We start from the raw sequence: 72,089 nt of genomic DNA on the forward strand, positions 1-72,089 counted from the left end.
AAACTGAATCTGAAACAGAACAAAATTTCGACTTAGATGGGAGAGTTCCTGAACATAGGCGGATTTGGAATTGCGTTCGAGGGGGGGGGGGGCGCAAGGCTTTTTTTTAAAGCTAAATTAGTTGTAATCAATGCCAGATTAAGACTTAACGAGGTGCCTAAGGTATTTCACGTATGAGGTCCCTTTGTAGTCCTAAAGGCACCAACGATTGTCTTAAGCCTACAATGGGGTTGTTTCCGAAATTATAAAAGCATTTTTTTTTTTTTTTTTTTTTGCTGAAAGAGCATGCCTAAAAACATAGGATTTATTAACCATTATTTAAATTATATGGCAAAGTTTAATATTTTTTATCATTTTAAATTGTGCAATTTCATTTGTTACGCTTCTGCACATGACATCACAAGTGATGAAATAACATTCACTAATGCCATTAGCGCAGAGAGCAATATTTAATTCGCTTCTGAATTATCATAACCTGGAAACGCGGTAGACAGCAAGCGTACGCATTCAGCATGCTAGTGGAGATGCGCCAAAGTGCATCACTTGTGACGTCATAAAGATCACTTCTTATTTTCAAAATCGGACATTAAAAAAAAAAATTAATTGAGAATTGAGCGCTGGGAAAATGAAAGTTTCCTCTCTCCATGTTTTCTTTTTTTTTTTTTTTTTGTCTTATTCTATCAATTTTAGTGACTAAAAGTAGTACTTTTGACTGAAGGAAATAAACTCATTGAAGATTTTGATGCAAGAACCAGTTACGTCCGAACTTTTCCCTTAAAAAAAAAATCATTTTTGCGTGGGGAAAATATAGATGTTCCGATTGTTGCAACAACGGGACAAAAATGTAAGATCAGGCCTCTGCTATTTAGTAAATAATGTACGAAAGATATTTCCCTTTCTATCGGACACTGATGTTATTTGTTGGTCTTACCAAAAATGAGTGAGTCTGGACTTACCTGGTTTTTGGTTCCTGCATCAAGGCCCTCATTTGTGTTTTTCAGATTTAAATATCAAAAAATTGCAAGAAAAAGTCTTCGACCCTTCGCTATTCCATTAAAGTCACTAAAGGTAGCTTGAAATTTCACTTATAGAAATTTCCATGGGAGATCTCCGTAATCCTTTTATCTGCACTATAGCCTAAAATTGATTTCAGTTTCAGAAAAAAATGCCCAGAGGGAACTAGTGTTTCCCTCCGACCAAAAAAGGGGCAGCGCACTTTCTGATAAAAGGGTACTTTTTAAGAGAAGTTTTGTCAAATAAAAAAGGTGCTTCTTTCACTTTTTGGTATAGGTACATACAAAGTTCAAGTGTTTTAAATAGTAATTATTTTTAAAATATTAAAAAGCTTTTTGATGTTTAGTTTTAAAGGTAATGCAAAAAACATTCAGATATATTCTAATTAGATTCTTGTGGATAAGTGATTGAAACGAGGGAGTGACGATTCAAGGACAGGCTTGTGTGAGTCTTTACCTTTTGTTAAAAAATTCGCTTCTGTGAAGTTTTGTTTAAACGTTTAAGGGGCAAGGAGGGTTGACTCAGTTTAGGGTCAAAGGTGAGTAAAAGCGAAAGGGCACAGCGCTCTCCTAAAAAATCTTGGGTGAAACGCTCGCGAAAACTGCCTCCTTTTCTTTTTAAATGTTTCCAAACATATTATAAGATTATGTTTTTAAATTTTCAATCTCGAAAAATTCCAAAGAAAGTCGCCGGATTCCCTTTAGTAACTAAATGTAGTAACTATTGTCCTAAATTAGGAGTTTTTAAATGCTTCCAAATGAGATCACTGAGCCTCCCACTCTCTCAAACGTAACCAAAGATAGTTTTTTAATAGTTAAAAGTCGAAACGTTTTCTTAGAGAGCTCTCGATGCTTCCCGGTTCCATTAATGTTCCCAAGGATAGCCTAAAATTGCATTTTCAAAACTCCCCATTTCGGAGAATTTCTGGTAAGAGCCCTTGACATTCGATTGTAAACAAAGACAGACTAAAATAGACTTTAATTTTGGAAAAAAAAAGTTAAGAAAACAAAATCGTATGGGAACCCCTTCTTTTTTCTGTTCTCTAACGTTACCGAAAATTGTAAGATTGCGGTTTTGACATCTACTTTGAAAATATCGCTTTGAAGGGAATTAGAACCTATTCTCTCCCGATTTTTTTTGTCCTTAGGTCTCTCTATAACTCTCAACCAATTTCGAAAATTTTCCGGGGTGATTTACCTGATTCTTCCCTTTCCTCGTGTCCCTCCTATGTTGTCAGTATGGAAGCCTAAAGATGTGCCTTTTCAAACTTATAACTAGGCTTGCCAGACGTGCCAGTTCCACCGGGACAGTTCCGGTTTTCAAACAAAATGCCGGTGTCCCGGAAAAAACTAAATTTGAGAAAAGATGTCCAAAAAAGTTTTTAAATAATAAACGGTAGAGGATTCTTTTGGGCAATTACTTTATCCTTTGTAACATTAACATTCAAAACTAGTATTGAACTAGCTTTTGTAAAGATCTTTACAACAAGATACAAACCGAAAAAAATCTAGCCAATGTGAACATTATTCAATTTTTCATCCCTCATTTAAAGTCCTTCTTCTAATTAAAGTAATCTGTAAATATTAATGTGTAAGAAATAAAATGTTTCCTGGTTTTGTTTCATAATTAGTAACCATTTATTCATAGCATTGAGAATAAACTACCCTATAAAAACTGGCCAAAGTGTGTGTACCCTTTTGAAGACCAGCGACACTGTGTGTGGAAGGGGGGGGGCACATTCTGGTGTCCCGGTTGAACATTTCAGAAATCTGGCAAGCCTACTTATAACCATTAGTATCCTTCTTTCATGGCAATTAAAAAATGTGTCAGGGTTAGTTTTATTTTACGGTTCATAATTTTCTTTTTTTAGAGCTTTAAAACTTTAAAAACTTAAAGAAAAATAAGAACTAACGGTAGTTTAATGTCTTTGCTCGACTCGGAAGAAGCGATATCCGGCACTGCTTAATTTAACTTTTTTAATTTACAGAGGTGGGCCAAAATATTATTTTGCCAACTGGGCCAAAGTCAGTTAGTCCGAATTGAGTAACGTTTCTGAAGCCATCAACAGTGAAACTCGCTCCACGGCAAGATAATCCGTTACCTTAAATGTTTTACTGCTAAGACTCATTTTAGGATAATGAAGAAACGAAAAAGTGGTCAACAATGATCGCTATCTATTGGAGTTTAGGGTTAATCCACAGGAGTTATGGTTAAAATTTTAATTATCAAACTATCACTAGACAGGGAATTGCTTTGTTCAAATGGAGAAGCAATTTTCACCCGTCATAACCTTGACAGGCGATTTTCTAATTGAGAAAAAAAATCGACATTTTGTTCGGGGCGCAGATTCAATTTCCTTTTTTACACTTCTGCATATGATATCACATGTGAGGAAATGCTTTTCACTGATACCATCACTGATATAATTGTGAGAAATCAAAGATCAAAACCGTATGGTACGATAACACGCAAAACATGTACCGTAAAGTGGGCTACTTGGATCCGAAATTTAATTCTTTACGAGTTTATCACTGAATTTTCTGTTACACACACAGTGGGAACTGATAATCTTCTTTTTTACCACTTTTCTGACGCTCTGCTACCACCTTATGCTCTTTTTAGGCAGCAATTTTAACTTTTTATATATTTTTCCAATTTTTAAAAATTGGGTTCACCCGCGCTTGAGCTACTTGGTACCACTCAGCAAATCCATCAGAAAAAGCTATTAAACAGGTGGTGGTATCAAGACGGACCAATGATTTTGAAAGAAAACTCAAAACGTACATTCTAGTGAGCAAACTATTTATATAAATTGAAAATTATGTATATAAATTAATATAAAATCATCCAATCCATAAAAACATATTTTTAGGTAAACATAATTTTTCAAACAGTAATGTAATCTGAATAAAGCTAAAACCAATTGAAATGCTCATTATTTAAACATTAGAAAGAATAAAATCTCCCCAATTTAATGGTTTGGGTGGACTTATTTTCTCTCATATTATTCAAAACCACCTCTTCCTCATTATTAAATACTACGACATGCCCAGGCTTATTTTGTGAACGATTTTAAATTTCCTTTTTAGAGTTGATATACTTAAGTCAAAATGGGCAGATGCCACTCTCTAAGGCATTTCTCAGGAATTAGCTGAATCTGTACACAATTGTTATTTTTCCTCTTAATAATCCGCATTCTTTCCTAAATCAAGGAGTTCTCTTTTACTTTCGGACCCTTTTTATCAACAAATCTGCAAATAAACGGATATAAATATTAAACTTACTTCTTTATTTTAAAAGATTACAAAACTTACTTAACATAATTTAGTGATGAAAGAGGTCTGGGTCTGCTTGAACACTATTTTAAGGCAAACAGTGCACTTTAACTAACTTATATTAGTTACTGCGTTGATTATATAGCTATAACCATGAAACACTCATTTTATTAAGAAACAGAATGCAAACATAACACTATCTTTACCTTAATGATATCAGATGTTTCCATGAACTTACGTGTGAAAATGTGCAGACACTAAAAACAACTGTTTAAACAATTTGCAATCATAACCTCAATCAGAAAAAGGCGGGAATAGCAGAAACTTTGTTTCATGTCCAGCCTTTACCTAGTAGTGCTAGTTGTCACGGAGAAAGTTTTTAAACTCTATACATTGAGTTTTACAGGACCAGGACGGATTTTAAACACTTTTTTCTCATGGGTTCAAGTAGCCCCTAAAGGCTCAAGTAGCCCCACTTCACGGTAAATAACGAGAAATTAAATCAAGTCCAGTAATGAGCAAACATACTTCTTTAATGTCAATATCGACTTTAAAAAGCAGATGTATATCTGTCTCGATAGCCTTAGGTTTGAAGTTATTTTAAAATGATGTTTGGACCAATTTTTTAAATAAAAATTACTTAAGTAAAGATTAGTTAAGTAAAAAGAAAAGTAATTAAATTAATGGGAATCAAGCTATTAGGTTTGCAAACTTATTAGTTCAAACCAATAAAATAAGTTACTTATTTAAACTGTTTCCTCTAAAGTTATTTGGAGAGGGGCAAACATACTCGTTTTCCCTTATTTCATTACCTTCCTTTTTTTCTTTTTTTTTAATTTTCAACATCTTCAGAATACTTTTGTTTATTGTTTTACATTTTTGAACTTTTTATAATTATTGATGACTTTACGATATACATTACGCATCTTTTTGACTTTTTTTTTGCTTTTCAACCTACATTCCCGTGAACGGTATGCAAAACAGTTATGAAAATGTATTATACAAAGCACTCACCATTAAAGAAAAAAAAATAACAAGGCTTACAGAGGGTTAAATCAACCCACCGATAACAACATCATCTTTTTTTTTTTTTCGATAACAACATCATCTTTTTTTCTTATTTTCGATAACAACATCATCAAAAGATTCATTTCGTCAACACTGTTTAAGATCCAAAACACAGATATGAGGACGGAAATGAGAAATAGCTTTAATAACAAAGAACAAAGAAGTCATGTAATGTCCTTTTAAGGCGAGAAAAATCCCATTAAATTTTCTTCAGAGATCAAAGATCGAAATCTTATGGTACTTTAAAAATATGTTGATCAGAGATTGTCGTTAATAAGATTCAGAAAACGAAAAACATTTTGCGCGGTCACGGACATTGAAGAATATTGAATTAATGTTGGTGGACTTCTCCTCTCCTTTATTGGAATACTTACCCGAACTTTCGTATCTCAGAAGAGTAATGGAATTATTATAAATCACGTTCATATGGCGGGGTAATTTTGTTTTGTTGGGAATTCTTTAATCCTATTATAGGTTTGTAAGACTATTTGATTAGTCTTAAAAAATAAGAAACGGAGAAAAATAACAGCTTTATTGAGCATTTTGTTTGAATTTGATTTATTTTTAGTATTGATTTGTTATTGTTTGTGTATTGTTTTGACCTCCAAAGCTTAGTATAATTGTTGTGTGAACAATAAAATCAAAAGAAGTAGCTCTAAGCTTGTTTTGCATGTTATATTTAGGCCTATTGCTATATAAAGCTCTCAAAAACGTATTTGGATTTTTAAAAAAAATTACAAAAAAAAAAAAATGTTTCATTCAGGAGATATTTTTTTTTTTTGTTTTGAAATTCACTCATAAGTCAAAATAATAAATTGTTACAACTCATAAAAAACTAGCATTTACATATCGATCTCCGTAATGTTAGGATTATAGCTTTCAATGATTAGAAATTGCTACAGAGCTTCAACATTTGGCAATGAGCATAGAAAAAAAAAAATTGCACGACACGAAAAAGACTATTCAACCCTGCTGCTACTTCGACAGTAAAAAAATTTGAAAAAAAGAAAAAAAAAGTTCACCTGTACTCTTTTTTCCCCTATAACAGCAACAAACATTGAACACAGACATTCAGCAGAATTTGAAATGCGTTGTACATATTGCTATTAAGGAAATATTTAGCTATAATATTTATTATTAATTTTAAAAAAGAAAGAGTATTTTAGTTTAGTAACTGAAATTTGATACGTTACCTAATTTTTCTTTTTCACACTGATAAATGATCCAGAATGTTAATGACAAGAAAAAAAAAATATAAAGGACTGCTCCCTCACATATTTGTTAGCTCGAAACAACGTTGGCGACCATTACCAATGTGACAAATATTTATGTAAACGATTATTAAATTTGTTCTTTTCTATTTTACGCATAGTTATAGTCACCCGGATGCAAGTGAATCAATTAAAACCTTACTAGAAATGGCAGACGAAATACTGCTGCCTAAATTATGAATAATGAAAAAAATAAAAAAGATATTTTTTATTATTAGTGTGCTTGACTTTACGTTCAAGATCAGGTTTTGGAATTTTGGTCCAGAAACGTGGTTTTATATATTTCTACATTGTGTCGATAGTTTGACTTTATAATCATCATCATGACGGACTAAACAGCGAATGGATCAATGCCTTCAATAGGGCAAGAATGATTTCTCCATAATGACTTCAGATTAATCTTTGATGACCAGTTTACTTCCTTTATTATGAGAAAATCACATTATACCGAATCAGTCCATCTCAACCGCGGGTTTCCCTGCCTTCTAGCTCAGTCTAGTCTAATCGAGTTTAGTCTAGTTTGACATCGCCGTGATAAATGAATATAATAGTTTGAAATTTGCATAAGTCTTAGTCCAAAATATTTTGTACTTGATCACCGCTGTCGCCAGCATAAAATCACTTTTATTAGGTAGCTTAAAAATTTTCATGGATTAATTAAAAATCTCAATAAGTTTATTTAAAATCAAGCGAAAATTAATTATGTGCATAATGGCTGTTAGATTCATAGCAAAAAAAAATAGATTTTTGTTGACAAAAATGCAAATGCGGCTTTTAAACATTTATTTTTTTAATTCTATAATGATGACACATAAAATTAAATGCATTTTTTTCGATTGTGTACATGTTACATTAAAAAGAAAAGCTGAACGAAATATCTATTTTTTAAATGAAAAATATTATTATTATTTCTATGACTTTCCATTGCCGGCGGAGGGGGTGGGGGCGTTTTTCTGTGCAGCATGCGATCAGCGCAGTGTTTAATTACTTACAGTAGTCAGAAATACTCGTGTTGAAGAAAAGTCATACCCCCTGTCTTGTCTACTGTAACTCATTGGTTCACAATTCTGTATTGACACTTATTTAAATTACAGTCGGACCTCCATATATCGAAGTACTAAATTGTCGGAAAAAAATTGGATATATAGAAATTTCGATACATAGAAACGATCTTATTTTGTCCTTAAAGTCTCCTAAAACATTAAAATTAAAACTAATTTACGTGTATGAAATCCAATTTCAAATTAATACGAACATCGGATTAAATAAAAGTTAATAATTAAAATAAATAAAAGAAATTACATTTTTACGCCTTCATACATACATCTTCATTCTTCAATTCAACTTTATCCGCAACATTAGGGGATTTTCGTTTTGACAATGTAATCGAAAGAAAAGTAAAAAATCAATCTACCTGATTTTTGAATGATTTTTACTGCAGCTGAAATGACTAGGAATGCTAATCAACAGACAAAAGGGAGAACTTGAAACTGATTTTACAATGTTACCGGTTACAACTAAGATTTGAAATAAACTTGAGGGAATTTAAGAACTTCAGAACGAAACAACGACCTATTTACACATCCCTCAACCTCAGATTCCTTATGAGTTTCGTAGAAACCTAAAGTGAATATAATTTTCTCCCTAACCTTCATTTTTCATGAGACAAACAGTCTAAATTGGAAAAAAAAATCTACGAATGTCTCGAAAAAAATTCGATATATAGAGATTTTTTCGATACATAGAAACAGGTTTTCTATATAATGAACATAGAAATTTGCTGGGATTTCGATGTATGGAAAATTTTGATATGTAAAAGTTCGATATATGGAGGTTCGACTGTACTTACAATTATATTATTTACACAATCACTCAAATTGCCACTCTGAAATTTAATGCGTTGGTCTTTTAGAATCCACTATACTATATAGACAGATTTCAAGTCTATTCATTAAGTTATCCACACAATCAGTCACACTACCACGCTGGAATTGAATGACAAGGTCCACTAAATTCCCATTTCTGCATAGACTGTTCTCAGAATTATATAATTATGTTATCCGTACAATTAGCCACAGTACCACACGGGAATCGAAGAAGAAAGTACAGTGCTTCCTCTTTTAAGTGATATTTTACATATTGGGAATGGGAATGTTCATTTAACGGTGAGCAGCTGCAGGGATCGAAAATAAATAAAACGAGCTGATGTGTGCATCACATGACTTCCTTTTACTCCAATTTTAATGTCATTTTACCTTTATTGGCAATTTTAATGTGATTCAAAAGTTTGCTAACCACCAGTGACCAAATTAAAACCAGATAAAAAAAATCACGAAATTTGTCGCCAAGTTGGCGACAAAACTTGGCGACCAGAAGACTGGTGATATATCGCCAAGTGTCCGCCAAATTATAACACCACTTGAGATACATCGAAATTAACAATGATTTACCCCCAAAAAGGAGCAAAAGACCCCTTTAAAAAGCCAAATGCAACCAAAAGGGGAGGTGCACAACTAGACCCCACTAGGAGTCTACGTACCAAATTTCAACTTTCTAGGACATACCGTTCTTCCGCACATCCGCATATAAATACATACATACATACATACGGACGTCACGAGAAAAGTCGTTGTAATTAACTCGGGGAATGTCAAAATGGATATTTCGAGTGATTATACGTTTTTAGGCACTTATCCGCGTGTGGTCGGGTTGAAAAAGAAAAAAAAAACTCAACATTAATTAGGGGGTGAGTAAAATGGAAATTAAAGCCGCATTTTGAAAAAAAATTCGCGAATACAATACTTCTTTTTTTGTAAAAGGAAGTAAAAAGAAAAAAAAAATGCATAGCTTGGCTCTCACCAGTTTCATAGTTATTGACTGCAATTTCTTAATTGGAGCAAAACAAGCCAGTCGTTTCAACGTTTTAAAGAAAGTAAGTTCTTTACTTTATTTTAAACTTTAAAACAATTATTTGAACATTGACGTCTTAAATCCAAATTATATTTTTCAAAGGCACGGATTGCAATGGGACCCTACTCGTTGAGTTTCTTGTTTCTACAAATTCGCACTCGTCATATTATGACTTGTGATCTTCTAGATTAATTGATACGAGGCAGATCCATAAAAAAGAAATGGTCATTAGGATGAGGTAATAAATATCTGGTTATCAAGGCAATTTGCACCTGCATACTCATCATAAAAAATAAACATACCGTGTATAGCTTTATGATATGTTTATTTCTTATCATTTTTATATGATGGGAATTTGTAATCTGAAATTTTTGTATTTAGATGAAGTCTTGCTTTTTAAGTTTATCTATGTTCACGTTTTTAATGAAAAAAGTTAATTTTACCTTCGCAACCCTCCTCTTTTTTTAAAGTAAAATATGCTTAATTTAAGCCTTGAATGAATGCAATCGGTTTATAACCGTGACGACGAAAATTTGTACTCTTAATAAATTATTAAACAACGAGCTAAACTTATTCTCATCGCCATTGTAATCTGAAAAATCAGAGCAACATTAACTTGATTGCATGGAAGAAAAAGTAATTTAAATAAAAATTGAATATAACTCTTTAATTGAATCCAGCCTTCAAGACTGATTTAAAAACAAAGATAAAAGCCAGTAAGAAAAATTAACGATGATACAAAATTAGAAAGAGATAACATTGCTTAAGAATCAAGCTTAGACATTTGATTTCAAACAGACAGTGATTCGCGTTCTTCATGGTAAATGACAAATTAAACTATGAATTGCGTGTGGACAAGGACGGTTCTAATGAAAACGTCCGTAAATGAACTTATTAGTCCTTCTAAATAACAAAAGGTGTCCAAATAAATTATTATTTCTCAATGCTTATTGTCATCTTTTCAGCGATCAAGACTTAATTTTCAAGTTTAAAAAAAGGTAATTTAGGCAAACTATAATTGTTATACTGCGCAGTACATTATGGCTAACATCACACATTTTTGTTTTAGTTACATAGAAACATTCTACATGCATTCAAACGGATTAGCTTAAAACTATCTGACATTTTTGAACAGGAGTTACAAGTGTGTTGAAGTTTTATTTATTTCAATCATATTTTTCAGTTATTGCATAAAAGTTTTCCGATTTTCTTTACTGGCAACAGACATAATAAAGAATCAATTATTTTTTATGAATTTTTAAATTATATTACGCTTACAAACAAGAGAAACAATAAGAGAACAACTAAAGAAGTAAATTAAAATTTAAGAACACATAAGTATAAATCAAAAAATATCCCAATTAATTGTTGGAATTAAATCAACAGGAAACAACACACAAAAACATGTATAAAGCACAGAGAACATACCAAGTATATGCTAAGCAATATATTTACATTTATAATATAATGACTTTGTGAATAGTGTTTTTTTCTTAATTAAATCATTTAGAATTTGTATTTTTCTCACGTAGCCTACTGAGGTTGTTTCATTTATTTTAAAAGAAGTATTACAGACTGAAAAGGTAAACAGGTCGATTCAATGGATACCTAAAAAGATTAGAATTGTTAAACATGATGACTTTATCCGTGAAAGTTTTATATAACAGTAAAATAACTCTCTTAAGTATATCAACAGGTTGTAAGCAATGATTTATGCTATAAAAATCTTTCCAGAGGAGGGGAAATTTTTGAGGAGACAATTCCAAATATCTTACCAACTCTCACGTTATCCGGACGTGCCAAAGCAGATGTTAGCACAGAGAAAAAGACCAGTAAACGAATCGGGCCGTATCCGGGGCCCATGACCACAATCAGCAACCGGCGTCGGCACATTGAGCGGCCGAGCGATTCCCGGCTCTGATCGAACTATTCCAAAAAGCCCCCGCAAGACGCCGCTAGCGCCCCCTTCTGCAGGGTCCCTTGAAACCAGCAGTGGGCAAGTTTTTTACGCTTGACTGGAGAAGAATGTTTGCTACTCAAGGTAAGGAGACTGGTGAATGATAAGTGGCTAATGAGCCTGTTTTCTTTAATGTTTGTAAAAGTTTTTGGTAGTTTTTCTTTATCAGTTAACATTAGGTATAACGTTTTAACAGAATCGTGGGCTTTAATTTATGAGCTTGGGTCCAAACAGATCCAATGATTACCTTGTCCAACATACCCAATTTCTAAAACTGTTCTAAGTTTTTCTTTTTAATAAAAAAAAAAAACAAATAAATAAATAATAATAAAAAAATGCTTTTATTGAACTCCATAAAACCAATTCGAATAGAAATCAGAACAAATCAGAATATCAGTAAGCCATGTGGGAAATAAAATATAAAATAACTTTTATAGTAAACATTTTAATAAATAAAATTATTGGATCCCAGTATTTATTTTTAGTTCCTTACACATTTCAAAGCGTATTCAAATTTATAGTTGAGAAACATTTGTGTATGAGGAAAAAAAACTATAAATTAATCGCTTAATTCATTTGTGAATGCACTTTATGAAAGCACAAAAAAAGTGAAATAGGTCGTGTCATGAAAACCTCATGACAGAAAGTATGAGCTCTTCTAACCTGTTTTAACGTAGGATGGTAATATGCAAAAGATCATAATTGATAAAGGAATGTGTCCGTCAATTGACCATATGGCAGTTTTCCATTTTTTAGAAAATAATTTTAACTAAAATTTTACATTGACTATATTAATAAATTATCACTATTTAACAAAAGATAAAGAATAAAAATAAATATTTTACCTTGTGGTCCATTCATAGCAACCGGTTGTTATTCAAAAAAAAAAAAAAAAAAATCCCAAGAGCTTTTTAACCATAGGTGCAACATGAAAATCCTCCAGCAATCACACAATACACAACTGTTGACGTCACACTTAGTTCACTACTTGATATTTCCCAACCTGTGAATTACCCTTCCTAGTTTTTATTTTTAATGCCTCTTTTGCACTGCTGGGAGTCTCGATTTTTCCATGATAAAAATCTTTGTTTAATCGAAATTTCAAAGAACTCATTTACCATTTCCTTGATATAACCAGAGGCTCGAGCTATTAGTTTTCTCCGGTACCCTGAGGCTTAATTCATTGTGCCGGCTGTCGCATAAAATGATAATACCATTTTTTTTCCATGACAACTTTGCTCTTTATTAAATCTAAGTAACATATTACTACTTCTCTCAGCTACTTGAAATAACAATTCCTCTAAATATTTAGAAGTGGTTCAAAAAAATGTTTCCTCCAGTTTCAAAACATGATTCACTAATTATTTTTCTATTTCTGAAGTTTATCTCCCAAACTCCTAATAAGTGGCTTCCCAACAACAATAAAAAAGCTTTAATTGTCCTTGTGTCTCTTTAAACTGTCCTTCCGCACTCCATGCAGGCATGTTCCTGTAGGCTACTATATTACAATAAATGCCTCAGAATTCTCCAATGACCATATTTTACTCCTTTTTGTATTTTACCGGAACGACAAAAATGTTTAAAACTGTACTAAAATTTATTTAAAAATATTGAATTAACTATAAAATTCTTTATAACATTATAATGTATGGGAATTTTTAAAAATTATTAAAATCCTTTTTTTCATTATTTTGATATTTATGGAAAAACAATTAGCTATTTTCAACGATAATTGAGCTGAAAGTATAATATTTCTGAGTTTCCATGAATGAACCAATTTGTCAGATGGTAGATTCATAGAAACACCAAGCGATCCAATGAGAGCAACTCCGCAACTTTAAATATTCTAGTAGATGTAACTGCTGTGACGATTCATGATTAAACATGAAATATAGGGAATAGTACTGGAAAATGTACTAGTTCAAGTCAATGTTCCCGTTTATTTGATCACTGATATTCAAGGCATGTTATAACTAATTGAAAATATCAATCATTAGTAAGCGAACAGTAGAAGTCTTACCTGAGCTTCTAATCATTGTTGAAGTAATTCTAGTACCTTGACCAGTCTAAATTACTAAGTTTTCAAAGGTAGGCATTAAAACCGATTTCGTGCCTGAACAAACTCTGTTGGGAGAAATGTCCTCACGGTACAATCGTGGAACGGCATTGACGGCAACCTTCCCTTAGTGGACACCAGGGCCGGATTAGCCATAGAGCAGAAGTAGCAAATGCTACGGGCCCCGCGCTTCTGGTGGAAACCGCGCCATAAGAAAAAATTCCAGAAAAAAAAACTACTTTCCGTACTTTAACCCGTTTAAATTTCTCTATCTTTCTCTTTTTATTTAGACTTAACTTTTCTAAATGCTCAGGTAAATTAAAAATCTTTTTTTTTTTTCGATAGATTGCTTTCCAAAAATTTCTCATAATGCTTAGTGGAAGGAGAAAAAGCTCCGTTGGGTCAGAAAAGTTTCAAAACTGACCTAAAAATTACAATTTTAGGCAAAGTTTGGGGAACGGAGAATTGGGTTTTCTCTGGATTTTTTTTCTTTTTTCAAAATGAATTCAATTTTAAGGTATCTTAGGAAATTTAAGGGAGTCAGGGCCCTAAAATTTTTAGCTATTCAAGCCTAAAAAAAGAAAATTTTGGTTGTTTCATAAGGGGAAGATGTTCTTTCCTGAAATTGTGCTCAAAACTGAAGTCAGTTTCAGGCTATCTTTGGAAGAAAAGGGTTTGAGGGATCGACCCATGGTGTAGCTGAAAACAAATTGTCAAGCTATTAGAGAAAAGGATTAGGGTCTGAACTCCCCTAGAAACAATTCTGACTTCAAGTTTCGAATCGCGGTTTTAGATTATCACGGGAAACGTTATCGGGGGGGGGGGGATACGGGTTTGCTTCACAAAATGTTAGAAACTAAAATCTTCAAGACGCAGGCTATCTTTAGTTCTAACTTTAGGTAAAGAATGGTGGTTTGGAGCCTTTTCCCCCGAATGTTGGGAAGTTAGGAAAGTAGGTAGGTATTCTCCTTTGGAATTGTTTTGAAATTTTGAAATCGAGATGGTTCAAGGGCTTTATCCGGAATTTTTAGGAGTTTAGGGTCTAAAAACTCAAATTTAAGCAAATTTTCTCAACAGCAGGAGAAGGAAGATGCTGAAATTTTTAAAGCACAAATCCTAAAACCACATTTTAAGGCTTTCTTTGGTGATGTTAGACAAAAGAGGGGAAAGGGTTACCGTCCAGAAATTCTTCGAAAGTGACTTTCTTCTTGAAGCTTTCGAAATTGGAGTCCTGAAAAAATAACTATTAGTCATCCTTAAACTCTCTTTGGTTACTTAACTTCATGTCAATTTATCACCCTCAAAATTTTCCGCCTGCGACACGAGCCCGTAGATCCGGCACTGTAAACAACAATGAGCAAAATTAAGAGATCATGATAGAAGAAAAGGAAAAGATTCTGAGACCTCACACTTATGCTGAGCGAAATAAATAAATTGTTAATAGAATATTATTTTTTGATGAAGTAAAATAATTATTTGCAGAAGAAATACCTTAAATATCGATTTTAACTTTTTCCTCTGAGTGGGAGGGAACTAAAAATCTACCATCCATGTCCCGAACCTAACCCCTTTCTTTTGCATCACCAAAGGTAGCCGAAAACTTTTTTATTCGAACTTAAAATTCAGAAAAATTCAGGGGGAAATTACTTAACATAATCGAAACCCCGCTAAAACTGCTTTTTAGAACTACAGTTTCGAAAAATTTCCATGGGTGTATTTGCGAGCCCGATCCCGTCCTATAACGTCGTCCAATAAGATGGCCTACAATTGCGTATTTTGGACCAAATTTCGAAAATTTTCAATGGGAGTGTTCCTCTCCCCCTCCAACATTGTTAACAATGGTCTGAAATGTACTTTTAAGACTTCAACTTCAAAAATTTTCTGGGTTGCTTCGGAGAGTGCCTGAACCCCATTCCATAGTGAAACGTAACCCGCGATGGCCTACTATCTGACACGTTTTCACAACTTCACTTTCGAGAAATTTCCAGGGGATGGCTTTCGCGAACTCCGCTTCAAAATCACCAAAGAATGTAAAAATATACCCTTTTATAGAAAATAATTTCGAGAATTTTTGCTTAAAATTGTGTTTTTAGATAAATAACAGATAATAAATTCAAAAATTTTCCAATGGGACCGCCTTGAACACCCCTCTTTCCTCTTTCTACAACATCATTAAGGATAATCTACAGTTTTATTTAAGACTTCAATTTTAAAAAACTGCTTGGAGAGTCGCTGTGAACCCAATTTTTTTCCTTACCTTAAGATAGGATGCAATCGCGTTCTTTGATTTCAGTTTCTCCAAATAATTGCCTCCAAATCTTCTCTTTTTAAAATCATCAGGGGTCTTTAGATTTCAGTTTTTAGAATTGAAATATCAAAAATTTTCCGGGGGCAAGCACCCGGACCCCCTTCTCTTTATATCGTCCAAAAAATGCGTTTTTGGAATTAAAAGTTAAAAACGTATAGTAACGGGAAGACGAGGGGCAATATAAGGGGATCATAACCATCGTAAAGCTCTAAAGGTATATCCACATTTATGTATTCATGTGTGTTGTTATAAGTACATCTCCCGTCTCCATGAAGAAGTGCTATATTGCTTACTATATCATTCGAAAACGAGAGGACCCCTTGGAAACATTTGCTACGGGCCCCGCGCTGGCTTAATCCGGCCCTGGTGGACACATTTGAGTATATTTGAACAACAAATTTGATGGATTAGTTAATACTGATAAAGTTTATTTTTAAATCTCATAAAGTTGAAAAGTTTAAAAAATATTTTAACATTTTTGAAACTGAAGAACATTCTTGAAATTTTTAAAGACAATTTCGAAAAACTTTAGTTTTAGGTACTTCTTCTCTTTCCCGACTAGGATTTTTTCTTTAACCTAATTTATAAAGGGCATTCAAATGAAACCCGTTCACTAGTGTAAATTATCGATAACAATTTTATGAACGCAAAAATAGTTGTCGAAACTGTTGGCACATTTATCCCTTTGCGGCATTAATCAGTCCATTCAATCTTTGAAGAAGCTAGTAGGCTACTGTCGGATCCAGGCTTGAGAAATATTATCAGGCATTGGCCATCAATTGGCCCAGCGAATAAAATATGACATCGTTCGTGCCCTAATATGAGTGTATTAGATTAACATAAAAACATGCATTAGTTATCTGAGTTGTAAAAGGTTTGATATTCCGCTCTGCAACTGGAGATAATTATGGAAATAATCTGCAACTTGCGACATAGCTGCATTATTGTCAGTAGTTAATCGTGTTTTATAAAAATGGCGCGGTTTAACTTAGAAGCATTAAACTGATGCGTAACCACGAAAATGTACCATAACTTTTTTATTTTCATTTTTAAAGGCAAAAGTTTAAAAATTATCAGTACAATGCCACAGGAAACTGAAATAATTTTATGCATAATATTTCTTCAACTGTATATTATAAGTTCTCGATAGTACTCAAAAATTATTAAAGAAAAATGTCTTAACACTTTGCGTAATAGACAGTTTATATTCCTTTTCTTTATTTTCTGTGTTTTCCAGCTTCAAATTGTTTTAAATGTAAAAGGGAGACACTAACTAAATTTAAGATGGAAATAAAACTTGTAATTTCTGAAAACAACTCTACGTTATTTATATATGCCAACAGTACCTTTTTCAAAAAGAGTTTAGTCGTCACTGCTTTTTTAATTTACAGGAAAATTTCACTAAATAAATTAAACCGACTTATAGTTTGACAAAGAAGGGTGTACATCATAATCGGATAAGTTTGATAAATAGAAATTGCTTCTACATTTGGCTTTGTTGAATTGACAAGCGATTTACTTAAATTCCGAAACTTATATATTGTAATAATACTTCTTCTTCTTCGCTGGTACTACATCCAGTTGCTGGTCAAGACCGTCTTTTCAAGTTTTTTCCACCTAGCCCTATCCCATGCGATAGCCCTCCAGTGATTCAAGTTCTTTTTTGCCCCATCCAGCCATCTGTGGGTCTTCCTGTTTGACGTTTTCCTTTAATGTTGGAGAAGGTGATTCTTTTTGTGGAGAATGCATCTTCATATTGATAAGTGTGACTTAGCCACCTAATGCGAGAAGTCTTTATAACATTGTAATAATATAAATTCGTTTAAATATTGCTCTTACGAGTAAAAAAAAGTAAAAGAGTTTCTAAATTCCAAAGCTCAAATCATTAATTAAATAAAACGTACATGTGCACACATAAGCAAGTAAGTATAGCAAATGTGCCAAATTCAGGATCACCAACCTTAGAGATCTAACTTTCTGTCAAAAATTTGAGTGTTGAAACATGCATTGTTTTCTGGGAAATCTGGGTTTGAAATGACTTGAGATGCACTTTTCCTCGTTTGTGGAGTCATTTTCTTGGAACAATTAAAAACTACAGAAATACTTCAATATTGTCCTTTCTGACCCAGAAAAGTTATTTTGTCCTTTTAAGTTCATTGTGAAAAGTGCTGAGTATTTTTTTTTTTTTTTTTTAATTCTGTTATTTTATTCTTTTCAGTGCGAATGTAGTTCAGAAATAGATTAATGTTACCAGCTCGAAATTTCACTTCTTTGTTTCATATAAATGGTTCATACTAAAATGAAAAAAAAAACATATATATACGTGACAAAAATTTTATGCAGTTGGCACTAAGAATTAATCCTTGTTTCCCTTTATTGTTTGGGTGCTAATTTATCTGGAATCACTTAAATATTAAAGGCTTGCGAAACTGATTCATATTTCACAACATACAAGTTGCTCGTGATAAAAATCCTAATATGTCTTCACTTAGCCACTTTCCGATTATTGGCATAGATGACGATAAAAATCCTAAGAAAGCAATAATAGTGGATAAATTTCATGCTTGCTCCAGAGAAGCCTTGATTAAAAATTTTTATTACGATTGCTATTAATATTGCTGTTGCCAGGCAACAAAATTTTCAAAAATGGGTTTTATAATAAAACATTTAATGGGGAAATTGCATGAAATTTCCTGTTTTCCATCTTAACCGAAATAATTATTTTATTTTAGAGTTTTAGCGTTAAGTTTTACCTTAAGATAAAGCAAATCATTAAGTAAATCCCGAAGTCTCTGAGTGGTCTAGTTGCTGAGATATAAACAAAACCAGGCCTCAGATTTTTACGTGAGAATCAGGCTAAGCATAATAGAAGTGCTTTAAAAAAGGATATCTGTCTGTGACATTTATCTGTCATTTTTAAAGTCTATTAGTAGTACACGGATATATATTTATTATAACTAAACAGGAATCTACTCATTACAATTACATTTTTTTATTGCAAACGCACGAAAGCCGTAAAAACATATATATATATATATATATATATATATTTTTTCAAATTTGATTTGGGGTGAAATACGAATGACACGACAAGTCTATTTTAAAAATAGAGCGGCGCAATGCTAAAAATTTGTTTCTAAATTTGACGAATGCACAACACAAAAGAAAGGTTTTATCGTCAAGTACATCAAAAATAGAGAAATAAGATTTTTCGTCAAACTTAAAAAGAAAGTTCTACCAAGATAGATCTGTCAAAATCAGAGATTCACTTTTATATGCAATATGAAGAGAAATTCATCAGTAAATGTGTACAAAATATAAGACACATATTTTCATTTTTGTGAAACACATTGTCAGGTTCATCAAGTTGTGTCAGCCACCATCTCAAGCTTGCAACGTTTTTTTTCAAAATATTAATATTTTTGCAGTCTATATTTGTGCGCTAGATTCTTTGGCAGTTGTCAAGTTGGATTCGAAATAACGAAATTGTTTCACATTGTGCTTGCTTTTAGTGTTTTTTGAGTTGAGTTGACAAAAAAATGTAGTTTGAACTTTGACATCTTGAATTTAATTTATATTTTTTGTAATCACAAGTTGCAAATTAACCCAACATGTTGGGGTTGTTGTTCCTACTACTAACGCCTCTCCCCAAAACTGATTTTGTTTAAGCACGATCCTCTCGACTTTACACAATTCTCCTTAGACAATAAACAGCGTCCAGCACAAAGCAAACCTCCATGACAATTTTCCTCCTCTTGGGCGGTGGCGTGTGTGCAGAGCCGTGTATGTGTGTTGCGTGTGCTCGTGTGTGTGTTGTGTGTATAGACGTGTGTGTGTTGTGTGTATAGACGTGTGTGTGTTGTGTGTATAGACGTGTGTTTGTAGGCGTGTGTGTCTGCTGGTAAGTGAGTTTGTAGGCGTGTGTGTGTGTGCGTGTGTGTCTGGAGGTAAGTGTTTGTAGGCGTGTGTGTATGCGTGCACGCGTGTGTGTAGTTAAATGGTTGCATAGGCGTATGTGTGTTGGTTTGTGTGTGTGCGTGTGTGCGCAGTTGGTATGTGCTTGCATATAGACGTGTGAGGGTAAACGGTGGATATCGGGCATAAAATCTTTACCTCTATTACCCCGTCCAAATCACCATTTATTTTTTTATGGATGTGCCTAGTATTTCCTATTGCAGAAAATCAGTATTCATGATATGACGTACACAAATTTCTTCGGAAAGTATTAATGGTTAAACTAAAATAAGATTGAATGAACCTTCTAAAAATACAAATGGCCATTTGAGACAAAAAGTTTAAATTGGAAACATTTTCTGCTGCGCATTTCCTACGGCTACAAGAATGAAACCGTTTACTTACTCAGGAATTATAAAATATGTCATTAACGCTCTTCATCTGCATTCTAAAGGTCAATGCGAACTTGCTTTAGACAGGGTCAGTAATCGATTTTTCTAAACATTACAGATACAATTTTCTGAAAATACATTTATAACAAAAGTTTTTGTTCCAACAGCTATCCCATCGAAAATCGCTTAATTTTTTTAAACATACTCTTTAAATTTTACTTCCAGCAAAAACTTCAAAGGAAATTAACGACATGTTTCCAGTTTATATATGCGCTCTGAATTATGTAATGCTACGCTATTTGTAATATTTGTATATCCCCCCCCTTACTCCTAATATAATAACGCAATTCAAATCAAAACTAAATTTACCAGAGGACTCTTAGAGGAGCAATTGTTACCTTTTCAATAAACAAAAATAAAAGAAGCAACAAAAAGATAACAAAGAAGATACGATATTTAAAATCGAACATCCTTTTGTTCTTGCAAGTCTGTGTTTTTTTATTTGTTGAATCGATAATCCCAGACAACACATTCTGTCTTGAGCCATAAATTCTAAGCGTAGCTTACGAAAAAAACTAATCGATTTGAAACAAGAGCAGTTAAATTCTGCTGAGAAATTTCTTCGGTAATTTTCAGTATTAATTTTTATTATTTTCTTAGTAAACAAAGAACTAATAACAGAAACTCTTCAGAAAAAAAAAAAACCCCTACTTACTATATTTATTCCTCTTGTAATAGTCAAAGACATAAGAATGGGGCTGAAAAAAGGTTCGACTTAAAGGTAGAAAATAAAATATAAATAACGATTTTTGTATTTCTTAGTTTAAAAAAAGTTTTCTGAAAATGGCGTAATTTTTTAAGTCTATGTTTATGTCAAACATGCAAAGAAGGAATAAAGACACACATAACTTGACTTGTCTTTTGTTTATGTTTTGTGCCCATTTTATGGGCTAACATTGACGACAGCGAATGAGAAGAAAGATTTCTCAGAACATTACAATTTTATCGCATCCTTCCGTTTGACACATTGATTGCGATTGAAGTGTCAGGTTCTAAACGAATGTTTGCGTCAAAACGCGTTTTCGTACAGTATTTGAAAATGTTACTTGATCTGAACTGTGTCTTCAGTAATAACAGTCAACATTGTTGGTGTCTTTCAATTTTGCTTTGTCATTCTGAAGATAGATTTATCACATTTTGCTTTTATTTCGAGAGAAAGAGTTTAACAGATTATGGCACCATAAAACCTTTGAGCCATTCAAGTATAGAAACTCAAGCAAACTAAAAAAATACATAATAACTATTTTTAAATTCTATTGCGTTAAAATGGCAAAAAATAGTATTATATATTTTTTACTTCCTTTTACAAAAAAGGAAGTATTGTATTCGCGAAAAAATTTTCAATCAAAAATCGGCTTTAATTTCCATTTTACTCACCCCCGAATGATTATTCATTTTTTTTTCGACTCGATCACACGTGGATAAGTGCCTAAGAACGTACAGACACGCGAAATATCCATAATGACGATTCCCGAGTTAAATACAATGAATTTTCTCGTGACGTCTGTATGTACGCATGTATGTGCGCATGTGCGTATGTGTGTATGTATGTATGTATCTCACATAACTCAAAAACAGTATGTCCTAGAAAGCCGAAATTTGGTACGTGGACTTCTAGTGGGGTCTAGTTGTGCATCTTTAATTTTGGTTGCATTCGGATGTTCCTAAGGGGGTCTTTTGCCCCTTTTTGGAGGGAAATCATTGTTAATGTCTATATAAACTCAAGTTGTGTTTTATTTTGTCGGACACTTGGCAATATATCGCCAGTCTTTTGCTTGCCAAGTTTTGTCACCAACTTGGGGACAAATTTGGAGATTTTTTATTTTTATTTATTTATTTATTTATTTATTTATTATTGTTATTTTTTTTTGTTTTAAATTTGGTTTCTGTTTGGCCACTGTTGGTGATATTTAGAGAGTAAACAATTGAATCACAATAAAATTGCCAATAATGGGGAAATGACATTAAATTGGAGTAAAAGGAAGTCATGTGATGCACACATCAGCTCGTTTAAATAAGAACAACATAACAAAATAAACGAGATACTATTTCCGAAATTTTTAGATCGTCTGATCAATTGAGGCAGAGAAAAGCAAAGGGATGTAAGTTGATTATTTAAAGTTTCGAGTAAATCGCGTTTAAAGTTCAGATCCTATGTGGGCTTTCATTATTATTTTTTTCTAAATCATGCAATACAGTTGCAACTACCAGGATTACTAGCACTATCTCTTGTTCCAACACAGAGGAAAGGTCCACTTACTATTTGTACTAGTTATCTCCGAATTTTTAATTTTGTCAGTAACCTCCCTTTGGTTCTCACTGCCTAAATTGTTGCATTTTTAGATATCAGTTCACGATAATTTATTAATTTTTTTTAATATTTTTTCTTATTAACATTATGGTACATAGTCACACATGAAGGACTATAATAATGTTGAGTAACGCAATTTTTTCTCTCTAAAAATGCTTGGTGTTTATCACATATTGTTAAAAAAAAAGATGAGTAGAAAAAAGTTAGCGGGTTTTTGAATTTGTCTGATTTTTGGTTTACTGATTCTTCGATGGGTACTGCAGTTCGTCAACGTAGCCCTCAAGAAAGTCATGTGATTGGTAGGAAGTACAGAAACTTAACTAACAATAAAGAATTGAACCTCACCCTCAGGACTTCGATAGCATGCTACCTGTTTCCAAATGTATGACAGGTACTTAAATTTATGTATCAGTAACGTTTAGCTCTCAATAATTTAGGTTCTGTATACTTACAATCGTGGTCTAAGAGGGTGGTACCAAAAATCATACTTTTTATTTCGGAATCGCGTTACCTCTCAAAAGTTGTAGTCTGACATCTTCAGTTCGCGCATAAGACTGAAAATTTGAAAAAATATGTGAAAATTTGAATTTTTCAAAAATATTTTACAGTTTTTACATAAAATCTTTAATCGAACGCACGTAAATTTCAAGTTTTAGGCGATTTTAGCCCAATTCAAGGCGTATGAGCGAACTAAAGTTCTTATGTTAAAGCTACTATAAAACTTTTTTTTTTAGGTGCAAGCTAAACTATATGCGGAAAATTTTTATTTGTTGCACTATAAAACATATTTTAGAAAAAAAAAAAACTAAAATTTTTGAAAAAGCCAATGTTTAACTTTCAGTTTTACACGCGAAGTGAAGATGTTAACTTAGATTTTTTTTTCCATATTTTTCTTCAAATGAGGATACTAAACTACAACTTTTGAGAGGTAACGCGATTCCGAAATTTAAAAAAAAAAGTTTAAAAAAATCGAACCACCCTACTGTCTAACCGCATTTAAAATTTCATGTGCATTATCTACTTTAATACGAACTTTCAATTAAAATTGAATCTGACAAGTTACTGACGATGTAGACAGTGCAGCCCCTACAGACAGGTAGAGAAAAAAGCTATTTCAATGTCGTATCTTGAAATCCAAAAACGACAAGAAGTTGTGCTGTTCAAATCATTTGTGATTATTTGTTACTTTTATGGTACTTAAATTCCCCTCAGGTCAGTTTTGAGGTTTTTATTGGTAAAACAGGCATTTTTTTTTCCGAGTAGAAAGAATTAGTTTAAAACAAAAAGAATTTGTTTATCTAATTTGCAATAGGTACGTTTTTCGAATGCAAGAGGCTTGTTTAGTAAATATCGTACACTTAATAAATATGTATATAAGATCAAAAAATACATAGTTTGATTTTTTTAACTGATTTGCATCGATTTACACTGGTGTAAGAAATTAAGAGAATTTTCAGATATGGTCAATTATTTCCAGAACTACTGGACCCATTTAATGAAATTTGGTATATGCATACATTAAAACAATACAAAACAATTAACCCCCCAAAATTTAAAATACACACGCATGATCATAAATAACACTCGGTAGAGTCGGATAGCATAAAACAGTGGTTGCAAAATTAAACAAAGAAATGGGTTAGTAGGGCATATGATCCCCTCTAACAGACGTATAGGCCTCGCACTGTGACTCCATACTTGATATGAAGCAGTTCATGGGATCCTTAAGCAATTATTTCCATTCGTTCCACAACGTCGTTCTCAGGCTATGGATAGTCCCCAGAGGGGTGTTGCGAGTTGCTAGTGCCCTCCCGAGAGCGCCCCAGACATATTCTATAGGGTTAGAGTCTAAAGATCTGCTTGACCAACAGATCGAGTGAATATCCTCCCCTTCCAGAAATTTGTTGACCAGTAGAGATGTCTGTGGTCTTGCGTTAACACCCATTAAAATTAACTCAGGGCTAGCAGCGCCCCTCAAGAAGTGAGCATATAGCTCCAACCACATCCCTATACCTCACGCCTGCCCAGACCACCACCACCACCATAATGATCGATTTCGCCGATATTGGAGTGTAGGTAGCAGGTTCCTGCTTCTATCCATGTAAACGTAGGACAAGAATAGGCGTTTAAGCTGAAACGGGACTTTTTATTTGTCTTCCAAAATCCGCGAAATCGACCATTATGGCGGTGGTGGTTTGACGGTCGGGGCTGATATCATGTTGGATGGCCGCACACTCCTCCATGCCTTTGAGAGAGGCTCTGTGATAATTGTGAGGTAAAGGGATGTGGTCTTGGAGCCCTATGACAACCTCTTGAGGGGCGCTGTTAGCCCTGAGTTCATTTTGATTGATGTTAGCACAAGACCACATACAGCTCTTCTGGTCGACGAATTTCCTGAAGAAAAGATATTTACCGGCTGGATTGGCCAAGCAGTTTCTAGACTCCAATTCTATACAGCATGTCTGGGACGCTCTTTGGAGGGCAATAGACACTCGCAACATCCCTCCGAGGACCCTCCATAGCCTGAGTACAGTGTTGTTGAACGAGTGGAAACAATTGCCCCTCCCCTCCCCAGGATCCCATAAACTGCTTCATTTCAAGTATGGAGTCCCACTACGAGGCTTATAAGTCTGTTTCAGGTTGCCGTACCCCTACTAACCATTTTTTTTAAATTTTGCAATTGCTGTTTCATATCATTCGGCTCTAACGAGTGTTATTTATGATCATGAATGTGCATTTTAAATTTTCGATGGTTATTTGTTTTGTGTTGTTTCAATGTATGTACATACCAAATTTCATTAAAATCGGCCCAGTAGTTCTGAAAATGATTGACCAAATCTGAAAATTCTCTTAATTTCGTTCACCAGTGTAGATGCATAGAAAATCAAGCATATAATGTATATATACTTGTGTCAATATGCAAGATTGTAAACAAAAAGCTTTAAGTTTAAAAGAATGAGTATATGTGCATTAAAGTTTTGCTTCGTTTAAAGTTCAGATTATTTTTTTTTTTTTTTTTTGAATTTTACTAATTATTTTAGCATTTACTTAAATAAAACTCGATACATTTTTTATTTTTTATTTCTATCCTTCCCATTAAATTCAATTTTTCAGAAGTATCAAGAGGAAATGATAGCTGGATCAAAGATAACATGCTAGTAGTGTGAGAGACGCAAATCCCAATCACACCATTACGTACGCTGTCATGTGTTAGATTTGCCGCATTTTTTTATATTTAGTAATACATTATTTAATGTGAATTACAACTAATGTCATACTTTATAAAATTACAAAATGCGGGAAAATTTACTTGCTACGTTTTCTGCGCATATTGTTTTTTTTTTTTTTTTTATTTGGCTGAAAATTAAGGATTGCGTCCGTTATCTATGGAACTGTCATTTACTTATCTGCTTTTCTGATAATCAGGTTCCTGATAAGGCTTTCCCTAACAAGCTCTCCGTGAGCTTACTATCGAAATTTTCATCTAGGATTTGCTTTTGTGTATCGTTTTGCTTATCTTTTTAAACCGAAACTTTTTGCAATCTTATCACCAAATCTGTGAACCGCTTATATAAACGAAGATGCAGCAAAGAGAAATTCAAATAGAATTCGAATAGTGAAAGGGCAGTGGTTCTTTTTGATATCATGGCAACTCCCAGAAAATTTCAGGTAAGTCCAATGAAAAGGACTGGAATTACAGCCGAATCAAACAACTTTTGTTCAAAGAGACGGAAATTGGAAGACACGAATGAAGAATGGCACTTCTTGAGACTTTTGAACAATGCTGTTGATTATTTTGCTGATATTTCGAATACAAAATCTGAAAATATTTCGACTGCGATATCCAACTTTATTTCATCCTTTAGGGTAAATGGTGGTGGAGGAGGATTTTCGGAAATCGATTTGAATAAGGCTGAATATGCATGTGGTTACCTCTTTAGATATGGTGCCTTGTTTGCCGGTTTGGTAAGAAAAAGACTCCTTCAGGCTTTAGAAAAAATTGATTTCTTAAAATATTGCCAAAAAAAGGCGGAAATTAATGTTATTTGCCTCGGTGGTGGGGCAGGTAATGATATGATTGGCTTGTGTAGTGTGTTGCATGAAGTTGTAGAATTTCAAAGCTTAAACCTCACTGTTGTGGACTCGGTCAAAAGATGGGCATCTTTCTTCAACGTAATGGAATTTCTCATACGTGAAGATTATTATGGAAACGTAAGCAAATTATTCCAAGAACGTAACGTAAATACTTCTTTTATATGCTGTGAATTACCAGGACATGCATCAACTAATGAACATTATTATAAAAACCTCCAAGAAGCAGATCTCATTTTAATGGCAAGGCTTTGGAGTATTCTTTCCGACGAAAAGAAAGAACCATTGATTCGGGTAAGTACTTTATTTTCAATTTCTTGGTAGTTAAAGCAATTTTAAACGCCAATCAATATTATCAGGTTTTCGATGCAACATAACGCAGCATCTTCAAAGTTTACACTTATTACTCTTGTTGCCTTAAAACACTACGTTGCGAAACCCGATGCATTTTGATCCGAAGTTTTTTTTTTTTTTTTGCTGACTGCCCTTCAGCAATTTTATAAAAGGTCCTTTCTTAACTTTTCCTAAAACATACTGTACTGTGTAAAAAAATTAAGTTTTCAAGGAAATTATATACTTTTTGACGCAATTTAATTCTTGTACCTGAAAATTTGGACAGGTGTCATTTTGATCCCTTTGAGAAAAAAATAATAAATGTAAATACATTTACTTATGCTGAAACAGTAAAAATTAAAAAAATCCTGTTGGAGCATATCATTGCAAGAATTTGAAGCGTTCGTATTATTATTATTATTATTATTATTATTATTATTATTATTATTATTATTATTATTATTATTATTATAATTATTATTATTATTATTATTATTATTATTATTATTGCACATAAAAGGAAGCATTCACCACTAGTTTCTGAAATGCAACTTATTGCTGCTGTAATGGTGATGGTTATTTTCAGCTGCATTTATTATAAATATGTTTATGTTGAATTAGTTTTTGCAAATGTATAAAATAATGTAGGGAACTACGCGGATTTCTCTCAGCAGGTAAATATGGCCCCCACTGTATTTGTAGCTATACGAAGACCGCCGTAACTCCCTTATTAAAGAATAAAAGAAAATGGAATTTCGTAGGAAAATCATCATTTAAAACAAAAATAGTTGGAAAAACAATGCAGCAAAAAACTAAAAAGTATTTTTTATTCAGCAATAGTTCTCTCATAAAGAAATGTAAATTACGATTAATTATGTTCTAATTATATACTATTGACTAGATAGGAATAAAACTATCTATGTCGGCGGAATTTTTTTGCACGGATCTTTTCGTGTTTATGGTGTAATTTTCATTGCAAAGAGCCTTAATTTGTATTTTTTATGTACACCTGAGTAGAGTACTAAGAATTACTACCCAATACGTAAAAAAAGTTTTGAAAATTTTATCAAAGTTTCTTTTATATGTCTAAAATATTTCGAAAAATATTCAATGTAGAATACGTAGGTATTTTTCAACATAAAATTTAAAATACCCATTGCCATAAAATTAAATACATCAATTCCAAATCCGTCAAATGCCAAGCTATGTCCATTTGAGACCAAAATATTGAGATAAACTTAGACGTTTGTCAAAACAACGTTTAATAGCAAATCCTATCGAGGCTAACATATTATTTCCTGGAAACACAGTTTGGTGGTTTTCATCTCCTATGCACTTGTCATGTATATTAGGGTGGAGTGAAAAAAAAATTAAGAAATATGTTTAGCCTATATGCGGAAAAGTTACCTATTACCAAGTCTATTTATCATACAAAATTTTAGCTAAATCAAAAAATATCTTTAGCTGGCCATTGGACATTGAATTTTGAGTAATTAGCCGGATTTTTTCACCAAACTGGTGAAAAGGGAATGATAAAATATAATTGCCTCTCATTTGAATCTTTGAATGTTTGAAATGAAACTATTGATAACTAAATACTTAATCTATAGTTAGCTGAATGACCTAGTTGATTGCGAAATTGCTTTCAAATGTGCATCAAGCGCGCAAATCGCACACCCTTTGCACACGAACTTTCTTAGCGTTCTTTGCTATCAACTGTGTTCTTTGTTCCAGATGGCTGTGTCTCTCTTTTGAAGTAATACATTTAGTTTTAATTATTTCAAATCATTAAATTATTACTTCAAAAATAAATAAAGACGCTGTTTTTACATAAAAATAATTAGAAAGGAAGAATGAAAAAAACACAATTAGAAGTCGAGGTTTTTCTGCAGCATCGTAAATGAGATCAGCATCAATTTTTATAAGTGCAACTAAATTCAACTGAACTCCAGTCAATGAAAGTCAAAAAGTTATCTGCATTGAAATTTATTGTAGGAATCTAGAATTTTTAGACATAGACATCGAGTTTATTCATTATCCCCTTTTAAAACTGTTGAATGTCCAGCTCTCTCGCATGTTCTGTTGTTGGTCAGCATTGACAATAGAATGTTTTCTTATCTTAACTACGTTATTTCATTGTACTGAAAATTACAGAAGTATTCATTTCCAATCCGAAGTGATAATTTAGGTTTAATGTTATAGAATATACTTTAACAACATTTTCTCTTGAAAATTCATTCTCTGATGGGTATTCTCTCGAAGTATATAACCGAACAGTTCTATTTGTAGTCATTAGCCTTATACAATGGCTGTATTCTTTCTTAACAAGCAAAATGAAAAAAAAAATGTTTAAAATTCCATTCTACGTTTTGTAGCCATACCATTGATCTCTACTAAGTTGACCAGGGCAACCTCTGTTAATGCTACATCTTCTTTTTAAAAGTTCAGTACAGCCATATTTTCACAGGACTCCAGTTTTTTCCCAGTTTCTAAACAATATCCTTTTGGCCCAGCGCACAGTGAGGCGAAAACGTCAAAAAAGCTTATAAATGAGGTTTTTTTTCTATCTTAAACTAATTGAGGATTAATAAATTTGCACAGACCTACCTCTTAGGCAATCAGAACTGGAATTTTAGAGCTATTTGTCCACTACAAAGCTGAAGAGAGCCTTTAGAAAGTTGAAGAACCATGAGTGCGTGAATTTACAAAAATGGCTTTTAAGCAGTCTTTTTTTCATATTAAAGGCAGGTATATTTAATTTCTCTCGCGTCCAACGATAGTAATAGACGAAAAAAAAAATGAGTAATCGAATTCTCAAAGCGAAAATCGGTTTTGATCTGCACCGAAAACTTGGGAATTCATGGTTATTTTTTTTTAAAAACATTCTACAAAAAAATGTCCTCTTATTTCCTCTAGTCATAAATGGTCTGTAGAAAACCCCCCCGAAAAGGAATTAGCTGCGTAAACCTGCGAACTTTGGACCCTGAGCTCTAACAATTCGAAAATCTCCATAATAACATGCCTGTGTAAAGAAACAAGCGAGAGAGGTTTACAAACATTTTTAAGCGCTTTTTGGCGTTTTCGCCCCACTGTGCAGCGGTTCCATTTAATTTTTGGAGTAGATGGATAATTGTAATACATTGGACAGGTAATAATTGTAATACATTTGTATGAAATTCATAAATAAAGCATTGCAAAGAACGTCCAATAGAAATCTCAATTTTCCTTATAACCCCACTTTTAAAACCTGTATTAGTCACTGTTCGCACTTAATCTACTGCACGTAAATATCAAAATTTTTCTTTCAAAAAGTCAATATGCTTACTTTATGTTTTGAGAGCTGCCAAACATAGCAGTGACAAAGATATCTTTTACTTTCATTTAAGATATGAAAGTAAAACAACTTGGTTTCTGGAATCAAACTATCGCCCTTTCGACCGTTAAAAGTACAGCTTATTGTTATGAAAAGTGTTATTCCTCGTTTTTCTTTTCAAGTCAATGGATATTTTTCTTTTTTTCCTTCCGATTTTGCGACGGTCGGCATCTTTGGAGGAATCTTCTTTGCCAATTATTCTAATACAAATACAAATGTGACGGCGAGCAGCAGGCTCTGGGCTCAACTAGGCTGGTAATTGGTCAAGATATTAGGCCCCAATGGAGATCAATAGCCATCTTAAAGCCATCTACCCCCTTACTCCTTACAGCCGTTTCCGGTAAGCTGTTCCAAGTGCCCACAATTCTGATAAAGTAATAATTTTTTATTAAGTTCCACATTAGCCTTAGATATTTATAGCTTGAAACAATGACCACTTATCCGACTTTCTATGCAAAAATTTAACCCATTAACATCTTTTATATAGATAAATTTAAGTAACTGTATCATGTCCCATCTGACTCTTCTTTGCTCTAGACTATACATATTAAAACTTTTAAGTATGACACCATTATCTAAATATGAAAGTCCTCTTACTAGCTTAGAAACCCTTCCTTAAGCCTTTTACAATAAAAAAAGCGATCTTTATTCGGATAAGGAGACTAAAACTGAACAGCATACTAAAGATGAGTCTTACCAACCTTATGCATCTTTGAAAGCAGTATTGATAAGAATCGGCGCTGATCTGTCGGAGTCACCATTCGATACTACAGTTGGACGTTTAATTCTCATTTACGATGCTGAAGAAAAACCTTGACTTCTAATAGTCTTTTTTCTTTTTTCCTTTCAAATTGTTTTTATGTAAAAACAGTCTTCATTTACATTTGAAGTAATAATTTAATGGTTTGAAATAATACAAACTAAATGTACTACTTCAAAAGAGAAAGACAACCAACTAGAACAATGAACGCAGTTGATACTACGATTTCTTGACATATTTGCGCCAGTTAAAACACTGCTTCTCGAATGCAATTAACAGTTACTGTATCAAAAAGTCACACATTTTTAGCTATCCCGGGGAGATCTAGCAACGCAATATGGAAATTTAGAAAAAATGATATTTATTTTCACAATAAATGTGACTTAATTTTCTTTTTCAGAGCATTGCTGAGAACATGAAAGAGGATGCCTTGTTGATATTTATAGACACTTGGACATCTTTGGATTATTTTCAAGAATTTGTTGTTGTTTACTATTTTGAAGGTGAAAGCTATAACTTTTCTGCTCCTGTGGTGAAAAAGTTCGAGAACGAAACTGCAACAACATCAAAAGCAGGAATTATGATTTTAAAACGAAAAAATACTAACATGTAACACCATTTTCCCTTCTGTGAAATTATTTTATGTCCATCGACCTCTGGAAAGGCATTTAAGATTTCCTTACATTTTACTGACACAAAAAATAAATAAATAAATTATAAATAAAATAAAATAAATAAATAAATAAACTAAAATATTAAATAAAAACACAATAATAGTTTATTTTGAAAAGTATTTAGAGGCATTGCTTTCCCATAAATTACAGGGTGCCTTTACGTTTAATTGTATTTAATTGTCTGTCGCTCTCCTGGCTATGGGATAATTTTTTCACAGATATAAATCATGTATCAATTTCAGCCTCAACTTTTATCTTATAATAGAACTAATTTTAAACAACATATTTAGAAATAAAAATAAAATGTTTATTTTGTACGAATTGTGTCTTTTCTGGTTTTGAATGATCTTGTACAAAATTATTTTGAAAGTAAACTAACGACACCGCAATATGTGGGCACTAAGGAGTCACTAAAGTCAAACAATAAAACTATTTTAGGAAATAGATTTAAAAGATCAATACACCCCAAAAAATAACACAAATTAAGGGAATAAGTAAATGTGATATTAACTTGACAGAGAAGGAAAAAAAAAAAAGCAGAAATAGCAATGAATATCCCTTAGTCAACTAGAAATATTTGTCACCACCTCTAATTGGTCAAGTCAACTAGAAATATTTGATTCCGCTGCGAATCAACAAGCGTGAACTAGCTAATCCTTTACAGGAACGTTACCGACAGCGGGAGAACTATTGTCTACTCTTTCGGCACCCAAGGGTGTCAACCTGGCGCCGCCCCTTCTATTCTCGTCATTATTTTACCTTGGGACATTCACAAAGCATTATTTTTGATTTTCACATCAGGTGAAATAGTTCAAGCTCCATGCAGGATAGTGTTTTTGTAAATTAAAAAAAAAAAAAAAGTTTAGATGTTGATAAATGTGCCCGTTTAAAAATAAAAAATATTTCGAACCTTATAGAGTAACATTTGTTAAAACACTATAAGCTTGTGAAAATTTGGAATATTTTAAAAGTGAAATACCCAAATTTGTGCCCATTTTTTTATTGCAATTTAAGAATCGCTAAACTATAAGTTTAAAGCCAAATAAAGGAAAATGCTTCTGATTATCGAAAACAAAAATAAAGATTAGAGTAAAAACACCATTAGTGGCCAGGTGCTTCCATAGTGGCCACTTCAGGGTTTAAAACACTAGTAGTGGTCACAGTGAAGTATATTTTTAAACTGCGGTCTAAAATATTAATTACCTCTATTGAAACTTAATAAGCTGTTATAGCTCAACTCTTCCTTAATCTTTCTATTTTCTAAGATGCCAGAACTTCAATGTGTTGAATTGTTTATTCATTTTTTTCAGAAACATCAAATTTGATCCAGTAGTTCTCCCATCCGAAGAATTTACGTTACTTACTTTAAATTCAAATAACTGATAAATAAAATTGATTCGATATGATAATTACATAAAGTAATAACGAAATGCCACATTATTATTGCTCATTTCTTTCTTCAAAGTAGGATAAATAAACTTGGAGTAACTGCTACTGAAACACTGGCCATTACTGGTATTTTATCCTACTTAATATGTAAAAAAAAACTTAGTGTTAAGCCTTTCAATAATATTAATGCGTTATGCATTCGTTAAAATTTTCTATAGTTCATGAATGTAGATCGAAGGTTATATGAAAAATATAACAGCTTTCCTGCGGTGTTGCATAAAGACATTAGGATAATTGCATTGAAGTGACGCCCCCTAGTTTTGTGACACTATAATAAAAAGTAATCGGTGCAAAATTTGAACTCGATCGGTCAATAATAACACGTGCCCCTAGGCCGTTGAATTGTAACACTTTTGATAATTTTCTCACAAATCTTCGAGTTTTTACTTCAGACCCCGTACATCGTTTCTCCTATGTTTGCATAATATTTTTACAGCGAGGTAGCGCTAAAATTAATTTTTTTAATTACTTCATATCGTCTAAAGATTTTACATTGAATAAGAATGATATAGTGCTATAGAAACTTTATCTTAATCGTACGCTTCTCTCAATGTATATCAATCGTATGCATTTTTTTCCCGATAGTCTTGGACTGTCTGTAAAATACTAAATTGCTTTTGTGACTCATATTTGGTAAATTGATTGTGAAATTCCTCGATTAATTGTGCTCCTCTTTCAGTTGTATCATTCACAACTTTTAGCATTTTAACGATATCTCTTCCCTTTCAATAGTTTTCTTCATTTTGCCATGAATCAGGATCAAATAGGAAAATATCTTTTGGTGTTTGTAACTTATCAAACAGTTTTATTGACATGTAATTGATTCTATAAAGAAGAAGAGCTGTACCAAGAAAGTATTCCAAATCATCTACTGTTATTCGAAATTTTTTATACAGTCACCAGACACGTCTTCCTATTCAGCAAGCATTTTTTTGAAGTAGTCTTTTCCAATCTTCAAAGTTAATTCCTTCAGCCAATACGGACAAAGCTACTAGTTCATCCCCTAAGTACCATAAGTGATTTAGGAATTTTTCAATCACTGCTTCTGCTGCATGTTTGTCATCATTTTGTACGCTGCTGGTTTTTTAGACACTAGACTTTATATTAATTTAAAAGGCCTAGAATGGGTTGCTGCGATAAACTATATCTCCATACAACATTTAACTGTAAAACAGCATTTACGGGCATTCTCTTCATGTAAGGTCAATTTAAATTGTTTCTAAAATATATAAATATTCAAACAATAAATTCCTTTTGCCACCCATCTGGCTCACACATAAGCTCCAGGTTACCAAAAACATATCGTTGTAGGAGGGAGGACTTCATCAAGAAATATTATTACACGTTATGAGAATTCTCTGTAATGTTTCTTAATTCCGCTTTCTACGAACAATAATATGTCATCAAATTCTTCTTTTAGAAATTAAGTGGTAAGTGTAGTTTTTGAATTTTGGAGCGCTTAAATAATGGAATATCGAGTCTAGAACTAAGAAAGGCAAGAACTTCTTTAAAGACACTCTGCAGTACGATTTCAAGTGCCTGATGATAGCAATACAAATGCAATATATCACCGTTCAGCTTTTGCTCTAAAAAATTACATGCACAATTTATACGGCCGGTATTGTAAGCCGCTGTATAAAACACTACAGCTTGAACAGTTTGCAATAAAGAGCAATCATCTAAGATATCATATACAGCTGAAGAAATATCTCAGAAATTCTGAGTAGCTGTTCAACTTTGGGACCTGAAGCTATCATGGTAAGCCTGTCGGCATTTTTATCCAGTTATATCTAGATGTAGCTTTGTATCCCAGGGAATAACTAAAAAATTTAAATTTAAATTCATGAAATCTGATTTTACCTCTCGAAGATTGTCCTTTGCTCTCTCAAGGGATGTACGATTGATCATAAGGTTATTTGGATTTAAATTTACTGCATCTACATAGACTGTTAATAAATGAGAAGCATCTTTTACCCTAATGTGACATTTGTCTAACATTGATGAAATGCGAGCAGATATCAATAGTTGTCAACCTTTTTTGTGTTGTGGTAAACCAGATATAGAAAAAAAGGTTCAACAGGTTAGGATAGATGCCCATTTCGGCTTCAAAATCTTGTGAAATGCAAGAAGAATTTGATGATAATAAAGGACTATGTACTGAAATAGAAGACAGTTTAAAGTATAGATTTTTACATAATTCCGATCTGGAATTTTTTCAAATTTATATTTTAGATATGGAAAATAGAGTTTATTTTTATTGTAAGGTAATCAAGGATTTTATAAAATTTAAATTATAAGAATGCATAAAAATTTAAGTATATAACTAAAGAACAGCGAATTAAAATATAATCTCATTACTTATATTTATAGCATGGAAACCTTGTGACCCTATATGCCACACCTATTACATACACATAAAATTTTCTAAATCAACACCCCTAAAGCCTGGAGGAGGCAATTTGTTGTTGTCAAAAGTTATTCATTAATGGCCTAGGCCATTCATTAATGGCCTTTAGAACCCCTTGTGTCCATATTGGTGGAAAGAAATGTTCCCCAGCCGCTTGGTTTGAAACGAGCGCGAATAGCGGTATGCCTGTCCCAGGGCCATTGGTGTACATGTACCCTATTTAATTTGTAAAATTTTACAGAATGAAAGTGAGAGAATGGTTGGTCTGGAAGTAGCAACATCTATTGAGGTTCAAAATTACTTTAAATATGAAACCTAGGAATAGTTTTACATAAAAATGAGAAAATCCGCAATTTTTTCTTTGAAACTCAAAAAAGGGGGCCTTAGGGGCACGTGTTAATCTTCATGGATTGAATTAAAATTTTGCATGGATCATTTATTTATTTATTTGCACAATGGAACAAATTGAGGTGGCGTCGTGTAAAATATCTACAACTTCAAAAATAAGGACCACCCTAATATATATATATATATATATATATATATATATATATATATATATATATATATATATATATATATATATATATATATATATATATATATTGTACGTTATCTTTATTGTACATGCTCGATTTCCGCTGAAAGAATGGAGCGAAAAAAAACGTCTAATTCCAACATAAACCTATTGCTAGTATTGAACCCACTACACGTTTCTTCAAGTATCTCGAAAATTCCTTTCTGCAGATACTGCCGTGTTCCCGCACACGGCAATATATTCAGAGCGTAATTTGCATGGGAGCTCGTGGAAACCTAGCTTCAACACTTGTTTTCAAATTCAAGTGAATTTAACAATTTAGCGGCAACTAAGACTGTTTTAGCAGTAAAAGATCTATGCTCGGAAGACTACAGGACTTTTGCACATTTTTTGCATGTTAGAAATAGAAATTAAGTCCTGCTTAAAGTGCGGTTCCTGATTCTGATACGATCTTGTTATTAAAAAGAAAAAGAAAACCTTTTTGTGTCGATTATTAACTGATAATGTTCTACAGATTTCCACCCCTTAAAGAACAATTATCTTAATTTTCTACGTTGGACATTTGGAAAAACACTGTATGATCTGTTAAAAGTTGTATGATATTCTAAATTTCTTATGTTTGAAAAAAAAAAAAAAAAACACTTTCATTTCTTGTTAAATATATGCTAAATCTGGAAATATCGGATGATTTTTTAAACTGCGAATTGCTAAAACACCTCAGGAAATCTCATTTAACTATAAATATTTTTTTAAAAAGTAAGCATTTGTTCGAATGGTACCTTATTGACCTTCTCCCCTTAAAGATTTCACTGAATTTTGTTTTAATCTACTAAGAGGCGTTGATCTTCATAGCAATTAAACAAACACACATGTACACATTCAAACATATGTGCTCATACAAAACGCACATACACATACAGATTCATGCATGAATAAAAAAGCTGTTTTGAAATCATAAAAAATAAAATGAAAATCACAAAAATTGTCACTCTCATGTGTCAAGTGAAGTTATGTTTTTTATTTGTTTTTTTAGTACAATATCTAAAAAATTTTCGTTATGTTTATTTAGTAATTTATTATAAAAGGAAATTATTCGAAAGTGCTTCATTTTTCAACTAAAATCAAAAGAAGAGGAGAATTTTTTAAATAATTCAAGAGCAGCTTTCCCATTTAAACGGATAATGTATTAAATTAGCAATCCGTGTAACAAATTGGGTTATCTGAAGTCATTAACCAAAGCCGTGTGAACCAACATGCGTTTAAAGAAAAATGTTTTAAGTGCATGCAATATTTAATACTTTAAGTGCGAAAAGTAGTTATTAATTGTTTAATTAACTTACTGGCATCCACCTAGTCGATACTTTAAACAAAAATAAAAGATCTTCCCCTTAATAAGAATCTTCATACATAAAATCTTTCTTTTAAAGCAAGGTAGTAGTTGTTTGCCAAATACTGAACTTATACTGCATGTAAAATGTATGGAAAACTCTGAAAAGAGAAAAACCTGTAAAAGTTTTATCTTTCTAATACACCTTTGTTAAGACCTTGTAATCATTATTTTAACTTTAATTTGATAAATTTATGTTTGTTTGGAAAATGCGTAATGCTACTCGCGATTAGTGTACAGGTTTTGATCAAATAAATTTAATTTAATATAAAAGGTAAATGCTTAAGCTTAGGAGGCAACAAATTTTTAAAATCCAACTTTGGAACACTAACTGCAAACTGCAATATTCGTTGAGTTTTAAAAGTAGTTTCTTACAATATGACGTTTAATTTTGTTTTTGAATAGTCACAATAACTCTTTTGCTAATTATTTTTTTAATCCCTTAAATGCATAGATAGAGGGAAAAAATCTTCTGGAAAGTGAAAGCTGAAGCATGCTCTTTCAATGATGAAACTAAAAGCAAATAATCATGTAAGTTACTAAAAATTCTAAAAACATTACATTTTGGAAGTGTCCTCTTACTTTTGACGATATTGTGTATATTCAATATTTTGAAGCTTTGGGAGCTGCAGTAAGTTTCTTATTAAATGTTGAACCTTTTGAACTGCTTTTAGAATACAGATTTATAAAATATTTGTATTTTAAGGCGCCTTTTTTATTTGTTTCATTTTTTGCCATTTTTTAAATCTATACCAGAAATTATTTATTAGCTTTTATTGTTAGTGTGCTGTTGTATCAGAAACAGCAAAAAAATGGCATTAGTTAAAAGTAGAGTAAATGCTAGGCACAGAAAACAAATATAAAACTCTGCTTGTGTTATCTTTGTGCATGTTAAACATTAGTATCGGGGTTATGAAAAAGGTATGAGCTATGGTAAAGTTTGACTTTTATAATATTTATTATTGTCAAATGTATTCAGCTGCTTCAATATCGCTTAAATGCAAAATTATTGGAATTGAAAATTACTTTGAAAAGCAGAAAATTATATCTATCAATACAACTAATCATTTTCGCTTAAGCAACGCACTTGCCTCACGAAATTGGGGATAACTGAATTACCTGCTTCAAATCCCACATACTTTTAATGTTAAACAAATAATCTAAAGTGGTACATACATTAATTGCATTAGTGTTGTAGAAATTAATTTTGAAAGCCATCAATTAAAGGACCTTAAAGAGTATGGATTTAAATAAATTGAATATAAACTTACAACGATGCGGAATTTATCTGAAACAAATTATTTACCTAATTGTGAACGATTGTGTTGCATATATGTTATCTGCGCGTTGTAGCGTTGAAAGTTCTACAAAATAAAATATTTAATTACGTGGATTGCTTAATAAGTGGGATGTGTAAGGATACATTGGAAGGCATTAGTAATTTAAATGCATTGTATCACTTAATCGTATTTAAGTTTAAGATATTTATTCAATATCGAAAGCATTATTGGTAGACATTCATTTAAATTCCTTAAGACGACTGTCATAACAATAGTTAGGATAGTCAGTAGTATGCCCAAAACTGTGTACGTCAACTTAAGAGTGCGACATATAAACCTTCAGTGTTAGGAGAGCACCGTAAAAAAAACGTGTAAGGTTTCCAATATTAATGGGTGAAATGTTACACGAATTCTGAAGTGTGCAGCATCATTGTTTTAAAACTGTGTTATTGGAGGAATCTTGCACTATCGTTTCAGTAGAATTCAAAGCGCATACGTAAAGACTCAGAGAATGTATAGTCTTATTAGCAAAACAAAACCCGTCCTTGGTGACAGACCGAGCGGGAAATGCTATTGCTCTAAAAGCTGTTTGAAATTCGCGTCAAGGGTTCGAACACCATTCAGGTCATTTCCTCTCGTAGTGCAATAAAAATGTCTTGTTTGTATAAAAAAAATAGTTATAAATACATTACATGAAATACACCTCCAGCTCAGACAATTCCAGCAGAGGACTGGAGTCTCGTGCTTATTAGCACTCATCAGCCCGGCATAGGAGTGACTGAGCTGGAGGTGGAAAACCTCTTAAGAAAGCCAAGAGTGCCAAACAAATTGGTAAATAATACAGAATTAGCACTGACGAGACGAGTGACCGAAATAATGGTTCGGTTCAACTCGAATATTGAAGGCAAGGCAGGTATATTCAGTAAGTTACCGCCCTATAGCCAGGGCTAAGGCAGAAATACATGAAATACACTGCCAGCTTAGTCAATTCCAGCCGAGGACTTCAGTTTCGGGCTTATTAGCCCTCAACAGCCCGGCATAGGAGTGACTGAGCTGAGTGAGCTGAGGTGGAAAACCTCTTAAGGAAGCCAAGAGTACCAATTAAGACTAATTATTCTATTAGCTACCAGTTTATTTGGCAATCTGGGCTTCCTTAAGAGGTTTTCCACCGCCAGCTCAGTCACTCCTATGCCGGGCTGATGAGTGTGAACAAACACGAAAATACAGTCCACGGCTGGAAATTACTGAGCTGGCCGTGTATTTCATGTATTTCTGCCTTAGCCCTGGCTATAGGGTGGCACCTTACTGAATATAAGTACATTGGTTGTTAAAAAGCATGGACTTTATTAGTCGTTCAAGAAAGTCAGATGACAGCTTAGTTTTTGCTAATGTGTAACCTTTCGAATTTTTTTTCTGTAAGCATACAGATCATTATGGTGTAACCTTACGCAGAAGTAAGTGAGACGTTACTTCATAGTTACATTACCACGGTGTAACCTTCCACAAACGATATGTAACTTTGCATCATTTAAGTTACTCTAGACAGTGAAGGCAGCTAAGCTGCCACCGATTTTATGGAGTGAGGTTACACAAGTTTTTTACAGTGAGCGCGCTGGGTGAATTGTAAAGGAGATTTTTTAAGGTTTAGTAACATAGGCTATGTGTAAACAGTAATGACTTTAGAGCTGTTGTTAAACAACAATCATAAAACTAAGCATATTTTTTTTTACATTATGTAACGTTTCAACGCTAGTACGCATGGCAGCTAATGGTTTTCATACACAGTTAACTACTCTAGTGCATTTTTTTCATTCTTGCTGAAACTCTTGTATTTCCTAAAGTGTTGATAAATAATAACGCTTCTGTGAGTGTTTTCTGACTGCATATGACTACTTTTGTGTGATTTTTTAACTTAAAAGTCCGGGTTTTGCAAATTGAAAAGGGATAAAATAGAGAGAGTGAAAACTTTCATTTGTGAAGGAAAGACCCCAAGTCAAGTGATTGATTTGAAAGAAAAGACTTGGAAGAAATCAGGTTTCTTTCTTTAGTTTTACACAAAACGTGACAACCATTCTTCTTTGTTAAGACGAGTGACTTGAGTACTTTGCCCAAGCTTTTGCTTATCCAATGATTTGACTAGCTTCCTCCATTCACTAATTCCTTCTCTAAGGTTTTGATTTTCTCATAAAAACACGATAGGCACTGTGAATAACGTTATTATGGGTGGCTTTAAAAAAAGAAGGAAAGTATGGGGTGAGGGGTTGAATTATAGCTCTGCCATCTTCTTTTTTTGGTTATAATTAAGATTTAAATTTTTTCATTGTTTCATTCTTTTTCTATGTATAACATAGAGAAAAATATAGTGAAGAGTATTTCTGTTATTTATTCATAAATACATAAGCTTCAAAATTATCTCTTCGCCAATAATAGCAAATTTCTGTTCGTTAAGTAATGCGAAAATAATATTCACTAACTGCAAACATCACTAATTCTGTCGCTTTTGTTGACAAATAAAAACGTAAAACTCCTAGTTCCTCCAAGCTATGAAATATTACTTCTTCAAAAATCAGAAGCAAAGGGATGAAATGTTTCCTCAGTTCTTCCCCATCGATTGCTTAGTAAACAGCTTATATTAATGAGGTAGGGGATTAGAAGAGGTATAATGAATTTAGTAATGGAATTATCTTACTTGATTACGCTTTCCTATTGTAATCTGAAAATGGACTGGGCTGCAGAGCAATAAGTCTAGTGGGCTAAGAGATGAAGTGCTGATGAAATTCAGGGATATTAACGTGTCCTTTGCATTAAAAATTAGCACGTAGTTCCAAGAATTAATTTATAATCTCAATGATTCCAAAATGATGGAAATTTCTATAGAATTATGTAAAATATTAGTTGAATTTAGCCAATTTTACTTTAAGTTAGTCCATAAGAAACAAAAATGTTTTTTTAAGGGGAATCAATATCCTAAATACTTTCAAAAATTCGATTTTTTTTCATTTTTATATATCTTGAAACTCCATTTTAATACCTTTTAAATGATAGAAATTTCTTGATCGTGCTCATATTAGAAGTAAGTTAAAATAAGTTTTAAAAAAATGTAAACTTATTCTGATGAGGTATGATTTTCCCCTTTAAATTGCAATATCTCGAAATGGTATTTTTGAAACTAAATGTTCCTTTTTCTCAGAAACTAAGTTGTGTTAGGCTTTAAAATTTTTACCACCTATTCCATCTAACTGAACAGGAAATTGCATACACTAAAGCAATATACTAAATTGCAATACTAGCAATTGCAAATACTAAAGTGAAATCTTTCTCATATTCGAAAAATACTTTTTTATAAAGCTGATTTCGTGTTGCAAAATGGTATTTTTTGAAAAAAAAAATACCCTGACTTACACATTAGAATTTAAAAAAAAACTAAGCTTTCTTTCTGTCAAATTTTACTTCAGTATTGAGAAAAAAGTCTATTTAAGGTACAGAAAAAATTTCATAATTGTAGCTTTAAAAGATTTTCAGAAAAAGGTACATGAACCTGTGAAATTTAACATTGACGGTATATTGGGTACTCACTCCCCTTAAGCGTTAATTCACAGCACAATAATTAATTTACAATGTCAGTGATTTCAAAATGATGGACTTCTATGATTTAACGTAAACTATTTGTTGAATTTAGCAAATTGTACCTTAGTTTATGTAAGAAACGCTACAATTTTTCAAGAAGACTTCCCAGTACAAGAGTTAAATCATAATACCAATAAGGGATTTCTATGGAATTATATAAAATATTTGGTGTATTGTACCAATTTTACTTATAGTTATATTCCAACATAATAATGTTTTTTTGGGAACCTTTCACAGTATTGTTATTAATGCAGTAAAACCTTCGACGCACATAAATGTAAAATACTTTTGTACAAACCCAATTAATATTACCTAGTTGTAAAAATCGCAGAGTTTTGTTCCATTAAATTTTTACTCCAAAAAATAAAGGTAAAATAATGTGAAAGTTATAAAAAATAGGAGAATTGGTTGAATTTAGCCAAACAAATAATAATGTTCCTAGGGAGCAGTTAAGTGTTGTTGTTAATGCAGTGAAATCTTCGACACGGAGAGATGTAAAATGCATCAGAACAAGACAATTAATCTTACCTAATTGTAAAAATCGTAGAGTTTTGTACAATTAAATTTTTATTCCAATAAATGAAAGCAAAATAATTTGAATGTTATTAAAAATAAGACAATTCGTTACCAACAGTTTGAGTTTAAGTGACTTACATATTAATTTAACGCACAATAGTTTGCTTCATTTATTTCATCATCTAACTTAATTTGACTAGTGAACGTTTCACTCGACCATTACGCATAGAATATTATCCTTCTGTTAGTTCGCTTACTGGCCTGCCATTAGCGGAGTATTCAGGGCGCTTAACCCCTCACTTGCTGCTGTTGGAAGCTGTCCTTTCACGATAAGTCACAACAACCTAATGTTTCGTAGCAACTTTAAACTCATAAATTGACAAAAGTATACCCATTGAAGTTTTAACTAATATATCAGCTGATTAAAGTCGTACCAATTTGTGACGAGGTGAAATGAGTTTTTAGTGAAATTTCAAAATTTTCCGTGTCTTTTTCGAATTTCAACTCCCAGTGGTTCTCGAGCTGCCAAATTTTTTTATAGTATAGAAGTTTAACTAAAGTTTAGGCTGTAGATGCTCAATTAAAGTTGTTTTCAATTGTTTCCTCTTCCTTAAGCTAGTATGTGATTTGTTGCAAAACTAAATTGCGTGTGATAAAAGAAAAAATAAGAAACCTAGTTCAAAGATTATGTTTCCAAAAGGGCAAAATTTGCTTTCATTATTTTTTTGAGCAATCACGATGGCTAATTGTTTTCATTTGACCGTCCTTGATGTCCGGTTCCTTTTTCAAACCCACCGTCCTCTGCAGGCGAGACTCCTCCCGGTAGCCGCTGCTCCTGGTCTGTGGCGTCCATGTCCTACACACACGCACGCTCATACACACATACACACACACGCGCCTTTACACACATACACACACACGCGCCTTTACACACATACACACACGCCAGCGTGCATACACACAAGCTTACACATATACAACTATACACACGTAACTGTCCAAGAGGAGGGACAGGAACCTTTTCTAGAAACAAGCTAGTGGAGTAGTAACTAATAAGTAGGGTTCTGTCGAAACTCGTGATTGTGAAAAATATAATTTGAATTCAAAATTTCAGAATTCAAATTAATTTTGAAAATTCAAAAGGCTTTTTTTTCTTCTGATTTTGTTTCAGCATTTAATACTTCAGAGTTCATTCAAAACGCAATGATCAGTTATGGTGGATGAACGGCTATTTTGAAGGGGATAGATAATAGAAAAGTTAATAATGGTTCTTTTGTACGGAATTTAGAAATAAACCTCATTGCATATTAACTGTTAAAAATTCAGTTTAAAAGCCCATTTTATAAAGATACTAGCAGTGCCCACACGGCTTTGCCCGTAGTAGAAATTTAAAAGATAATTTGGTACGTCTGTATATTTACAAATAATGGATGAGGAATTTCTCGCCAATTTGCTATGTTAATTTGCTCCCCCATTTTATGGTAGTTTGCTGGTCCACGTATGGTAATTTGCTCGTCCATGTTATGATTATTTGCTCGGTAAAATGTTTTTAAAATCGAAATAGAAAAAGAACAAAATCGACTTTTCAAAAAATCGCTTCAACGTTCACACAGCCAAGCTACAAAGTAATTTTGTGTCAAATTTCATGAAAATCGGCCTAACGGTCTAGGCGTTATGCGTGTCACAGAGATCCAAACATCTATACATCCAGAGATCCAGACATCTATACATCCAGAGATCCAGACATCTATAAACCCAGCGATCCAGACATCTATACATCAGGAGATCCAGACTTTTAGCTTTATTATTAGTAAAGATATCATGACAACGCATAAGTACTCAATTGTTTTAAAACGACTTTTATACAATAAGTGACTTATTCTATAGACACATTTCATTTGCAGTTTATTCTTTAAAGCAAGTAGTAAATAAAATAGCACTTTCCATAGCAAGGTAAGAAAGTGAATATATTTAGACATTTCTATCAGTTTTTCTTTTTCTTTTTTCCATTTAATATAAATCTTATCTCGGAAACTGCACATGTGGGAGAAAATTATCTTTTGAAATACTTTCTAGCTTTGCATTGATTCACCCGTCTCCATCCTTCTGACAGTAACTGAGAGTTTTTTGTTTTCTTTTTCCAGTTTTATGATCAGTTGCAATTCTGAAGTTCCAATACACAAATAGTTACCATAAAAATCTCACTTCTCAAACGATACTCATTTCAGTTTATCGATTCGCAGTTTGCTTTCAGGTTCAATGCGGAGCAGAGTGATTTCCTGTGAAGTTCTGAAACAAAAGACGTTTTTAGAGTCCGTACAGTCCATTTTACCTTCTTGTTTGTGAACTTTTTTTCTATTTTCATTCTGAAGAAAGAAAACTTATACCTTAACTAGGGACGTTACGTGTTTTTTACATCAGGGAAAAATAGAATTATCCATGTAAAATTTGGATAAATAAAATATTTGTCTAAATTTAATATTGCTTGTAAAATGTTTTGCCTAAATGTTAAAATTTAATGTATAGAATAGTTTTATATATTTTTGTCATCATGTTTGTGTATCACGTGCCCTTTTACATCAAATTTCGTTAAAAAATAAGCATGTTTTCAAAAAAAAAAAAAAAATCTAGAATAAGAAAGCAATAATGTTAAATTTAGTGTAATATACACTCCTGTTTGTGAAAATTTTAACGCCACGAAGGACTTACGCGAGTTAGCTGTAAATTGCAGGAATTGTAAAGTAGGGCACGATATGCAAATGATTAGAATTGCAGACCGGTAACGCATGCGTATGCTGAACAGCACCCTCTGAACGGCGGATCGAACCGAATATAAATTGACGGCTGTAGCAAGGTGTATGTGATTATCGGTGGTTACATTCTAGAATAAACCGTTAACTGAATCTTTACTATTTCTCTTCGACGAAGGAAAACGAAATTCGAGAAAATTTAGGAGTTTGAACGGGGAATAGTCGTTGCCCTTCGTGAAGCTGGATTGTCTTATCGTACAGTAGCCGCTCGTTCGCAGCGTAACAGCAGCACAGTCATGCGTGTTTGGTAGCAGTGGACGGACGAGGGTCGGACAGCTCGAAAATCCGGGAGTGGACCCCGAAATGTGACGTCAGTTCGCGATGACAGACACCTGGTGCGCATGGCACCGACGATCCGCAGAGCTTCTTCTAGACAATTGGCAGCACAGTGGTCAACAGCTACAGGTGTTTCATTGTATGCTTTATCAATTCTCAGAGGTCTGTTGCAGCGTGGGCTGCCCGCAAGGACTCCTTCATACAGGATTCATCTCACACAAAACCATCGCCACCTGCGGCTACAATGGGCCAATGTGCATAGCAGCTGGCATGATGTTTGGCAGCAGTTCGTCTTTTCTGACGAATCCTGCTTCAATTTGTGGCACCACAATGGCTGTCAGGCGTTATGCCGGTGAACGGCACATTCCGGAGTGCATTATACGCCACAGTGGACGAACACCTGGAGTTATGGTTTGGGGGGGTGCCATAGCATATCATGGACGATCGCAATTGCGACGAATTGTGGGAAATTTGAACAGTACTCGATACATAAACGAAGTTTTAAAGCCCCAAGCCATTCCTTTCCTGCAAGGATTGCCAGGGGCTGTATTCCAGCAGGATAATGCCCGTCCACATGTCGCCAGGACTGTCAAATCCTAACTTGATTCGCATCAGGTACAGCTCTAGTACCCCACTTAGGCTACAATCTATTACCACTAAGCTCCAATCTCGGGTCACATAAGACTTTTCAGAATTTCGGCCCCCAATCAATAATTTTACTTTTTGGCCTATTTTCCCAAAAAAAGTCAGACAAATAAGGAAAAAAAACATGAAAGAAGGCTTAATGCATCTTTAAAATATCGCAAAAAACAAAAAATGGCAAAAATAAATAAAATAATGAAATGTATTTTTTAAAATTAAAAAGAAAAAAAATGAAAAGTAGGGTCTGTCGGTCTGTCTGTCTGCCTCCTCTCCCCAAATAACTTTTGTATAAATAATCCGATTCAAACGATTTTTTTTGTTGATGTTAAAGAGATCTCGGCAAGGACACCTTATTACCATATGTCATCTTTTTAATGTTAACATTTTTTCGTTCAATTTTTAACAGTTCAAAAATAGTTAACAATATAGCCTTTGGGAAATTCAAGACAAATATAAATCCCGAACTTATACATAGAGGCAATTTTGCTGTAAAAAAATTGTAGAAAAAAGCTATTGAAGACCATGTAAAGAAAACATCTTTTTGATTTGAACAATGTTCTGATTAGTTGTGAACAGTTCAAATGCCTTACAATTAGCACCTACGTGGAAACTAAAAATCAATACAGATCCCAGACTAAAATGTGGATTTACTTCAAACAAATTTTGTTGGAAATAGCTCTTGTTGACCAACTCTCTCCTCCGACTACTAGAATTTTAGACAGTTGACTCCGACTCCTGTACGCGAAAGTTAGTCGGACACCGACTCCGCAGTTGTGGCAAAAATTCAGACAAAAAGGAAAATATGACTGTCTCCGACTCTTGGATTTCATATAATCGGTATCAAATTTTGAATGAATTTGTTTATAAATGCGTACTGATTTATTTCTTCTATTTTATATATTTTGAAATATTTAATATTTGAAATTGAAATGAATTTGGCAGATAGTATCATGTGTATCAAATGTTTCTGCATAAATACTAAACTGAAACTAAAGCGAGCGTGAAGCATAATCGATTAAAAGCCTTAGTGAAAAAACTTAACGTAACACGCCAGTGTTCCCAAACGGAAACATGCCCAAAATAATAGATTTTTTTTTTTTGAAAATTTCTTCTTTTATTGTTTAAAGGAATGCCTAAGAGTCCTATTTTTATGAAGCATTTCAATATTTTACACTTGGAACATAGAGCGGCGTTTAAAGGGCTAAGTGTGCGAAAACAGAGTTCTTGCAAGGTAAACGGGTACAAACTGTTTATATAATATAAATATATATTATTATATATTTAGTTAAGCATTTTATTAAGTAAAAACTAATTTACCAAAAATGTCACGTTTTAGGTTTTTCAATTTAACTACTAAAGAAATGCTTGAAAAATTTTGAAACTCAAGCGACACAATATCGGAAAATACATTCCATAAACTATATCATTCTCCCTGATGTAAATTCAATGCGCAGCAAATTCTTTCCGTTGCAAATTACGATCCTTCATATGCAATTTCAGTCCCCAGTGTCATTTGTTTTGTAACATAAAAATGACGAATGCTTTTGAAATAACCTTGTAATCATTGTTATTTGAATGTCAAAATAAATGCCTTGCGTCAAAAGAAAATAAGCATTAAAAATACCAAAGAATTCTTACTGTCGCAAGCAAACTCAGTTTATTTTATGTTAAAGAACGTGTGTGTGTGTGTGTGTGTGTGTGAGAGAGAGAGAGAGAGAGATAGAGAGAAAGAGAGAGAGAGAGAGATAAAGAGAGAGAAAGAGAGAGAAAGAGATGTTTGTGTGTGTATGTGTGGTAATTTATTGGTGCTAATGAAAACAATAAAAATTAATAAAATTAGTTTTGCAGTTAGACAGTCATATTATTAATTCATTAACCAGCTTGACTTAAAACATTTTGTAGAATCATCTTCAAATAAACGTAACTTTATTGAAAAACATATTTTATCGAAATCTTTCGGCATAATTGTGCTTCGTAACTGTTTTCGATTTAATCTACATCACAATACCGAGATTTAAATAGGAAAAATGTATTGTTTAATGACTAATTTGAAACCGACTACAAATCGCTTTATAATTAACATGAGTTACAAATTACCTGTCAAGTTCGTATGACACAACAGTTGCCTAATTTGAGCCCTCTCCCTGATTAGAGCTTTCACATGCATTGTCAGTGTTTAATAATATTTCCTCGCGAGGTATTATGACCTGAGAGGTAAACAAAGGGATTTCTCCTGTCAGAACCAAATAAAATTACAAATAAAGAATTATGAGCGGCTGTTCGCTATTAAAGGGTGTTTTTTTAGAGGTATAGAACTTTAGGTTCAAATAAAACACCTTTAAATGATACAAATCGCCATGAATTTGGCTTTATTCGAAAGACATTTCTTTGCCATTTTTATTTAAATGTGATTTATGGTATATGGTCACTTCGGTTGGCTTACAGAACGTCTAATCGGGAAGTCCAATTTTCTATCACTTTTTGCAGCAATGGGGACCGTATATGTGAGTGATATGTGGCGAATATTCTTGTCCAAAGCGTCAATCGTCTGTGGCTTATCGGTGAAGACCTTAGACTTCACGCAGCCCCACAAAAAATAGTCCAGCGTAGTTAAGTCGCATGATCTCGCACGCCAATTCACGGGTCCATTAAGCGAAATTATTCGTTCACCGAAAGTTTCTTTCATTAAATCAATTGTGACACGCGCTGTGTGGCGTGTTGCACCGACCTGTTGTATATTCATGATGAAATGACAAACCAAACTAAACACAAAACAAGTTACAACTGTCAAAATGGCCCACAGCTCAAACAGTGTTCCCGACTTAAAGTTCTATACCTCTAAACACCCTTTACTTACATTTTGTTTCTTTTTCTTTCAATAAGAGTGCTAAAAGAAAGCAACAAAAATACATGTATGTTAATGAAAAGAAAATGGATTACTATAAACAGTTTATAAATGCAAGAAAGGTAAAAATAAAACTAAAGTAAAAAAATAATTAAATAAATTTATAATGTTGTGATAACATAATGACGGTATTTATATCATATCATACCGATACTCATTCATTTTTTGATGGAACAGTTTTTATTTTCACACTATATTTTGTTGACATATCTTGGGTTAAAAATGAATATCGTATTCAAGTTTATGAACCTTTTTTCTGTGGTCTTAATAGCTTAAAAACAATCAACATTTAATTTATTGATTGTAAAATTCAAACTATATTGGGAACATTTTTGTCACAACTTTAGTTGATGCACGTTTCTTGAACTAGAATGTTTTTACTGCATAACTGCATAAAACTGTTTTGGTAGGATAAAACTATGCAGCATAAAGTAACTAAAGGCCAATTTAAAACATTTTATATTGAAAGCAACGATGGGAGAAACATTTCTTGCCTGCATCATGTTATTGAATCTTTATTTTTGATGGTGTATCTAAACACACACTCAATTTTTTCAGCATGAGTAATGTTTTTTTTTCAAGGACTAAAACTTTCCTTCGGTGAAACACAAAAGTTAAAGCACCAAGACTATTAGACCTATTGTAATATTTGTTCTCTATAGGAAACTAGATTGTTTTTTTTTTCTTTTTTCTGAAATGACTCAATCCATTCCGTTTGGCGGAAAACAAAATAGTATATTTTCTTATTGCACTCATAATAATGGCATATATGAAATAAATATTTTTCTATTTTATTGCTAAAGATAGCCCTGGTAATTTAAACAGATACAGTGAAAAGTATCTCGTAAAATGTAATTTTCTTTTATAACATAATAAGCCAGATAAATAAAAAAAATTAATATTTAGCCCAAGCAATTGAGCAGAAAAGTATTTAAGTGAAGAGCATGCAGTATTGAAATTTTACTAAGATTTAACCGTTTAGTTATCGTCATGAAAAGTCAACTTGGTAACAACTTGATTGTATTATAGATTTTAAGTAGCATTAATATTTAATTTAGTACGCCATATTTTGCCGAACTTGATTCTGTCGTTGTTTCACGATTAAGTTAAGAAAATTCCATTTTGTAAAGTTCAAAGCTTTTTTTTACAGTTTTACGTAGAATATCTAAAATACCTCGGGTACGGTAAAGATTGTTTCTTACATCCCCGTATTTACCAACTCAATTATAAAAACATAATTTTCGTAGTACGTCTTATAACGGAGTACTTAGGAGTTAAAGAGGAGTACGTGCGATTTTTCCACGACTTTCAAGCATACACACAATGTACATAACACGCGTTTGACAACAGGAAAAGTTAAATTCCCGTAATGCGGTGCAACGAGGCATATTTCACACACACAACAAATTTTCTGAACTATAAACATCTTCCTAACGAGATAAAAGGATCAAATTTTCTTCCTTTTCTTTTTTTTTCTCCTGAAAAAAATGTATACTAGCGCAATTCAATCTCTTTTCTTTTCTTTTTTTGAAGAAGTAGTTTTGCATTTAACGACGATAATAACAACAGAAGTAACACTAAAAAAAAATGTGTAAGGTTATCAGTATTAATGGGTGTAACGTTACACGAATTCTGAAGTGTGTAGCGTGATTGCTTTAAAAACACAAAGTGTTGGGGGAACTTGCACGATGGTTTCAGTTGACTTCAAAGCGCATTCGTAAATATCAGAATCGGCACAGAGTAGGTTAACTCTTATTAGCAAAACGAAAATCATCCTTGGTTCCAGAAAGATAAAAGCTCTTGCTCTGCGACTTGTCTGAGATTCGCGCTCTAGGGTCGGTTCATGTTGTTTCCTCCATTCATGTTGTTTCCTCTCTTAGTGCAATAAAAATGTCTTGCTTGTATATTTAACTTATTGGTGTATATTGTTTGTTAGAACCATGAATTTGATAAATCGTTCAAGAAAGTCAGATGAAAGCTTAGTTTTTGCTAATCTGTAACTTTACGTAGAAATTAGTGAGACGTTACGCTATAACGCATTACCGTGGCAGAACACTTTCCACAAATGAAGCGTTACTTTAAACAAGTTATATCAGTTAAGTTTATCCAGAGCAGTGGAGGCAACTAGGTTGCCACCGATTTTATGGAGTAAGGTTACACAAAGTTTTTTACAGCGAACAACAATGATAATAATGATAATAACAACAACAGCAATAATAACAATCCTTCCTTCATTCCTAGCCAAAGCCCACGCTTGGCTGTTGAGCCATTAGGTGACGCGCTGACCAATATAGATGGGCCTCCCTGAAAAGATTGTCTTGGAGTTCTTTACTTTGGTCCAGAACAGAGCAAGTCGTCGGGTATTCCGCTATCCAGGCTCTGTAGCGACATCGGTGGCACTCTGATGGTGTCAAGACACCAATGCGGTTAGAAGTGTGTGGCAAAATAATCATGCCCTGCCCTCATCCTGAAAGCTGCTACGCTAACTGCACGGGGTAGATTGTAGTCAAGGGGACCTTCGGGGAAACGAGTTTCTACCTATTCCCGATGACAGTCTCTCCAGCCTCTGACAGGTTTCATCTTTGAACTGATGATTTTATCTGAAGCTTAACGGAGTGGAGAGTGCACGACTGTTTAGGTTGGGAAAGAGCTGATCCTTGCTTTGCCAGTTTGTCCGTCATTTCATTATCGCTTATGTTAACATGGCTCGGGAAAGGATTTAACTTTAGAGTCCGCAAGATCCTGCAAATAGTTCAGTTTTTTCCTATTTGTTATTATTGTTTTCATATATAGGGGAGAGTGACCCAAAGCGGGTAGTAGGCCTTCGTATGCTTCCCCATAATGTGTAAGCGGCGATGCATACGCATGCCGTGTTTACATGAACAGCCGAGAGTTTTTATCAGTCCCAACGAAGCAGTAGTGAAGCGGAATGGAGCGACCAGGATTTTAAAAAAAAATGATACAATTCTTTTTAAAAAAAAGATGTTTTGTAACTTATGATTAGTCGAAGACCAGCTAATTTTTTTGCTTGACAATAATATTACGTTTCTCCTACACCATTCACCTACAAACTATTATGTTTATTTTGTTTGCTTCTCTTTTAAATTTACTGTTATAATTATTGAGTTAAAAAACATGCCTTTGGGCAAAACAGGTATACGACTTAATCATATATTTATTTATTATTTCTTGACTCGTCTGCTGATTTAGATTTTCTTTTTCAACAGAATAAGTGTAACTTAAAAACATTTTTTTTTTTAGGATGGGAATTCATTAGCCTTTTAATTAAGTCATTTATTTATTTATGTTTATAAACAAATGTGCTGACTTTACATTTTATGAGTACAACTGTTTTACACTTTTTTTATGTAATGGCAGGTGGCTATTTATTTTTTTTAATCATTTATAACTTCATATTTCCTTGGAAAATGTACCAAACCACAATTAATTAAGCTTACCCGCTTTGGTTTCCCTGGTAAGGCAAAGCAGGTTTTTCAAATGTTTGTAAAAATTGATAATAAATAAATATTATATTTGAAACAATGCAAAAATCACTATTTATTTTTAAGTTCAAGAACCCTGCTATGAAATAAAACCAAAATTGGTGCGATTAAAATCCAAAAACTACAATTTTCGAGCATTTTCCGTTATTTTACTTGCTTCGGGCCACCCTCCTCTATAATGGCGAATGATCGAGTAAAGCTTCTGAAGTCATCAACAATGAAACTCTCTCCACGCCATGATAAGTTGATAATATTTTTTGGTAATGTTTGACATGCAAGGAAAAACTTTATTGTGACAAGGCTGAACTGGATCCGGAAACTTAACTGTTTTACTGGTAAGACTGTAATTTCAGGAACGGAAGAGTGGTCAATAATGAACGCTATCTACTGGCGTTAGGGATCAGATTTCAACTATCAAAATATCACCAAACAGGCAATGGCTTCGTTCAAATGTTAAAGCAATTTTACCCGTGATACCTTGACGGGCGATTTTCTAGTTTTAATAATAATAATAACACATTTTTTTTTAATCTGAGCAATTTCAAAAAAAAAATATTAATTGCATACTTTTATAACGGAAAAATACATTCAATGTATCTGTGATATACTTAAAATGTACCAGAAAAAAAATAAACTCATAATTTAGAATAAGTACTTTGACAATCTTATTGACAGTTAAGCACAAACAGATTTATTTTATTGAAATATGTTTCATATTGTATTTATGCACAGATTCTTTATATTCTCTACAAATTATGTAAATATAGGGATTTTTTCCAGCATATTTATTTCAACAAAGATCTCGTCAATAATAGCGTAATTTATATTTTTCACCCTTTTGTGACGTGCGGAAATGAAGAAGCTCGTTAGCGTGCGATAGATAACTTTCTGACTGGGTCATTAACTGATTTTGATACAAGAAAGATAAACCTCGTTTTGTAAGTATAACTGTATACCACATACGCGCTGAATTGATATTTATAGTTGAGTTGATGTTTAAATTCGGGGCAAGAAACGCTTTAAAATCCATGTTTAGAATAGCAACTAACTTTACTTGTTCCGAAATCACTATCAACTTCTCAACGAGAAGGATCTATCAGAAAAAGCATGAAATTAAATATTTTAAATGATAAAAAATCAGATAATTCGCAAAAAGTAAAAAAGGAATGATGAATTATCGAATTTAACTAAAAATGTGCATAAAGCTAGTGTTAAATAAACTTCGTTTAAATGGTTTCCCTTTATTTGCTACGGATACATTTTTTTTTTCTTCGAAGTACCGATTGTTTCCCAAATACAAGAGAGCGAATGTATAATGGGGTGGTTTCCTTCAGTCAAAAGTACTACTTTTAGTTATTGAAATGGATAAAATGAGCAAAAAAAATTACATGGACCCAGAAAATACCTTCATTTTCCCGACAGTTTTTTTTTTAATTATTTTTTTTAAATGTCCAATTTTTCAAACAAGGCGTGGTCTTTATGTCGCCACAAATGAGGCACTTTGACGTATCTTTCTACCACGGTTCCACGTTATGATAATCAAGCAGTGAATTAAAAGTGCGCTCTACGCTTGTTATCAACCACATGGTTACCAATACACGTGAGTAAAGATGCGAATTAAATATTTTGTTCTATGAATGGCAACATTGAATGGCATTTCATCATTTGTGATGTCACACGACAGAAGTGTAAACAATGGAAGCGCAGAGATTTAAGTTTTTTTTTTTTAAACATTAAACTTAAAGAAATTATTTTAAAAATGGCCAGATCCTATGTTTTTAAACATGCTCTTTCAGAAAAAATACTTTTAAAATTTTGGAAACGACCCCATTACTACGGTATTGTTTCCTTAATTCAAGGAAATATAAGATATTAGGCCACTTTAATTTGAAAATCAGTTACATAATCCAAAAAATGTTCTAAATATACAATAGTACAAAATACATTTTTATCACAGCCGAATTAAATTTCAAAACTATGGAGCTATTGTTATTATTCATTGATATTGTTTTTGCTAAGCATTAATACGTTAAGATATCCCTTAAAAGTGCGAATGAGCTTGTCTAATATAGATTTTTGTGTATTAAGTAAGTAGTTTGTAATGTACATATTTTGTATCTAAATAAGTGATGCTTGCTATAGTAATCGGACAATAATTATGAATGATCATACGTTATTGGCGATATAATTTTATGTATATTTACGAGAAATATACAACGTTTTGTTTAATCAGAAAACTGATATGCACCAGCACTTAACCCTGGAATTTTCATCCACAATGTGAGTTGGGACCAGTGCGCAATTTTCATAATCCTTTTGTACTTCTGTTTTTAATTCTTAAATGGAAGATCAGTGTAAATACGGTGTGCTTTTGTCTCAAAGACGTCACAGAAGGTTTAGCTAAACTGTAGAATAAACTTATTTTTACTTATATTTCTCATTTTCTAAACCTTTTATAAAAACAGGATTACCTTTTAGGTTTATTTTTCCTTCTTTTAATCTATAATTTAAAAATCAATGTTTGATTTTTTTCAAAGTACTCCAAAATTAGGCAGACCTCTTAAATGCTCATCCAGTGAAAAACATCAACATAAATTTTAAGTGTAGTTTTGTAGCTTTGTGTTTTTGCACTCGAATTGAGAAAAATGCAGTATTTAATAAACAAAACATATTTGACTAAGTATTTTAGTTAGGTTTAACAGGAAAATGAATAGTTTTTTCCAGTCGCAAAATTCGAGTAATGTAATAAAATTTTACATGATTCGCTTTTTTTTTAAGGCTTTGTCTAAGTTATAGCAGTAATATAATACCGTAATTTTAAATATCAGTATGTATGTTTTAAAATGGTACGAAACTTTTATCATCTACAATGCATATATTTTAGAAAAAAAGTTAATAAATTCAAGCTTTTTGCAAAGTAATCGTAGCAGAGATTTTCATGTTAAATAAGAGCTATTTTAAAGATAGTAACAATATTTGAATAAGCTAGTACTATAGGTTGTATAGCTAAAACTCGAAAAGATTTGGCTCAAGTTCAACGCAAAAGTTTTGCGACGTTAACATTGCATTACTGAACTAACCAATTTTTCAAGTGGATAATAAACTGTGAAGTGCATTCATATCTATTATTCCTTTAGCATAATTTTGCTTTGTTAAAGCATTTTGTCTGAAAATCTGAGATAAGTGCATTTTATACATCTATACATATAATAAAATAAGATGTTTGTGTGTGTGTGTGTGGCGCGCATCCCGGGAAAACGGTAAGGCCTAGAAAGATGAAATTTGGTATACAGGTGTAGTTTTTGCTGAAGTTGTGCACCTCGGGCTTCGATTTTTGATATTTTAATTAGAAAAAAAGTTATTTAATGTTTCATGTGATTTTTAGCACTTTTTAGTACTTTTAACCTCACAGACCCCGAACCAATCGCGTCAGACAAATATTTTTTATACTATGGTGTCGGTAATTTAATTTTAAATATGATGAACTAAAAAATTTTGAAGATAGAGCAATTTTTGTATTTTTTATAGATTTTTGAAAAAACCTTTAATTTGCATTTTTTTCTGGGTTTAGTTTTTTCGAAACCTATCCTGTGAAAAGTATTGAACCCTCAATTCTAAAATTTTAGTTGGTAATAGTAAAAACACTTAGCCCCCTTCAGAAGAAAAAAGTTTTTAAAAATACGCAATAGTTTTTTTTTTTTTACAATTTTTTTAATGCAGAACGCAACGCGAGCTGTTCGCTTGCCGGCTGAGTTCCGAACTTACCTCGTCACGTGATCCAACTGAAATCGTTTACCTTCTCTTCACCTTTTTTTTTTTTTTCAGTTTTTTATCTTTTTGCAAGCGTTACTTTTTGCGCACTACGGGGAACATAGAACCTTTTTTTTTTGCGGGCTATTTTGATGAAATAAATAAAGCCCGCGATTTGTTGCATGATCTGTGTTTCTGCTACGGATTGGTGGTAAGGTTAGGTAGATACAGAGATAGAGATTGAGTGGACAAAAAAATTTTTTTTTCGAAAAAAGATTGTTAATTAGTGGCAGAGGTAGATATGCAACGATCGTATAGATAGATAGATAGATAGATAGACAAATATAGAGGTCGATATAGTAGATGGACTGCAAGAAAGAGACATACCCATCATTTAAGGAACTTCAAGGGGTGTCAATGTCCCCCCCCCCTACACACACACCATGACTTTGAAAAAAACAATATTTTCACATAAAAGTGGGAGTGCTTTTAGTTATTTTTCGACAAAATTTGCATGAAGAGTACGCCGTTTGTGTTTCCCCTCCCCTCCTTTAAAAAGTATTCCAAACGACGGAACTGGAGATAGGTTTAGAAAATATTTTATTCAAACTACTAATGATATAGATAGATATAGTTTGATTGATACCGCCACGAAATTTTTCTAAGCAGCCGCCGAAGGTGGCAACATTGGCGTAAAAAGGCGGATGGTAACATTGATATATAAAGAAAGACATTGATTAATACCGTCGCTAAATTGTCTAAGCAGCCGCCGAAGGCGGCAACTCTGGCACAAAAAGGCGAATGGCGTAAAACCTCGGACCAGCTGGTCGCCGCAGGCGGCTAGTAAGCAATATAACAACATATAAGTGCTCTATGTATTGTTATATAATAACAATAAATGTCTCTTGCATTGTTATTCAACAAATTTTTCAAAAAATCGTTTTCTATTCTAACCATAATAATTTTACTAATGCATTAAAAATTAAAAATAAAAAAAAAACATTTTTGCTTAAATTTCAAAGAAGGAGTAAAAGTTTCAAATACGTTTTATTTCATACGTAGCAAGTACAAGAAAAAATTAGTTCTATATTGATGATATTCCACGTTTCTGTTTTTTAAATGCTGATATTATTAATGCTTTTCTTATGTAGAGGAACACAAAATAAATTAGACTACTAATATAATTTATACGTTTTTTTCTCATTTATTAACGGATGATGTGAAACGCAATACTCGTAAATATGTAGCTGGAGAATAAACATTTCTCATGATTCAGCAATAACTATAAGACATAATCTTCCTGGAATAAAATGAGACTATGAAGAAAAATATTTTTATGATAAATATATTATTATTTTATATAAGCAGTCATTTTCATGCAAGCAGCCATTTTTATTACAAACAGTCATTTTCATGCCATCGTTATAGTTTGAATGTTTTGTGATTGAAACATATAATTTTAGCGATTATTTTACGGAATAGTTTTTAACCAGGAAATAAATATAAATTTATCTATTTTATTTTGAAAGTATTTAATCAAGAAATCTCACTCTTTCACTTGTCCTCACAGCTGACAAAAATTATTTCATACAATGGTTCATACAATAGTTCGTAATACTTAGATTTAGATTAGCAGTTAGTTCTAAATGTTATCACGTGAAGAACACAATGATAACATGTTTTCAACACTTGCAAATACAAAGAGGTTGCCACCAAAGAAACATAAAATGTCTCATTGCTCTAAATGTTCGTCTAAGAGGTACATTTGGTACTGTCCTTGTTTGAGAATTTATCCAGACTTTTGGCTTGAAGTGATCTTAGTTAAACACACCATAACTACATGTGCCCGTGTTCACATGTGCCACGTGTTTACATGTGCTCCGTGTTCGCATGAGCTCCGTGTTCACATGAGCCCTCTTTACCCCTTACTAAGAGATGTTTACTTTAATTATCTTATTCTACATAGCTTTCTAAACATCTGAATTTAACTATTTTTTCTCTTCGCATCTAACTTTCAATGAACATAGGATTTTTTTTTTTTTAGGATCTGTAGCAATCTGCCCATTTGCGATTTGTATCTGAGAGAAACGTGCGACTGTTGGAGTAAGTTTTTATTGCTCTCGATTTATATTTATTTTCTTATTTTACACTTTTCACTAGAAACGGTCCCTAGAAATTAATGAAGCTTCCAAGAATCGACAGCGTCTAGCAGCACGCAGAGTACGCCTTTGCTATACCTGACAAGCCCGTCCACGTAAAAACTGGCATTCACAGTCTGTCCAGGTTGTTTACGAACACCCTGCGAACGCCACCACGACGGTCGAAACAGCAAACGAGCATTGATTTGACCCTTGATTTGCTTATTCTATCTTTCTTTGCACTTGTTGGTGTGCTACTAGGCGCTCAAGAGTTTGATTTCCGGGTTTAGCTCAAACAATTTGATGACGTCACCGTTCAGGATTTGTTTTTCCACCTTCGATCATGTATCACCAACCGGAAGAGATACAATAGAGGGAGTGAAGACTTTCATTCGTGAAACAGAGACACAAAGTCAAGTGATAGACTTTTAAGCAAAGCATTGGAAAAAATCAGGTTTCCTTCGCTACTTTCACTCAAAACGTGTCATTTATTCGTTGTTGTTAAGTCACGTGACTTGAGATCGTTGCTCAAGCGTTTGAGAAGTCAATGATTCGACTTACTTCATTATAATTCCATATCTAAGCGTATTGCGACGAAACTTCTTAGCAGAGGTTCACGGAAAATGAAGAGCTTACTCTCCGCTTAACCGTAGGCGACTATAAAAAAAATAAAAGCTTCTTTCGAATGCTCCCCACTACCACACCCATGTTTTCTGATCCCCTCCACCTCTTCCTTTCCGCTACAGAAAAACAGTCCTACTACGTTTTGATCCTACACTGTAGAACAAGAATCTCTACTGACAATTAATATATATTTATCATGAGCAGAAAGAAAATTCGAAATAAAATTTATACTAGAGCAAGTCATTAGTAGGAACATTCAAGTATTCATAAGAAAACCCATTTCTTAGGAATTAGTTTAATCAATGTCTCTGTCATTGTGTAATTTCTTAATATAAAGCATTGCTGCAGTCCAAACTAGTATCACCAGCTGTATCGTCTTACGTGTCAGAGTTTAGCTACTTTGCAATTGCATTTATTATACTAAACGATTTTCTTATTTTTCTTCCAGTTTTTAGCCTACTTTCCCAGTAAAAGTCAGAAAGCGAAGAAAAAAGCATGAAAGAAGGCTAAAAAAATCTTAAAAATATCGCGAAAAACAAAAAAAATGTCGAAAATAAATAAAATAATTAAATATTTACCGAAAAATTAAAAATTGGAAAGTAGGGTATTGAGATGGGGGAAAATGTCTGTCGATCTGTCTGTCTGTCTGCCCCCCCCCTCCAATAACTTTTGACTGAATAGTCCAATTCCAACAAACTTTTTTTGTATCGCAAGATCTCGGTGAGGAAACCTCATTCCCATAGTTCACTTTTTGAACAATTGTTCGTTCAATTTTGAACAGTTCAAAAAAACATAACTTAGCAGCGAATTTGCTTCAAACAAACTTTTTAGAAAATAGTCCAGTCGTATTAGACATTAAAATCGCAAAGAGCGGTGTAGTTCTGATTTTTTAATATGATGTTTAGGTCAATTAGGGCTGTGTAAATCTAAGTTTGCAGTTATCAAAAACCTGTGCTCGCTGCATAATTCGCAAAAAAACTGCGAAATTTTCGGACTTTTTTAGTTTTTCCTTTATAATTCCTAAACTATCCATTTTTGGATTCTAAATGTGGACACCGGTTTTAAAGCACTTTGAAATTTAAACAATTTAAGCTCAAGTGACGTTCTGTACGACCAATAGTTTAGGAGATATCGTAAAATTGGCCAATTTTGGCGAAAAAAAAAATGCTTCGATCACATTCCACGCCAAATATGGACATGAATTCCGACTCTAATTTAAAAAAAAAAAACTGAGCATACTGTTACAGTACATTTAATTGGTTTTCATTTAAGCCAAAAACGAAGTTTGTAGATTCAATAGTTCTTTCACAATTGCAAAACAGACAAATAATCGGAAAATTCGATATTTGATAAAAGGAGGTAAAAAAACACTACTCAAGAATGTATGGAAGATCCTATTCTAAAAAAAGGGGGCATAGAATGTCATAATACGACTCTAATGTATTTTTATGTAATTTATGTGTACTGATCAGAGACAGCGGTTACAATAAACTTAAATATAGGTCAATGATTAACAGCACTATGCAAGTAACGCAAACATTCCTTCCCCTACGTATCTATGTCTTTAAAATTGATGAATTTTCTGCTCTATTTCATTTTTCGACTGGAAAGTTATCTACCGAGTTTGATTTTGAAAAAGTAATATTTTTGAACAAAAGACTTTTAGTGCAAAACCCTTCCCATTAGAATAAGAGAGATATAAACAAAAGAAAAGAGACAGAATGATTTCAAAAGGTTGAAACTGTATTAAAATGTTAGTTTTATGTTAAAAATTATCTACACTTAATGTCCTGGTTTCGATGGTGCATTTGAGGAATACGATCGTACTCCCGATAGTAGTGGTAGATCAATGTTTTTCCATTTTATTGTTTTTTTTTTTTTTTTTTTCATTTTTTCGATTAGAATGGCAAAGTTGTTGAGGTCAGTCTTTTCAAATGGCAGAATGCACAATGCTGAGCAGCTAAGATCAGTTCTGCAACAACAACGTACTCCCATACATTTCTTCTTGCACTAAAATGAGAGAAATCTGAAAAGGGTGGGTGAGGCTTGACCGCTTAATGTTATAATTGGTGATGAACCAATCTCAAAATTTATGTTGGTCTTCACCAACTCCGATTTGAGGCATCCTTCTCCTCTGACAACCATTAGTTTACTTGTCGGTACTTGCGATACGAATAGAATGAAGCTACTCTTTTGGTTGAAGACTAACAAAGACGGTTCACAGTTGCATTACATGCTTTTTTGAGGAACAGGTAGAACTGAATACTCTGTCGCAGAATATCGGGGGATGCCTCATCTCCATACAGAGCAACTAGCTCCATCTCTACAGCTTCGACTAAAGCTTCGGGACTCATCTCAGGAAGGAAAGCTATGATGGCCAGGTCAACCTTATACCAGTTCTTTGAAAAACACAGCACAGTTTTGTTTTTCTTTGCCAGACATGGGAAGATGTGATATCACATCCACTAACTGCGTAATGAAAAAGTACAAATCTAAGAGGCATTCCATTTTTCCACTGTTGAAAAACAAAATTATAATAAAGCTGAATACAAATTAACTGGACTTCAGCACTTTTCTCTAAGGAAATATTTTGAATGTTTGTGACAAAAACAGCAAAAAAAAAAAAAGTTCCACATCCTCTTTATTATCTATCACGATTTGTTGAGATGTACTTTTTTCGATTACGGTTCGGATAATGTATCAACCAGTTTTTCTAGTTGTTTTTTCTTCAATGCCCTCAAGTCCCAATCTAGGGAGCAACTCGTCATTGATATGTCGTTTATTACAAGATTTGGAATGGCGTTTATTAAGGAGCACTCTGATGTTGAGAAGTCAAATAAATCATATTACGCTAACGCGCAGTCGTTCTGACGTATCCGAAGACAGTAAAAATGTCCCAGAGTCATTCCAGTTCTCCAAAAAATTTAAACATGAACATAATTCATTAAACTCACCAAAAAAGCACACAGCTGAATTGTTTAATGTGCTACAGCTATTGATTAGTTCTTTCAGGATCTCCTTTAGTTTCTTTAGAACCTGTTCATCACACAAGTATTCTCACAAACTATGAACAAACTGATTGATTCGTAAAACCGTGAACTTTCTTTTAGTGTACATAAAAATCCTTTGAATTCATTCCATTTTTCACATCCTATGTAAATAAAGGTGAGAATTTTTTGAGCAGAAATCAAGACCTGCTAATTGAAAAAAAAGGAAGCATTTTGGTTAATGTTTCTAGATGCAACCCTATTTTCCATGCTTTCTGCTAGAATGATTTTTCAATAAGTGTAAGCATTCGATAATATTGCGCTTTAAGTGTACATAGGGTACATTTTTCATTCTAGGTTTTCAGCTAATGCTTTACATTTGATATGATGAACCTGGACAGTTTCATTTTCTTTTTCAAAAAGAATGAGTGAACTTTTATTTTCATTTATTCTTTGTTTCTCTGCTCGTCCGTCTTTGGATAATTGAATCTCAATACAAATTCGTCAGATACCAAAATTATTCTTTATTTAAAATAAAACTCGGTATGTAACTTTCCAGTCGAAAAATGAAATAAGGCCGAAAATGCATCAATGTTAAAGGCATAGATATGTAGGGGAAGGAATGTTTGCATTACCTGCATAGAGGGCTGTCAACTATTGGCCTATTTATTCTTTTTTTAACCGCTCTGTTATGCCAGCACACATAACTTATATAAACACAGATTAGACTCTTAATATATCATTCTTTGCCTCTTTTTTTAGTAGAGCATCGTCAAATTGTCTTGAAAACTGTTTTGTCTCATTTCATCAAAAATCGAATTTTCCGGTTCTTTGTTTGTTTTGCAAATGTTAAAGAACTACTGAATCTACAGACTTCCGTTTTTGCTTAAATGAAAACCAATTAAATGTACTGTAACCGTACGCTCAGCCTATTTTTTAATTAGAGTGGAAATTCGTGTGCATATTTGGCGTGGAATGTGATCAAAACATTTTTTTTAGTGCTGGTAAAAAAAATTGCATCACCCTCGCATTTTCACAACAATGGGATTATGTGAGAAGTTTTGGTTGATCGATTAACGATGAATGTATGTGAAATTCTGCAAAATTTATGAAATAAACATTTAACAGCAGGAATCCGATAATTGTTTACGTAGATCGGGGCTGTTTTCCGGGCTAAGGTAAACTACTGACACCATGCTCATTTTTCCATTTCTGAACCTGCGTGTGAGTTTAGAGAAAACAAATTACTCAACCCCATGTCCATTTCAGTCTAATTTAAGGCGGGAAAAAGGTTTTAAAACTGTTAATTACCAGCTTTGCCCTATGGCACGGAGCAGAATCATCCTGGAAAATGACGTTTGGAACTGAAGTAAAATCATCCTGGATAGTAAAAGCAATTTCTCCTCCAAACGGCCAATATACACCTCAGCGTTTACTGTTCTTTGTATAAAGTGAAGCCCACCAACTCCTTGATCAGAAATACATCCCCAAATCATCTGGGATACGGGATGCTTGACTGAGTGTTGAAGGCAGTCGGGATGATATTCCTCTCCTTTGCTGTGCGGGTGATGCAATTTTTTTTACCACCACTGTATTTTTCGCCAAAAATGGCCAATTCTAGGAGTACGTTATCTCCTAAACTATTGGTCGTACAGAACGCCACTTGAGCTTAAATCGTTTGAAATTTATTGAGCTTTAAAACTTGTATTCACATTTGCCAATAAAAGTTGGATAGTTTAGGAGTTATGAAGGAAAAACTAAAAAAAAAAAGTCCGAAAATTTCGCAGTTTTTCACTAATTACGCAGCGAGCACAGGTTTTTGAAAACTGCAAACGTAGATTTACACTCCCCTAACTGACCCAAACAGCCTATTAAAAAATCAGACCTACATCGTGTTTTGCGATTTTAGCCCCTTTTTTGTATAATATGACTGGACTAAAAAAGCTTTTGACAAAAACATGCATTTTAAATAACTTTTTGATTTGAACAATTTTCCGTTCAATTTTGAGTAGTTCAAATCCCTTAACATTAGCGCCAACTGTGATCCTGAAACTCAATGTAGATTCCGAGATTGAAGGCGGATTTACTTCAGAAAATTTTTGTTGGAAAAAGAAAGCTCTTGACAACAAGCTCCAGACTCCGACTTCGAGAATTGTGGGGAACCAAACTCCGACTCCGACTCCTATACCTGAAAATTAGTTGAACTCCGACACCCGGCTTCGGCTCTGACTTCGTAGTTTTGGCAAAAAGTTATACAAGAAGGGAAAATGACTGACTCTTGGAAATTTGACTCCGACTCCAACTTTTTTATCTCAAAGTATGTCCGACTCCGACTCCGAAAACATTGGCAGAGTTGTGCACTTTAAGCGACATAACTGATTCTTACTCCGAGTCTTTGAATTAAATACCTTCGGCTCCCGAATCTGACGCTGTTGTCCCAAAATGAGATTGACTCCGACTCCGACTCCGACTCCGCAGCCATGGTTTCTACTGAGGAATAATTATTCCTAACATGATTTGTTTTTATTGTATTCAGTTATGGGCTGAGAAAATCGGAGTCCTTTATGTTTCCACTTAAAGATACGCGCAGATGATTTTTTTTTTTTCGACAATGAAAATTATTTGTTTAAGTGGATATTTTATTGTTTTTATTATTATTATTTTTTTTTTTTTTGAAATTACATTAATTAATTTTTAAAATTATTTTTTGGCAACAGGGAAACACATTTTTTTTGATATGATGTATTTATTTTTATGAGCTCTTTTTAATTTTATTTCTTTTTCTTTTCTTTCTGAAAGCGTCTAAATATTTCTTTTAAAATTTAATAACATGTATTTGCTGCTTTGTTTGAAAGGTGCAACTAATTTATTTGTTCGTTTATTTATAGTTTACGCTTCAGATTCTTAAGATGAGCGAGGCATATTTTATTTCTAGAAATCGGCTTAAAATATTTTTAAAAATATGGTATAAATAATTTGAGATTTTAGCTAATGTTGAATATTTTTATTAGATACTAGAAAGTCGATTGGTATACGGGAGAGTAGGCTCTTATAGTTCTGGACGGAACTATTGGTTTTATTTTTCACTGATATTATCAATTGTTGACACCATGTTAATTAAAGAAATGCAAAGTACCTGTTAAGGTTTATTTCAGTCATATGCCCCGCTCAAAAAAATGACCTTTTAAGATTTAAAACTCTTTATCAAACACATTGGATATTTATGACACATAAAGTTTAAAATATTTGTTTTCCCTTTCCTCAATATAAAATATTTTTAACTGGAAATTTCGGTGACGCATTTCTACATGTGACCTTGGCCTTTTCTTGTAACGTTATGTTTGAATTGACGCATACAGATTTCTTGCCTGTATCATTCTTTACCTTTAATATCTAAGCGTTTGCGACGTATTAGGTACTTTTATACACATTACTGCCTCAGATAATTTTAAAATATGGGTGGTTTTGTACAAAATATGCTCGTAAATTTGACTAATTGTTCGGTTGTGCCTTTCCAAATTTACATACACCAAAATTTATGATTTCAAGCTATGCCAAAACAAAATCATTTCAAAAAGTTTTGCATGACTTCTTGTTTGAACTAACTAGATTTGAAATTAAAAAGCTCAAATTCCCAAATTCTTTTGAGAAAGTCTTAAATCTTTCCTGAATTCAATTAGTCGAAAATAGTTTAGCCTCCTTGATAGACAGCTAAGAATCACAAGACTTTTGATGAGTGTTTTCTGGTTAGACTTATCTACATGAATATATGTTTTTTCACAAAGCAAAAATCAGTTCTCCACTGCGGAATAATAATGTGGGATGTAATATAAATTCTTTCATAAGATTTAGTAAGTGAGAGAAAATTTTTGCCTCTCAAAAAACATGACCGTAATATTTCGCTTAACACCTCGTTTTAACTGACAAGAATGATTGCGTCAGAGAACCCTTCATTTAGAGGAAATGTGGTATTATGAAATAAAATTAATATTATGAACTAGTCTGAGTCCACCTATGATAAAATGCAGTTAAAGAAAAAACTGACCAAAAAAATTGTGAGCTATATTTAAAGAAAGAAAAGCGTGAGTGAAGCCCAAAAATGTAAGGGAAAAGTTACCAAAAGCTATTTTAAAGCTATTGGACACCGGAACATTAAACTTTGGCTTTTAATTGAGGTATATTCGAATACGAAATATCAAGTATCTGAATAGAACAAACTTTAAAAAAATAATTATTTGTACGAGTTGCGGGAGTGACCGTACGGTCGCTCCCGCAACTCCGCAGAAAAAACAAAAATTATTATTATTATTATTATTTTTTAAGGGGAGGGGAGGGAGGGTTTTGCAATTTCAAAAAATTGATTTTTTTTATTTTTTCTTTCCTCTTGTAGTTAAACATTTCAAAAATATGTTCAAAAAATTTCAATTCATTTCGAGCAAAAAAATCTCAAAGTTATTAAATATTCAGTCTCAAACTATAGCTCCGACAGCTTCTGAAGAATGCAGCAGTTCCAACAGCTGCGGACACTCAGAATGTCACTGCTGCTTGCTTGGAATTAGTTAAATATAATATGAATAAATAGAATACAAGAAAAGAAGAGGCTAAGGAAATCGAAGCTGATACAGGAGCTGTCTTCTATGGAGCTGGAATTGATGCTTTTTAGCTTCTAAAACTTTAAACGCGTTTTTCTCCAAACTACCTTTTCCAAGTCAGTGTTTACTTCCATTTTAAAATCAATTAACCAATTCATTTCAAATTTTGCACACACATTCTGCATATAAAAAATGTACTCCTACGTTGAGTTTAATTTTTAATGCCTTTTTTATTAACAAAATAGTGGAATTCTTCGTGAAGAATAGCTGTTTTAAAAATTGTTTTCGCCAAAAATTTGAAATTCAAATAAAAACAGAGTAAAAATCTCTAGAATATTCTTCAAACCATACATAATATTGTACAAAAGGTTTTATTAAATTTATTCAAACCTTTTTCTTAAAAAAAAAATCGTAAAAAAAATGAATAGTTTGACGCTGAAAACCTTACCCGCCCCTTAAGTACAGGAAATACGTTTAGAAATTTGATACGGTGAAATCCCGCAACAACGAAGTTCAAAAGACGACAAATTTTGCTCTAATAAGGACTGAAAATGCGCTTCGTTAAAACAAATATTTTACTGTCTTGGTATTAATTGGACCCATAGTTAAATGTACTGCATCTTATTATACATAATGGTAACCTATGTCCGTATAGACAAAGATTAAAAGCAAAAATTTTAAATGTTGAAAGTTTAGTGTAATAATATACAATAAAATATATTTTACTGAATTTCTCATCTAAATATTGTGCAATTTGTGTAAATAAGTAGAGCAATATTCAGATAAAGAATCATATATTGTCCTTCCACAATAACTTTCTTTTTGACGTCATTTCTCCTAAAGATAATTAAAATAAGTACTAAAGTTATCACTGAGTAGGAAGTACAAAAAAAAAATTGCTAAACATTTCTACTCAAAATCTCACTTTCTAACAATTATTTTTTCAATGAAATTCACATATAAACAGGGTGCCATGAATCCCTAGCGAATAAAAAAAAATACCTTGGTTTCTCGTTGTTTCAGAATTCGAAATTTTCAGAAGCCATGTTGCACTGAAGCCTCGTATAAAATCTGTGAAAAAAACTACATGGCTCCTAGAATTGTTTCTTTGCTTCGAAGATTTCATAGTTTTTATCGGGTTCTTAACATGATAAATATAAGTTATTAACAATTTTGTAAAGATGATAATTATTTTTTATTAAACGAAAAATCCACAAAAGCATATAGATTGAGGGAAATTATTCAGACGCTTGAATATGTTCGTGTCGGCGTTAAAAATAGCTAAGTAACATTATGCTTTCCCGCACACAAGATTTATTGCCTATTTCTAGCTGTGACACACTAACATGTCTTCCTTCAATTGATAATGTTTCTGGTGCATGAAGAACCAGACAAGAAGTAGGAGATTCAATAATGTACTTAATTTCATGGTTCGGCGAGCAATACATGTTAACAAGTATCCTTGTCTTGGAGTGCAACATAAATTCGGAAATGAAATAACTAAATAATGTTGCAAATGCTAACAAAACTATTTTTTTCAAAGGTACAAAGTCATTTTAGTAATTTAATATATTTTAGTATTGTATTTCTGAGTTCGATTTTCTGAAGTAATTACACCGGTTTATTTACAGGAAAAATAAGATATATTTCAATCATTCAACCATGTTTTTTTCTTAGGAGCCAGTTTTTTTAAGGATCAAGCGGGCTGGATAGTTGACATTTTTGTTTTTGCTGAAATTGTCAGGCTATGTGCCTTATTTAAAACCATTAAGCACGCGTTTTTTTCGCAAAAAAAAAATAAATAAATAAAAATAAAAAAAAAACTTTAAGTTTTTGGAGGTCAAAGTTGGATTTAATTCGTTTTTTCAAGAAAAACATAACAATTTACATATACCAATACTTTTTAATTTAAGAGTGAACCATGGCACTGGTAATTATTTTGTGTTCTTACTATATCCTCAATATCTGTTAGTACATAATTAGTTGTGGTTGACTCATTTCGCAAATGTCAGGGGTCACTCAAAGTTGTGCGAAAAAAAAGTTTTCTTCTGCAACTTTGACCGTCGAAATCTTCTTGCGCCAACAGTTAGGTATGCATCAGGTTATGTTTGCGTGTAGTACATATTTCAGTAAATACATACCATAAAGTAGTATCCAAAAAGAAAGATTTGTGTTTTTTCCGAACTAGTCTGCAAACATTTTCCGAGGTTAAAGAAACGAACTGTGAAAGTTTCAGTTAAACCGGCAGAGTAGTTCTCGATTTTTGCGCGTCTATACACACAGACGATTTTTGGAAACTTCATTTTATAATATGTAGGTATGAGGACGATTCATTCAATAAAAACAAAGGAAAATTATTCTACTAAAAGAAAAAATATATGATGTCTTAATTGCTTTATGGTGGAGAATATGAATCGAAAGTTACAGCTTAAACTGCAAAAATTCGTTATATGGAACATTATTTTATTAAAAGCATGGAAATAACTACTTTTTAAAATATGTATATATATATATATTTTCCTGTGTTATCAAATCCAGAGCAACATTTATTTTTAAATATAATTCTCGGGAGACGAAGAAAAAGTGCGAAATATCCGAACAAGTGATGTAGTGAGGCGCAATGTAACAAGTGGTTTCTGTGCCAAAATGTATCATGTTTGTATTTGAATGGCCACATATTCCAGAAAGTAGTGGTACTAGATCTTTAATAAAAAAGTATTATCAAATTTTATTAACGGAAGAATAACGGACATGGATGATTTTCTTTATTAGTATCTGCAATATCTTATTGCGAAGCAAAATTTTATGATGATAATAAATTGTAAAGATATTGCTCCCACATATTGGACACGCTTATCTTCAAGATGGAGGTTCAGTGAATGTACGGATATATTAATATAAAAAAGGTTTTATGGGCTAAATATTGATTTGAATATGTAAGTCATATAAAGAATGAAACAGAATGTATGCATCAAAATGTATGTTTTTGTTCCATTGAATTTAAAAAATACTTAAGACAGCAAATGAAAAATATCTTTTTCTAGTAGCAACAATAACAAATTCTGCTAGATTCGACTTGTCGACTTGATCATTAATTCTTTGTAATTGCTGTGAACGAAAAATTGGAACAACTTTTTTTTCTTCTTCCGATACAAGTAATTAATGAAAAGTAAATATATTTGGGTTTAACTTTCCTTCTTGTCTTCCTGCTTCCACTTCTCTGCAGCACGCTGTTTTTCTTTTCAACTGATTGAAAATTTTATATATATTTTTAAATAATAATAAAAAAAACGCGCGAATTTCAATCCACACATTCGCCGTTTCTCAACTACTAAAATCTCTTCCGTAGAAGAAAAAAAAAGTTTTTCTTCCTACAATAGTTTTCTTCATATTTATAAAATTTTCAAATTATCATTGCGAATTTAATATGAACTGAAATAAAATAAAAACATCAATGGCATAAACAGTTTAAAGTAAACAAAATTTTTTATTACTTACACTACAAATAATTTTTTTTTTATTTAACATCACCAAGAACATTTTCGTAGTTTCGTAGAAAAAAAATGTAAGAAAAATGCCTTTATCAGTCAAAAACTGCATAAAAGTAACAGAAAATTAACGAGTTGTTTTAATGAGTGAAAAAATAACTCAAAATGTAATGAATGTTAGGTGATAAAAATAAATATAAATAGCGAAAATAGAGACATTTAAACGTTAAAATAGAAAAAAAAATCATGAACGTGATGAAAACAAACATTCTAACACGTAACTTTTAAAATATTTCAGCATGAATTTGCAGGTTTGTCACAAAGAAAAAGGTTGTGAGGGTAGAAAAAATAATCCAAATAATTTGAATGCCTTAAGGATAATTCTTATGTTTTCTAAACGAGTTAATAAAAATGCATTAAAGAATCTTTCTGAACTAGAAAAATATAGATGTTTAAACACAAAAAAACAGCATTAATGAGCAAGATATCTTAATGAAAGAACGCTATTTAGTTTGTTATATTTCCGCTTAAAATAATTTCTTCCTCACAATTTGAGCAGAAAAAAAAGGAACGCAAGAGTTAAAATAGACTGATGGGCTTCTTCATTACCACTGATATTCACGGTGGATAAACATCCATCTTAGAGTGAAACATTAATCTTTCTAACAACTACATTACGTCTATCTTGCTTCGCTTCAGGGTTTTGGATTCCCTCCAGAAGTGTGGAGGAATTTCCATACACTGACCTATTTAGAGCCTGTTACAAGATGCTCTTGCTGTTTTAGATATCAAAAAGTCTGATAAGAAAGAAACATATTTTCTCATATTTCATTGGGCTTTTTTATTCGCGTAAAAACCTAATATTTTTCTTTCTGCAGTTCGCCGTAAAAAGAAAAATATAAATCCATCTGGCTCGAGATTAACTTAAAAGCGCTTATAAAAGTAATTATTGTAATTATTATCGACCTTGTTATAATAAAATAAAAATATTGGAAAGTAATGAAAAAATTGAATATTTCAAAATAGTATTAATAATAATATTTATTATCTATTTAACGACTTTTAAGGAACCACAAATATTCATCCTTTTATAGAATGCTTCTAAAACAACAGTGGAGCATCTGGGACCGTAAAAAGTTGGGTTTAAAAAATTTCCAATAAAATTTACATTTGATTTATTTTTAAAATGAATTTGAAGTGACGTCCAAGAAATAACTTCCCTCCCTGCACTTTAAAACATATCATTTGATCCACTTGTGAATCAACAGCTGAACATTTTTTTTAACATTACACTTTAAAATCGGTTTGACGAAAATATTTGTTACGCCACTTGACAGAAAATATTTAGCTTTCTTGAATCTC

The 72,089-nt window shown here is 32.7% G+C and overlaps 1 protein-coding gene across 1 annotated transcript; it reads left to right on the forward strand.

Annotated features, from left to right (window-relative positions):
• The first annotated feature begins 26,212 nt into the window (after nucleotides 1–26,212).
• On the forward strand, nucleotides 26,213–31,807 carry LOC129225118 (uncharacterized). Its single transcript, XM_054859679.1, has 2 exons — nucleotides 26,213–26,962; nucleotides 31,535–31,807. Exons 1-2 carry the CDS (start codon nucleotides 26,222–26,224, stop codon nucleotides 31,745–31,747), a joined length of 954 nt encoding a protein of 317 aa, XP_054715654.1. The 5' UTR covers nucleotides 26,213–26,221; the 3' UTR covers nucleotides 31,748–31,807.
• The last annotated feature ends 40,282 nt before the right edge of the window (nucleotides 31,808–72,089 follow it).

Source organism: Uloborus diversus, chromosome 6 (genome assembly GCF_026930045.1).
Source record: "Uloborus diversus isolate 005 chromosome 6, Udiv.v.3.1, whole genome shotgun sequence".
NCBI classification, from domain to species: Eukaryota; Metazoa; Arthropoda; class Arachnida; order Araneae; family Uloboridae; genus Uloborus; species Uloborus diversus.

Excerpts from the sequence above, each read along its gene's own strand:
- LOC129225118 (XM_054859679.1), top strand. The coding sequence starts at position 26,222 with ATGGCAACTCCCAGAAAATTTCAGGTAAGTCCAATGAAAAGGACTGGA. Across the intron at positions 26,963-31,534 it reads AGAAAGAACCATTGATTCGG|AGCATTGCTGAGAACATGAA; the intron begins GTAAGTACTTTA and ends TTTCTTTTTCAG.